Raw genomic sequence first — 72,089 nt, 5'->3', positions numbered from 1 at the left:
TGCTGCGCCCGCCGCTCGGAATGCTTTTTCGTTTTCGAGCTCTGGGCAGTACTTTGTGGGCAGACCACGAAAACGAAAAAGCAATGTCTGCTTTGTTTTCTTTTTGATTATGGCATAAAATGTGCAGTCGTGAAGAAGAAAATGCAAATAGGATGATTGATTACTAATTTTATTTATGGGTCAAATAATGCAGCCACATTTTTAAAATGAAAAAGCATTTCTGGAAATGCTTTTTCATTTTCAAATTTTACATTTCAAATTGAATTTTGGTATCTATTTGCTGGGGTACATTTTGAAAAATAAATCTCAAATGTCTTTTTCATTTTAATTAAGTGAAAGAATGAGCAGTCTTGAAGAAGAAAATTAAAATGCAAATAGGATTATTGATTACTAATTTCATTTATGAGTCAAACAATGCAGCCACATTCTTAAAATGAAAAAGCATTTCTGGAAATGATTTTTCATTTTAAATATGGTAACGATTTGCTTCCATACAGAGGGAGAGGAAGAGGAAGAATCAGATGAGAAAATGAACGTTTGTTTGGGACACAAGTCAGTAAAAGAACTTTGGAAGAAAACTGTTCAGATGAAGGAATCCCTGTAGTCCAAAAGAAGATCATTAGAGAGGAATTCAAAGTTATTCTTAAATTTAAAGAAGAAGATGAGAACATTCAGATTGGTCAGACTGCATTATCAAGAGAGCTTTAAAAGAAGATTGGAGATATTTATTTTGCCAAAACACTTAGAGATGGGAGTGTATTGGTCATTTGTAAAACAGAAGAACAGAAAAACAAAGCTTTGAATATTGAAAGCATTTGTAGAAAATCTGTGAGAGAAAAAAGGATTTTAGGAGAAAAGAAAGTAATGAGGGGAGTGATAACAGGAATACGTGTGAATGAAGATCTAGAAAAAAGTAAAAAGAGCATTCAGGATGTGGAGGTGAATCAGGTAACAAAACTGTTGAAAACAATAAATGAAGCAATCCAATGCAATGTTCTCCTATGCTTTGCTATGGCAGGCCCCAATTAAAATTAGAAAGATAGGTATTACAGGAAGGATGTACAGATGGATAAAAGATTTTCTGACTTGAAGAAAAATACAAGTAAGAATGGGAAATCATTATTCCGAGAAATACATTGTTGAAAATGGTACTCCACAAGGAAGTATAAGTTCTTTATTATTTTCATTCATGATAAATTATGTGTTTCAAAATATAGATAATGGGATGGAATGATCTCTTTTTGCTGATGATGGAGCAATGTGGAAGAGAGGAAGAAATGTAGAGTTTATTACTAAAAAGATGCAAGAAGCTATTTCTAAAGTTGAAAATGGTCCTATAAATGGGGATTTAAATTTTTAGTTGTCAAGACTAAAACAATGTTCTTTACAAGGGAAAAAATTGGTGATAATCTTAAATTAAAGTTATATAACCAAGAAATAGAAAAAGTGAAACAATTTAAATTTCTAGGGGTGTGGTTTGATGAAAGAATTACATGGAATGTGCACATTCGGAAAGTTTTAGACAAATTCAAGAGGGTATTAAATATTATGAGGTGTTTAACTGGTAGTGATTGGGGGGCAGATAGGATAGCACTTAAGGCTATATATACAGGATTAATTAGATCAGTATTAGATTATGGAAGCATTGTTTATAATTCAGCAGCAGACACAAATTTACAAAAATTAGATCGTATTCAATATTTAGCATTGAGATTATGTACAGGAGCAATTAAAACTTCTCCAACATTGTCGTTATTGGTTGAAATGGGAAAAATGCCAAATTAGAAGGGAACAATTAATATTAAATTATTGGGCTAATTTAAAAGGTAATAGACTGGATCATCCAACCCAAAAAACAATAAAACCTTGCTTGGAAAAATAGATAAAATATATCAGAAGTTTGGATGGATTGTGAATAAGAAAATAACAGAATTTAAAATAGATCAGGTTAATATAAGTCAAACAGTTCCATTATCAGTGATACAGCCTTGGATAATTCAAGATGCCATGGTAGACCTTACTTTGATGAAAAGGAGAAATGAGGATAAGGAATTTATTTTAAATTCACATATAGTACAAGATGATATCAATAAATATTTTGGTTATGTTCACTTTTATACGGATGCTTCTAAAAATATATTAAATAAAGTTGGAGTAGCTTTCATAGTACCAGAGTTCAATGTTAAAATAAGGAAAAGAATAAATGATGGACTTTCAGTATATACAGGAGAAATTATTGCAATATTATTAGCCATTCAATGGGTTGAAGAAATAAGACCATTAAAATCAGTTATTTGTTCAGATTCTAGTTCATCATTAGTTAGTTTACAGTAGAATCATTCAGAAAGCAGGCCAGATATTTTAATACAAATTCAACAGACATTATATAGAATAAATATGATGGGTTTAACCCTCCTGTTGTCCTTAGGTCAAAATGACCCGCCACTGTGTTAAAACCCCCTAAACAATCCACTAAATGCTATTTTTTTTAACTTGAAATTTTATGACTTTTCCTAGATTGGCCCCAACAATAGAAAAAGTGAAATGTTGCTTTTATTCACATTTCCATATAAGCTGTACAAAAAAAGGTACAAAGGTGGTCTTCGGGTCAAAATGACCCATGAAACAAATAAAGTTAAAATCAAGATCACAGACTTATTTACAAACAACAGAATGTTACAATGTTTTAGATGTGTCTCACAACCAATCAGTAGCAGAAATAAACAAGGCAAATCAGGTGGTGTTCTTGCAGGCTTCAGAAGACCACCTGTTTATTTCCAGAGGTTATAAAGATGCTGCAGATAACAGGATCCCGAATTCTGTCTGTGCTGAAGCAGTGAGTGTGCGTTATACTGCTGAAGACGCTGTAGAGCTGATTTTCTCAGATGTCCAGCAAGACAACTCTGATTCAGGGGAGGAAGTGGAGGATGTATCCGAAGAAGAAGATGGGGAGGAATACAATCCAGAGCATGATGAATCATCTTCAGAAGAAGAAGAAAACCCTGAAGCTGAAGAGAAAGACTTTCCTTTCAAAAAATGGCAAAATAACATTGTCCTCAGCAGCATATGACCAACATGGCAGGCATGTAGAACAAAACATCATAAAGATGACCCCATGACCCACAAGGTATGCCGTTTCTCATGCCCATGATATTGTCTCTACATTCTACCTGTTTATCACACCAGCAACAGAAAAAATAATCCTGGGGATGACAAATCTGGAGGGTTTTCGCAAATATGGAGACAGCTGGAAAAAGATGGATTAGATTGACCAGCAGGCCTACTTAGGGCTGCTAATCTTAGCAGGTGTATACAGGTCCCGAGGTGAGGCTGCAGCTAGTCTATGGGATGCTGAGAGTGAAAGGCCAATTTTGCGAGCCACAATGCCACTCAAAGTCTTTCACACCTCCTCAAGACTGCTACGATTTGATGACCGTGAGTCAAGACCAGCAAGACGTGTGACAGACAAACTTGCAGCCATAAGAGAGGTATGGGACAAGTGGGTGGAGCGGCTGCCCTACCTCTACGATCCAGGTCCGGACGTAACAGTGGAGGAGCAACTGGTTCCATTTAGAGGTAATCTGTTTTCATATTTGTAATAAAAGTGATTTTCACTATTGATTTCTTTGACTGTTTTCTGTGACACTGATACTAATCTGATGCTAATGTCTTTTGTCCAAAGGTCGTTGTCCTTTCTGGCAGTATATGCCCAGCAAGCCAGCAAGTCATGGGTGGCTTGCGATGCCAAATCAAGCTATGCTTGGAAAATGCAAGTCTATACTGGGAATCCGACCAGTGGATGCCCAGAGAAGAACCAGGGGATGCAAGTTGTGCTTGATGTGACAGAGGGACTGAGGGGTCACAATGTGACGTGACAATTTCTTCACCTCTTATGAACTCAGACAGCAGCTCCTGAAGAGGAAGATCACCGTGGTTGGTACAGTTCGAAAGAATAAGCCTGAGCTCCCACCTGCATTGCTTGCGTCAAAGGAGAGAGGTCTTCTCCTCAAAGTTTGCCTTCACGCCCAACACCACTCCAGTTTCCTACCTCGCAAAGAAAAACAAGAATGTAGTTCTTCTGAGCACACTGCACACAGACGGTGACATTAGCGATCGTGAGGACAGGAAGCCAATCATCATCCTAGTCTACAACCGCAACAAAGGAGGTGTGGACAACCTGGATAAGGTGATTGGAACATATAGCTGCAGAAGAATGACTGGCTGCTGGCCCCTGGTCATCTTCATAACATCATTGATGTTTCAACCTACAATGCCTTTGTGATTTGGAGAGAGATCAACCCAACCTGGATGTCTCATAAGCAGAACAAGAGGAGGTTGTTCCTGGAGCAGCTAGGAAAGGCACTTGTAACTCCACTCATTGAAAGAAGGAAGCATGTCCCCACACTGAGCCCTCAGCAGCAGTTGTGAAAGCTATTCAGAGTGCAGAAGCTCCTGATCAACCTGAGGATCCATCTACCACAGCCACTTCCCCAGCTAGGGCAAGTAAGAGGAAGAGATGTCAGTTCTGCCCTCAAAGGAAGGACTGTAAAACACATACTGTGTGCTGCAGGTGTAAGAAATATATCTGCAAGGGCTGTGCACTTGTATACTGCCCTACATGTGCTAATTAGTTGAATGGGTTATGTTATTTTTTATATTTTTGTATTGTACATTGTCTTAAACTGTTCACTGGAGAAAAAAAAATGAAACTGAGTCATTGGGATGAATAAAAATGTATTCAAAACTCCTTTTTGCACATTTAGTTTTCTTTTCTTAAGCTATAGAAATTCAAGTGAAGAGGGAAAACTCAAGTATTCACACATTTTGAGCTCAATGACAATATGCAAGATGAAAGTTGGTGTTTAAAATTCAATTAAGCTGTTTATATTGGGGGTTTAGTGAAGACGGGTCATTTTGACCCAGAGGACACAGGGTGTATACAGAAAATGAGGACAACAGAGGGTTAATGATAAATCTTTTATGGATACCAGCACATTATGGTGTTAAAGGAAATGAATTGGTAGATAGGGCAGCAAAGGAAGCTGTTAGAAATGTATCAGTAGGAGGGAAGTTTAGACAGTCTTTATTTAGCCATAGTCCTATTGAGCTATAACCCTTTCTTCAGCAAGGCCTGGACAACATAACAGCATAAACAAACTAAAAACAGATTCAAGTAAAAAACATTGTTAAACACTAATAATAACCTCTGTAAACAGTACAAAATTGGCAAACAGAACTATACAAATATAACAGAATTCACTTCCAATAAAATGGTAAAAAAATGCATTTATTTTAGGGATGCTTTTGGACCTTTGAAAATATGGACTAAAACATATGCTTAGTCTGAACTGGTGCCTTCAATAGCTGAATCAGTCTGAGGTCATCTCAATACAAGTACAGCTATAAAGATAGGAATATTGTGAAAAAGCTTAATTTTTGTTATTTCATAAAGTGAAACTCAGATTCATTACACACAGTGAAATATTTTTTTTTTTCTTGTAATGCTGTATGCTGATGACTATAGCTTACAGATAGTGGAAACCCAAAACTGTTTTAAAATTTGATTACATAAGATCACAAAGATCATCACGAGGTTCTGCTAAAGTGTAATAAAAAACCTGGGCTCGTATTCACAACGATTCTCAGAGTCCTTTCAGAGAGCTCATATCTTAGCCTAAAAAACCTTTGCAAGGAGTCCTAGCTTCAGAGTGATTCAGCTCACTACTGAGAGCGACTCTGAGCAAGGAGAGGACAGAACTTCCTATCTTAGTGAGGTGTGGTTGACCCGTTGCTAGGAGTGACAGCGTCTTCTAAGAGCTGTGATTTGTTGTTGCAAAAAAACAACAAAAAAACAAATGCACTCCTAGTAATCAATGGAGAGAAATTAACCGATGATACAATTTAGATGAGATTCATCAGCAAATCATGATAATAAAACTTAGCAAGATTAGATTAACTGCTACACAGCAATAACATTATTTTGATTTGTTTATGTTTACTCACCATGCTGGTTGTTTTCATACTGCATCTGTACCATATTAATTTCATATTAATATTAAAATTAAGCATTTTACTCTATCTTTCTTGTATAATGAGGTTTAGTTTGGTAACATTACCAAAACAAAATGGAGAAAAAAAGTGGAGAAAACTGAACTGAACAGAGGAGCAGAGCCTGAAGAGGGGGGTGTTGAAAGGTAGATTTGGTGTGAACAAACAGGCATTCCTGGGCAGATCAATGTGATAATCCCTCTGCTTTCAACACCAGGCTGGAATGTGAGCAACTCTGGTACCTGCCGCAATCAGAAGCTAGAGAGGAGATAGCAGAACACCAGAGAACTTCTCCACAGATGGGGAGTGTTGTAGATAACCATTTAAGCTATGGCTACTGACATGTACAATACAGCAAATACTTCACGTCATTTACATCTTCCTTCTATGTATATAGTGTCTAGATTTTTGAACTGTACCTACGGTTTTTATATATTTTGAATTTTTCCAATTTTTTCCAAGATTTTTTAAAGTATTTTACAGTCTGTAAATGATATACTGGTCCTTCTCAAAATATTAGCATATTGTGATAAAGTTCATTATTTTCCATAATGTCATGATGAAAATTTAACATTCATATATTTTAGATTCATTGCACACTAACTGAAATATTTCAGATCTATTATTGTCTTAATATGGATGATTTTGGCATACAGCTCATGAAAACCCAAAATTTCTATCTCACAAAATTAGCATATCATTAAAAGGGTCTCTAAACGAGCTATGAACCTAATCATCTGAATCAACAAGTTAACTCTAAACACCTGCAAAAGATTCCTGAGGCCTTTAAAACTCCCAGCCTGGTTCATCACTCAAAACCCCAATCATGGGTAAGACTGCCGACCTGACTGCTGTCCAGAAGGCCACTATTGACACCCTCAAGCAAGAGGGTAAGACACAGAAAGAAATTTCTGTACGAATAGGCTGTTCCCAGAGTGCTGTATCAAGGCACCTCAGTGTGAAGTCTGTGGGAAGGAAAAAGTGTGGCAGAAAACGCTGCACAACGAGAAGAGGTGAATGGACCCTGAGGAAGATTGTGGAGAAGGGCCGATTCCAGACCTTAGGGGACCTGCGGAAGCAGTGGACTGAGTCTGGAGTAGAAACATCCAGAGCCACCGTGCACAGGTGTGTGCAGGAAATGGGCTACAGGTGCCACATTCCCCAGACCTGGGCTACAGAGAAGCAGCACTGGACTGTTGCTCAGTGGTCCAAAGTACTTTTTTCGGATGAAAGCAAATTCTGCATGTCATTCGGAAATCAAGGTGCCAGAGTCTGGAGGAAGACTGGGGAGAAGGAAATGCCAAAAGGCCAGAAGTCCAGTGTCAAGTACCCACAGTCAGTGATGGTCCGGGGTGCCGTGTCAGCTGCTGGTGTTGGTCCACTGTGTTTTATCAAGGGCAGGGTCAATGCAGCTAGCTATCAGGAGATTTTGGAGCACTTCATGCTTCCATCTGCTGAAAAGCTTTATGGAGATGAAGATTTCATTTTTCAGCACGACCTGGCACCTACTCACAGTGCCAAAACCACTGGTAAATGGTTTACTGACCATGGTATCACTGTGCTCAATTGGCCTGCCAACTCTCCTGACCTGAACCCCATAGAGAATCTGTGGGATATTGTGAAGAGAACGTTGAGAGACTCAAGACCCAACACTCTGGATGAGCTAAAGGCCACTATCGAAGCATCCTGGGCCTCCATAAGACCTCAGCAGTGCCACAGGCTGATTGCCTCCATGCCATGCTGCATTGAAGCAGTCATTTCTGCCAAAGGATTCCCAACCAAGTATTGAGTGCATAACTGTACATGATTATTTGAAGGTTGACGTTTTTTGTATTAAAAACACTTTTCTTTTATTGGTCGGATGAAATATGTTAATTTTGTGAGATAGGAATTTTGGGTTTTCATGAGCTGTATGCCAAAATCATCCGTATTAAGACAATAAAAGACCTGAAATATTTTAGTTAGTGTGCAATGAATCTAAAATATATGAATGTTAAATTTTCATCATGACATTATGGAAAATAATGAACTTTATCACAATATGCTAATATTTTGAGAAGGACCTGTAATTTGTACAATGTCATTTTGTTCACTTTTTATTCATAGTTATGTTTCTATTATTTATCTTCCCTATTACCTTATTAGCAATGCACATTTAATTTGTTCTGCCACTTAAGGGAAATTAAAGTTCTCTATATTAATGATTTTTATAGAAGTTTATGTGCTCATTTATTCATCTACTAAGGGGGTGGATCCCTGTGCAATTAAGCCAGATTTGATTCACTGTTCATTGTATGGAGAATTTTTCTGCCATCTTCTCTGCTTAAGACACTCTTAAGCTCACAAGTCCTCACTACTCTCAACATCTCACGTTAGGCACCCTCTTAAGGCCTTAGATGCGTCATGAATCATTTCACCGAGGGAAAATTCAAGAAGCTGAGATTTTTTTTCTTAGAATGACATCACTAGGAGCCATATTTTTGTAAATACAGCCCAGGTTGCTTTAGCAGCATTCTGCATTGTTGGGTCTGGTATCATTTCCTTTTGACAATATCCTGTAGATGCTCTGTGGTTCAGACCGATCAAGCACAGTAAAGTCATTCAACCATTGTAGTACCTTTGGCAGTATGGGCAGGAGGCAAGTACTGCTGGAAAATTAAGTTCTCTAGTCTTTACTTCCAAATGTCTTATAAAGCTGCTTTAAGTCCATTCTTACATTTTATCCACCGCTTTATTAATTTTATAGATTTTTACTTTTGAAAGACAAAACCCCTCAACCCTTGAACTTCTGAATAAACCAGCTTTTATTTAATGGTACAACCGATCAGTATCCAGCCTTCTTCTGGCTGTGAGGGGGCAGTGGCTTGTTGAGGTAGATGCCCACTGTCACCCCAAACGTCTTGCTTGCATGCCTCTCGTAGACATTAGGCTTCAACTGGAAAGTCTTCTCATCAAAGCAGTCCAAGGGAATGAAGGACAGGGGCTTTTCCTCCAGTAGGCCTTGCAGTCGTGTGCTCCAGCTCTCCAGCATGCTCTTGCGATCTTCAGCTGCAGCAGAAGCTGGCGCCCAGAAGATCCAAGGAGTCAGAACCTGGAAGCCACAGTAGTGCAGGATGCCATTCTGCAGAGAAAAGTGAATTGCTTTGTTTCCACCCGATTCCTTGTTTAATCTTACCAGTTCATGTCAAGTACAATACCTGCAGTGGCCACAGTGTAACATGCATGTCTCCATTAATACCAGTTGGGCTGAACATTGATTCTAGTGACCCAGTGGTGAATGACAGCATGGCCTTCTTGTCCTGAAAGAAACATGTTTTAACAAAACATTTGAATACAATTAAAACCCTTCCTCAATCTCTCACCTTGAAGATTCCCTGGCTGTAGCGCTTCTCTTGAGAAAAGGCAAAGCCATTGGTGAGCACCCGGTCAATCCAGCCCTTCAGGATGGCAGGAACACCAAACCAGTACATGGGGAACTAGAGGAGTGAACACAATAAGCATGTGATGAATTTACCACAAATCAGTGCTACCATGAAGGCTTTACCTGAAAAATGACCAGGTCTGCCTCAGTAAGCTTAGATTGCTCCTTTGTAATGTCATCTGACAGTTTTCCCTGCTCCCATGCAAGTTTGGTCTCCTTCATGTAACAGAAGTTCTCAGCATTCATCACTTCACCTGTGCAAGAAAGTTTGTTAGTGCTAAACAAGCCTCCTAAATAATAAAATAATAAAAGCAACCCATGTTCCTTTATACCCTTGATGTCCTCAGCTGTAGCACTGGCTTTAAAACCCATAGCATATAAGTCAGAGACTTCCACAGTGAAGCCCTGAGCAGTCAGAACCTCCACAGCAGTGTTTTTGGCTGCAGCATTAAATGATCCTGAGCTCTGGTGAGCGTACACAATCAGCACTTTCTTTGCTGCAAAGACATGAAAGACAAGAATTAATGCCAATCAGGCCAGACACATTTCAAATATTTGCCAAAACCAGCAACTCCAGCCCCACAGAGATTAAAACTGGAATTTCCACACGCACAGTGAACATTTGAATGAATAAAACTTTCAACTACATTACCCATTTTAGACTCAGTAGCTCAGCCAAGTGTGATCAACTAAAAAGAAAAAAGCTAGTTCAATGATGCTTACCATGCACCAAATGTCTTTCTGCTGCTTTTATACACCTGAACTGTTTGGGTTCAAGCTGACTCAGGTGTTGTCAATCAGCATTCATCACTTCCTCAGCTGGGGTGGCAGTGGTGTGGGCGGTTTCTAGACAACTGGACAGATTGGTAGTAGCTGAATTCATTGCGGAAAGTGTGTTGGACGAAAAAGAAAAGCAGTTTGGCATAAACTGGTTTGTGACTGGATTGGAATTGGTGACTCAGGTAGAGGACGATGAAGACGATATGGATTTGAGTGATTGGTCTCAGGTTGTTAGTGGCAGAAGGAGAGGAAGAATCAGATGAGAAAATGAATGTTTGTTTGGGACACAAGTCAGTAAAATAACTTTGGAAGAAAACTGTTCAGATGAAGGAATCCCTGTAGTCCAAAAGAAGATCATTAGAGAGGAATTCAAAGTTATTCTTAAATTTAAAGAAGAAGATGAGAACATTCAGATTGGTCAGACTGCATTATCAAGAGAGCTTTAAAAGAAGATTGGAGATATTTCTTTTGCCAAAACATTTAGAGATGGGAGTGTATTGGTCATTTGTAAAACAGAAGAACAGAAAAACAAAGCTTTGAATATTGAAAGCATTTGTAGAAAATCTGTGAGGGAAAAAAGGATTTTAGGAGAAAAGAAAGTAATGAATGAAGATCTAGAAAAAAGTAAAAAGAGCATTCAGGATGTGGAGGTGAATCAGGTAACAAAACTGTTGAAAACAATAAATGAAGCAATCCAATGCAATGTTCTCCTATGCTTTGCTATGGCAGGCCCCAATTAAAATTAGAAAGATAGGTATTACAGGAAGGATGTACAGATGGATAAAAGATTTTCTGACTTGAAGAAAAATACAAGTAAGAATGGGAAATCATTATTCCGAGAAATACATTGTTGAAAATGGTACTCCACAAGGAAGTATAAGTTCTTTATTATTTTCATTCATGATAAATTATGTGTTTCAAAATATAGATAATGGGATGGAATGATCTCTTTTTGCTGATGATGGAGCAATGTGGAAGAGAGGAAGAAATGTAGAGTTTATTACTAAAAAGATGCAAGAAGCTATTTCTAAAGTTGAAAATGGTCCTATAAATGGGGATATAAATTTTTAGTTGTCAAGACTAAAACAATGTTCTTTACAAGGGAAAAAATTGGTGATAATCTTAAATTAAAGTTATATAACCGAGAAATAGAAAAAGTGAAACAATTTAAATTTCTAGGGGTGTGGTTTGATGAAAGAATTACATGGAATGTGCACATTCGGAAAGTTTTAGACAAATTCAAGAGGGTATTAAATATTATGAGGTGTTTAACTGGTAGTGATTGGGGGGCAGATAGGATAGCACTTAAGGCTATATATACAGGATTAATTAGATCAGTATTAGATTATGGAAGCATTGTTTATAATTCAGCAGCAGACACAAATTTACAAAAATTAGATCGTATTCAATATTTAGCATTGAGATTATGTACAGGAGCAATTAAAACTACTCCAACATTGTCGTTATTGGTTGAAATGGGAAAAATGCCACTTAAAATTAGAAGGGAACAATTACTATTAAATTATTGGGCTAATTTAAAAGGTAATAGACAGGATCATCCAACCCAAAAAACAATAAAACCTTGCTTGGAAAAATAGATAAAAGATATCAGAAGTTTGGATGGATTGTGAATAAGAAAATAACAGAATTTAAAATAGATCAGGTTAATATAAGTCAAACAGTTCCATTATCAGTGATACAGCCTTGGATAATTCAAGATGCCATGGTAGACCTTACTTTGATGAAAAGGAGAAATGAGGATAAGGAATTTATTTTAAATTCACATATAGTACAAGATGATATCAATAAATATTTTGGTTATGTTCACTTTTATACGGATGCTTCTAAAAATATATTAAATAAAGTTGGAGTAGCTTTCATAGTACCAGAGTTCAATGTTAAAATAAGGAAAAGAATAAATGATGGACTTTCAGTATATACAGGAGAAATGATTGCAATATTATTAGCCATTCAATGGGTTGAAGAAATAAGACCATTAAAATCAGTAATTTGTTCAGATTCTAGTTCATCATTAGTTAGTTTACAGTAGAATCATTCAGAAAGCAGGCCAGATATTTTAATACAAATTCAACAGACTTTATATAGAATAAATATGATGGGTTTAATGATAAATTTCTTATGGATTCCAGCACATTATGGTGTTAAAGGAAATGAATTGGTAAATAGGGCAGCAAAGGAAGCTGTTAGAAATTTATCAGTAAGAGGGAAGTTTAGACAGTCTTTATTTAGCCATAGTCCTATTGAGCTATAACCCTTTCTTCAGCAAGGCCTGGACAACATAACAGCATAAACAAACTAAAAACAGATTCAAGTAAAAAACATTGTTAAACACTAATAATAACCTCTGTAAACAGTACAAAATTGGCAAACAGAACTATACAAATATAACAGAATTCACTTCCAATAAAATGGTAAAAAAAATGCATTTATTTTAGGGATGCTTTTGGACCTTTGAAAATATGGACTAAAACATATGCTTAGTCTGACATTATATAGAATAAATATGATGGGTTTAATGATACATTTTTTATGGATACCAGCACGTTATAGTGTTAAAGGAAATGAATTGGTAAATAGGGCAGCAAAGGAAGCTGTTAGAAATTAATCAGTAGATTTAGTTATTAATGTTAGTAAAACAGAAATAAAAATGTTAAACAGAAAATGAAGGAAAAATGACAAAAGGAAAGGGAGAAAGAAAAGAAAGGACGTTGGTTTTATAAAATTCAAGAGAAGATTGGAGAAATGAGAAGAACAGAAAGGGCAAGGAGGGAAGAAACAATTATTTCTCGTCTAAGATTTGGGCATACTGGGTTAAATAGTACTCTTTGTATTTTAGGGAAACATTGTAATGGTAAATGTGAATACTGTGGAATAGTTGAAACCATAGAGCATGTTATGTTGCACTGTAAAAAATATGAGGAAGAGAGGGAATTAATTCAAAATTTAAATAGAATTAGAGTTACATTAGATTTAGTTGATTTATTTAGAAGTAACTCAAAAAGTAACATTTATCGGGTAATATTTCATTACCTAAAAATAACAGCTGTACAATAGATTTTAATTCCTGAGAGACATTCTGGTCCACACTCCATACCAGTAGGTGGCAGAAATGCATCAATTTCGTTGTTTGCTAACCGCCATTATAAAGACAGAAGAAGAAGACTTCCTCAGCTGTTCTTTGACAATTATGTCTCATAATCGAAGCGTGAAAAATATTTCAGACTATGAATTTTTCCAACTAATTCACCAAAATGTGAATTCAGGCCCAGGTTGTTTTAGCCGCCTTCTCCATTGTTGGGTCTGGTGTCACTTCCTTTTGACAATACCCTGTAGATGCTCTGGGGTTCAGACCGATCAAGCACAGTAAAGTCATTAGGGTAGTTGACAGGACTTCTGACGCCAACTACTAGTTGGTGTTGGTTGCCTATTGAGGTACTAAAAGTTCATCTGTACCATGCAATTAAGCCCAGCGTCAGAAAACCTTAGTGCATGGCGTCTTAAATTCTAATTTCACAGATCAGGTATTTACTTTAATGCCAGTCCCCTAGTCTTTACTTCCAAATGTCCTCTTATAAAGCTGCTTTAAGGCCATTCTTACATTTCATCCACTCCTTTATTAAAAACTATTTTATAGATTTTTATTTTTGAAAGACAAAACCCCACACAACCCTTGAACTTCTGAATAAACCAGCTTTTATTTAATGGTACAACTGATATGCCTGAACTGTTTGGGTTCAAGCTAACTCAGGTGTTGTCAATCAGCATTCATCACTTCCTCAGCTGCTCTTTGACAAATATGTCTCATAATCTAAACGCAAAAATGTTTCAGACTATGAATACGTGTTAGTTTTTTCCAAGTAGAAGAACGGTAACTAGCATAACTCTACAAATGAGAACATATATTTATCGATGTATATAGATATACATCTATATGTCGATATAGATATATCAACATATAGATATGTCAATATATATCTGGCAGGGGGGTGTTATTTGCAAAACAGCACTGTATACTCGAAATAGTTTTAAGCATGTAAAGATGGCAGATTTAGATTAGAAATAATTTTTCATTAAATGAAAAAGTTTTTTTTTTTTTTTTATTAGCCTCTCAAAAGATAACATGCTAGGAGTGTAGCTTAATGCTTTTTATTTCATTTGAATAAAACTGGCAAGTACAAAATTATCATTCCCAATAATCAATGGAAAAATCTTTATTGGTATTACAGCAATCAACCCCTTATAATTACTGACTTGTGTTTTGAAAATATATCTTTATGCCTTTGATAGACACTTTATCCAAAGCAACTTACAAATGATACAATGCAACGAATATCAAAACAAGCTATTTGATGTTAAGTTTTGTTTATTAGGAGCCCCATTAGTTTTCAGAGTGTTTACCAATCTTCCTGGGGTCCAGTTAATAAAATTCAATAATCTTAATACAAAACCTTAACTTAAACTGCATTAGTCAGCAAGTCTTAACTAAGTCTGTACTTAAGTTAAAAGGCAGCATTTTCCTGGTGTGGGTGAGCCATTGCACAGTAGACAAGTCTAATGGTAGTCAAACCAGTAATGGTGATTAAACAGTCAGTTGAGACAGTGGAAGAAAAAAAAAACATTTTTTAAATTACCCTGGTAAGTAAATTGGTCACTTCTGACATGGTTGCACCAGCTCTGTTGCTGCAGAGCTTCAATAGGATGTGGTTTCCCCAACTCGAAGACTTTGTACCTCAGAACAGGATTTTATTGCCATTTACATAGAAAGCTAGCACTTCCCATTTTAGATACCATGGTTGCAATAACGAGATGTGAACCATTTTACACTCTTTGTGTATACAGAATTAGAAAACTCTTCAGCTTCAAATTAATGCCAAAGCATGATTAAAGCAGCTTTATTTGAATATAGAAGGCAAGAAAAATAAGATCAGCATCCAGCCTTCATCTGGCTGTGAGGGGGCAGTGGCTTGTTGAGGTGGATGCCCACCGTCAGCCCAAACACCTTGTTGGCGTGCTTCTCGTGGATGTCAGGCTTCAACTGGAAAGCCTTATCAAAGCAGTCCAAGGGAATGAAGGACAGGGGCTTTTCCTCCAGTAGGCCTTGCAGTCATGTGCTCCAGCTCTCCAGCATGCTCTTGCGATCTTCAGCTGCAGCAGAAGCTGGTCTGAGGAGTCAGAAGCTGGAAGCCACAGTAGTGCAGGATGCCATTCTGCAGAGAAAAGTGAATTGCTTTGTTTCCACCTGATTCCTTGTTTAATCTTACCAGTTCATGTCAAGTACAATACCTGCAGTGGCCACAGTGTAACATGCATGTCTCCATTAATACCAGTTGGGCTGAACATTGATTCTATTGACCCAGTGGTGAATGACAGCATGGCCTTCTTGTCCTGAAAGAAACACGTTTTAACAAGACATTTGAATACCATTAAAACTTTCCTCAATCCCTCAACTTGAAGATTCCCTGGCTGTAGCGCTTCTCTTGAGAAAAGGCAAAGCCATTGGTGAGCACCCGGTCAATCCAGCCCTTCAGGATGGCAGGAACACCAAACCAGTACATGGGGAACTAGAGGAGTGAACACAATAAGCATGTGATGAATTTACCACAAGTCAGTGCTACCATGAGAGCTTTACCTGAAAAATGACCAGGTCTGCCTCAGTAAGCTTAGATTGCTCCTTTGTAATGTCATCCGACAGGTTTCCCTGCTCCCATGCAAGTTTGGTCTCCTTCATGTAACAGAAGTTCTCAGCATTCATCACTTCACCTGTGCAAGAAAGTTTGTTAGTGCTAAACAAGCCTTCTATCTGCCATCTTGGCGACCATCTGCGGCGCCAAGATGGCGCCGCAGATGGTCGCCTCGGCTTGTTGGTGCGCATTGTTTTGTTTTGTTTTTTTCTTTAAAACGGTCTTCTGTGATGGTACCCGGAGCTCTCACCAGAGAAGAACTCATGAACATCAGGGCTACTACACCAGAGGAGTTATTTCCAACTTTTCTGCCTACTGCTCTGGAATTTTTGGACATTCTGGTCAAAGGTGCGCTCACCTTTGTTCACGCGGTGAAACGCCGGAAGAGAGGGAAACGGGCTGGGGTGCTGGTACGTCTTCGCCAGCGTGGACTACGAACACCGTTACCTGGAATATTTCTCTCTAACGTGCGCTCACTTCCCAACAAAATGGAGGAACTACAACTGCTGTTGGGGAAAAACAGGGACTTTTATTCATCGGCAGTTTTGTGCTTCACGGAGACGTGGCTGTGTGGATTAATACCGGACTCTGCGCTGCAGCTGGCAGGATTCCAGCTCTACAGAGCAGACAGAGACACGGAACTCTCCGGCAAAGCGAAAGGTGGAGGAATCTGTTTTTACCTCAACAGTGGTTGGTGCAACGACGTGACAGTGATTCAGCAGCACTGTTCTCCAGACCTGGAAGCCTTCATCATAAACTGTAAGCCTTTCTATTCCCCCTGTGAGTTCGCTTCGTTCATCCTGGTCAGTTTTTACATCCCGCCGCAAGCTAACGTGCAGGTTGCACAGCGCATGCTCGCCGACCAGATACTGAGTGTGGAGCGGACCAACCCGGACTCCTTAGTTATCGTCGTTGGTGACTTTAACAAAGGTAATATGACCCACGAACTCCCCAAATATAGACAGTTTATAAAATGTCCGACCAGAGAGGACAACATTCTGGATCACTGTTACACCACCATCAGAGACGCTTATCACGCCGTCCCACGTGCTGCACTGGGCCAATCCGACCACATCATGGTCCACCTGATTCCTGCATACAGGCAGAAACTAAAGCTCTGCAAACCTGTTGTGAGGACGACAAGGAAGTGGAGCAGTGAGGCTGTGGAGAATCTCCAAGCGTGTTTAGGCTGTACAGACTGGGATGTGTTCAGGACTACTACCAACAGTCTGGACGAGTACACAGAGGCTGTGACTTCCTACATCAGCTTCTGTGAGGACAGCTGTGTACCATCATGCACCAGGGTGAGTTACAACAACAACAAACCCTGGTTCACAGCTAAACTCAGAAGGTTAAGACTGGATAAGGAAGAGGCCTTCAGGAGTGGGGACAAAGACATATACAGAGAGGCTAAGTACAAGTTTGGCAAGGCAGTGAAAGAGGCCAAACGACTGTACTCTGAGAAGCTCCAAATCCAGTTCTCAGCCAACGACTTTGCGTCTGTCTGGAAAGGGCTCAAGCAAATCACCAACTACAAGCTGAAAGCCCCCCACTCCATCAACGACTGACGCCTCGTCAACGACCTGAAGGAGTTCTACTGCCGCTTTGAAAGAGAAAGGGACAGTCCTGCAACCATCCCCCATGACGCCCCCCAACAGCTGCAGCCACAATCCACCACCCCCACCTCCCCAACCTCAAGAGGGGCCTTGGCACCTCCAACCCCCACCCTGAAGTTCCCCCCCACCAGCCCCCTACCCACGCCGAGGACGGCTCTTTCCATCCAGGAGAGGGACGTCAACAAACTCTTCAGGAGTCAGAACCCCCGGAAAGCTGCTGGTCCGGATTCTGTCTCACCAGCCAACCTGAAGCACTGCGCTGATCAGCTGTCTCCAGTCTTCACAGATATTTTTAACACCTCACTGGAGACATGTCATGTGCCAGCCTGCTTCAAGTCCTCCACCATCGTCCCTGTTCCCAAGAAGCCAAGGACCACAGGGCTTAATGACTTCAGACCCGTCGCCCTGACCTCTGTGGTGATGAAGTCCTTTGAGCGCCTTGTGCTCTCACACCTAAAAGACATCACCGACCCCCTCCCGGACCCCCTGAAGTTTGCCTACAGAGCCAACAGGTCTGTAGATGATGCAGTCAACCTAGCCCTTCACTTCATCCTCCGGCACCTGGACTCCACAGGAACCTATGACAGGATCCTGTTTGTGGATTTCAGCTCTGCCTTCAACACCATCGTCCCAGTTCTGCTACAGGAGAAGCTCTCCCAGCTGAGTGTGCCCGACTCCACCTGCAGGTGGATCACTGACTTCCTGTCTGACAGGAAGCAGCGCGTGAGGCTGGGGAAGCACGTCTCTGACTCCCTGACCATCAGCACCGGTTCCCCCCAAGGCTGCGTTCTCTCTCCTCTGCTCTTCTCCCTGTACACCAACAGCTGCACCTCCAGTCAGTCAAGTTTGCGGACGACACCACCCTGATCGGACTCATCTCTGATGGTGACGAGTCTGCGTACAGATGGGAGGTGGACCATCTGTTGGACTGGTGCAGCCAGAACAACCTTGAGCTCAACGCTCTAAAGACAGTAGAGATGGTTGTGGACTTCAGGCAGAACCCAGCCCCACCTGCCCCCATCACCCTCTGTGACTCCACAATTGACACTGTGGAATCTTTCCGCTTCCTGGGAACCATCATCTCCCAGGATCTCAAGTGGGAGCCAAACATCAGCTCCCTCATCAAGAAAGCCCAGCAGAGGATGTTCTTCCTGCGGCAGCTGAAGAAATTCAACCTGCCAAAGACTATGATGGTGCACTTCTACACAGCCATCATTGAGTCCATCCTCACCTCCTCCATCACCATCTGGTACGCCGCTGCTACAGCCAAGGATAAGGGCAGGCTGCAGCGTGTCATTCGGTCTGCTGAGAAGGTGATTGGCTGCAGTCTACTGTCGCTCCAGGAAATGTACACCTCCAGGACCCTGAAGCGGGCAGGGAAGATTCTGGCTGATCCCTCCCACCCCGGTCACAGACTCTTTGAGACTCTCCCCTCTGGCAGGAGGCTGCGGTCCATCCGGACCAAAACTTCACGCCACAAGAACAGTTTTTTCCCATCTGCCACCAGCCTGGTTAACAAAGCCCAGAAACCACCCTGACACTCTCCCTTCACCCCGCCGCCCCCCCCCCCCTTTTTTTTTGCTGACAGGACACCTGTAACTTGTAACTCTATGCGTTACATTAACGCTCAGCTTGGACTCCTGCTTTACTTGCACTGCTTTACTTGCACTGCTTTACTTGCACAATGATCACCTGCACTGTTGTATTGCTCTTGCATCCTATACTGCTCTATATTTACTCTCACTCACTTAAAACTGTGCACATATATTTATATTATATTGTAGATATGTTTATACTGTTTAATTTGTATTGTATTGCACCGACTACGCCAAAACAAATTCCTTGTATGTCCAAAAACGTACTTGGCAATAAAGCTTTTCTGATTCTGATTCTGATTCTAAATAAAGCAACCTGTGTTCCTTTATACCCTTGATATCCTCAGCTGTAGAGGTGGCTTTAAAACCCATAGCATATAGGTCACAGACTTCCACAGTGCAGCCCTGAGCAGTCAAACCCTCCACAGCAGTGTTTTTGGCTGCAGCATTAAATGATCCTGAGCTCTGGTGAGCATACACAATCAGCACTTTCTTTGCTACCGGGACAGAAAAACAAAAAGATTTTGTGACCATTATCTTACAAATACAGCATTATTTATCACAAAGAAAAACCAAAAATCTCAACAGCTACAAGAAATTTCTTACCCATTTTTTTTTTTTTTTTTTGACCAAAGAACCTAAATGTTACAGGACCACCAAATCACTTGAAATAAACCACTGCCTACATTGTGGACAGCTGTCTTTATATATGCCTCGGCTCTTGCTCAAACTTAGTCAGGTGCTGACATTTAACAATTACCATCACAATTCAGTCACCAGCGTCAGAGGATGAATTCAGATAGAATCTGAAATGTGGTTACTTTTCTATGCATGACCAATATTTCAGTATTTTATACACTTTTAATTTAAATCACAGATGTTCTGTTGCCTTAATATTGGCTTTGTTTTTTTCACCATGTTTCCATCTGTGCACTGTCTGTACAACTATATGCACAGAATAAATCACTGCAGGGACACATTTGGTAAATTAAGCTGATTCTGACTGCAAGCATGTAATGTACTGTATATGGTGACTGTGTACTTTTAAAAAGTGAGCAATAGCGTCATCATGTGGCCACAAGTGAAATTATTCTGTACAATGTTATATTCTACATCTGCAGAATATTTAGTTGAGGTCTATGGTTCTCAAACTGTGGTACAAGTTCCTATGCTGGATCATGGGTTGTGTGGTACTGATGTGGTACTGATTGTAGTGGCTGAAATTGAACAACAAACAAGGGCTGGTGGCTCTTTATGGTGTGATCCATTTACCTCAGAAGTTGAAATTTGGATTTGGGAATCACATCAAATGCAGCCATGTTCCATTTGCGAGCTTTAAAACCAGTAAGATTTGCTAACTGTTATGCTTAATTGTCAAGCTAACAATAGCAATACAAGCTAATACCAATGTATTACTCTGCAATTTGTATAAAATTTGTATTTTTAATTTATTAATAATGGCAACATGTTCACTGATGGAGGTTGTTATTTAATTGTCAAAGATTTCATAAGGCACAAATCATCACAAGTGCAGATAAACTTTTTTTTTTTTTTTCTTTTGGCAATCACTATGCTCTATATTATAGCAGCCATATTTGATTTGAGGTCAGGGTTGGTGAGAAAATGTCCAACGTTTTCTCTCTGAATCTCAACTTCAAATTTAAAACTTTTAGCTTCTGACTAAAAGTGGAACCCACAATTGAATCCATCCTTCAACCAATCATGCAGTTCCAGTAGATACAAATGTTTGTTTTTTTTACTTATTTTGTTATTGTTGACATTACATAGTGAAAGTCTAAGTTCTGTTATACTATTGTTTAAAAAATGTTTAAATATTTTGGTTGCTGGAATATTTAGTATTTCCTCTCTAAATAGGTACTTGAGATTAACAGTCTGAGAACCACTGGTTTTGGTTTTTTTGGCTGACCCCAGTTTCTAATCTTAGAATTGATGTCTTGTATGATGATTAAGATATTTCTCTGCTTCACAGTACCTACTTCAAAGAAATGGACCATTAATATGCTTCTGTTAACATGAAACATCTAAAACATGCAGGAATGTGACCTTCAAGGAACAGCAAGGTACTTATTTAAATACATGGAAGTATGCATGAAAACAAGGCCATTTGACTGTGACAGCTCAACTCCTAAGCTGGCTTTTTATGCAGACATTCACATATGAGCGTTTTCCTCTGGAAAACAGATACAAAACACGTAATTCAAGCAGAAAAAATACTAACAGTTAAGAAGACTCAGAACCATCCCTTACTTAGTCCAGTTTTCATTTTCAACTTTTTACCAGTAGATGGCGAAAGTTCACATGAACCGTTATTGCCAAGGTCTTGATTTAATACTGTTTATGGCCTAATCACTGCTTACATCCACTGTGAGTTATAGCCATCCAGATGTTCAAACATCAATTCTAGCTGTACCCAGATGGAAAATAATCAAGGCAGGGATGTAAATAGCAACCTTTAAAAGATTAACGTTCCTGATCTAATCACCAGAATGACCGTTAAGTAAACAGAGCTGCAGGATTTACCGAGAGACTTTTGGCTGGCAGTCAGCAGGGCCGCCTGGCAGCCATACAAATTGGCAGGTGTTAGATTGCTTAGGAGAAGACTCAAGATGGACTAAAATCTATTTGTCTATTTGTTGTTCAGCTTCAGTAATTATTTGATTAAGCTTTCCAGCTGTAAATGAACTTCAACCTTATTTCCACCTTAGTTACTTGAAAAGTACATAAGCTGTTTCCGTTTTATTACTATAATGAAATTATACAATGTGCAATTAAAAGAGCCAAAAACTAATGAGAAAAAGCAAACTATAGTGATACAAACCTCTTAGGTTTGGCATTTAGCCTACAAAGACTCTGCTCTCCTGCTCACTTCAGCTGCCCAATTGAATTGTATGTTCGTTCGTTCGTCGTCTTCCGCTTATCCAGGACCGGGTCGCGGGGGCAGCAGACTCAGCAGAGACGCCCAGACGTCCCTCTCTCCAGACACCTCCTCCAGCTCCTCCAGGGGGAGCCCAAGGCGTTCCCAGGCCAGCCGAGAGACACAGTCCCTCCAGCATGTCCTGGGCCGTCCCCTGGGCCTCCTCCCGGTGGGACGTGCCTGGAACACCTCCCGAGGAAGGCGTCCAGGAGGCATCCGGTATAGATGCCCGAGCCACCTCAACTGGCTCCTCTCAATGTGGAGGAGCAGCGGCTCTACTCCGAGCTCCTCCCGGATGGCCGAGCTCCTCACCCTATCTCTAAGGGAGTGCCCGGCCACCCTACGGAGGAAGCTCATTTCAGCCGCTTGTATCCGTGATCTCGTTCTTTCGGTCATGACCCAAAGTTCATGGCCATAGGTGAGGGTAGGAACGTAGACCGACCAGTAAATTGAGAGCTTTGCTTTTCGGCTCAGCTCTCTCTTCACCACAATGGACCGGCACAGCGCCCCCATTACTGTGGCAGCTGCACCGATCCGTCTGTCGATCTCCCGCTCCATTCTTCCCTCGCTCGTGAACAAGACCCCGAGATACTTAAACTCCTCCACTTGAGGCAGGAACTCCCCTCCAACCTGAAGAGGACAAGCCACCCTTTTCCGGTCGAGTACCATGGCCTCGGACTTGGAGGAGCTGATCCTCATCCCAGCCGCTTCACACTCGGCTGCGAACCGCCACAGCGCATGCTGTAGGTCTTGGCTAGAGGGGGCCAGCAGGACCACGTCATCCGCAAAAAGAAGAGACGAAATCCACTGGTCCCCAAACCAGACCCCCTCCGGCCCTTGGCTGCGTCTAGAAATCCTGTCCATAAAAGTTATGAACAGGACTGGCGACAAAGGGCAGCCCTGCCGGAGTCCAACATGCACTGGGAACAGGTCCGACTTAGTGCCGGCAATGCGGACCAAACTCCTGCTCCGCTCGTACAGGGACCGGATGGCCCCTAATAAAGGGCCCCCGATTCCATACTCCTGGAGCACCCCCCACAGGGCATCACGAGGGACACAGTCGAATGCCTTCTCCAGGTCCACAAAACACATCTGAACCGGTTGGGCAAACTCCCATGAACCCTCGAGCACCCTGTAGAGGGTATAGAGCTGGTCCAGTGTTCCACGGCTGGGACGAAAACCACACTGTTCCTCCTGAAGCCGAGGTTCGACTATCGGTCGGACTCTCCTCTCCAATACCCTGGCATAGGCCTTACCAGGGAGGCTGAGGAGTGTGATCCCCCTGTAGTTGGAACACACCCTCCGGTCCCCCTTCTTATAAAGGGGGACCACCACCCCAGTCTGCCAGTCCAGAGGCACTGTCCCCGACCGCCACGCAATGTTGAAGAGGCGTGTCAACCATGACAGCCCTACAACATCCAGACACTTGAGGTACTCAGGGCGGATCTCATCCACCCCCGAAGCCTTGCCACCGCGGAGCTTTTTAACAACCTCGGTGACTTCAGCCTGGGTGATGAAAGAGTCCAACCCCGAGTCCCCAGCCTCTGTTTCCACCACGGAATGCGTGATGGCAGGATTGAGGAGATCCTCGAAGTACTCCTTCCACCGCCCGATAATGTCCTCAGTCGAGGTCAGCAGTCTCCCGCCCCCACTATAAACAGTGTTGGCAAAGCACTGCTTCCCCCTCCTGAGGCGCCGGACGGTTTGCCAGAATCGCTTCGAGGCCAACCGGTAGTCCTTCTCCATGGCCTCACCGAACTCTTCCCAGGCCCGAGTTTTTGCCTCTGCCACAGCCCGGGCCGCAGCACGCTTGGCCTCACGGTACCCGTCAGCCGCCTCAGGAGTCCCACAAGCCAACCACAGCCGATAGGACTCCTTCTTCAGCTTAACAGCATCCCTTACTGCCGGTGTCCACCACCGGGTTCTGGGATTGCCGCCACGACAGGCACCGCAGACCTTACGGCCGCAGCTATGGGCTGCAGCATCGACAATAGATGCAGAGAACATGGTCCACTCGGACTCTATGTCTCCAACATCCCCCGGGATCTGGTCGAAGCTCTCCCGGAGGTGGGAGTTGAATACATCCCTGGCCGAGGGCTCCGCCAGGCGTTCCCAGCAGACCCTCACTATGCGCTTGGGCCTGCCGAGTCTGTCCGGCTTTCTCCTCCTCCAGCGGATCCAACTCACCACCAGGTGATGATCAGTGGACAGCTCAGCCCCTCTCTTCACCCGAGTGTCCAAAACATGCGGCCGAAGGTCTGATGATACGACAACAAAGTCGATCATCGACCTCCTGCCTAGGGTGTCCTGGTGCCAAGTGCACTGATGGACACCCTTATGGATCCACTCGGATTCAGATCGGGGAGGCCATTCCTCCCGATCACGCCTCTCCAGGTGTCACTGTCGTTCCCCACGTGGGCGTTGAAGTCCCCCAGCAGAATAATGGAGTCCCCGGGAGGGGCACTATCCAGCACCCCCGACAGGGACGCCAAGAAGGCAGGGTACTCTGCACTACCACTCGGCCCGTAGGCTGAAATGATAGTCAGAGACCTCTCCCCAACCCGAAGGCGCAGGGATACAACCCTCTCATCCACTGGGGTAAACCCCAACACGAGACGGCTGAGCTGGGGGGCAACAAGCAAACCCATACCAGCCCGCCGCCTCTCCCCGTGGGCCACTCCAGAGTAGAAGAGAGTCCAACCCCTCTCAAGGAGATGGGTTCCAGAGCCCACGCTGTGCGTGGAGGCGAGCCCGACTATTTCTAGTCGATATCTCTCGACCTCCCGCACAAGCTCAGGCTCCTTCCCCCCCAGCGAGGTGACATTCCACGTCCCTAGAGCCAGCCTAAGCATCCGGGGATCGGCCGTTGAGGTCTCCACCTTCGTCCGCCACCCAATCCTCTTTGCACCGGTCCCTCACGGTTCCCCCTGCAGGTGGTGGGCCCACTGGGGGATGGCCTCGCGTCTCTCGTTCGGGCTTGGCCCGGCCGGGTCCCGCGAGGAGCAACCCGTTGAATTGCATGATTTACCCAAAATTGGTTTAGCTATTAGAGTGGCTTTCTTAAAATAATCAATGTTTTTATTTTCCTCACCTATACCTCAGACTATTTTGCTTATATAAAAAATACCCATTATTGTAACTTAGGTCTGTGTTAAAGTCCAAATTTGGTAATGTTTCCTCCTCAGTCAACTCTCTGCCATAGCTGCATCAAAGTACACTTCTGATTAGATGGTCCATCCTTCCTGACTGCACCTCTCCAGGAAGCCTCAGCGGTAGAGAGGCTGTGCTGTGTTTAGATAGAACAATTTATATAGCGGCAAAGTCAATTCAGTCCCCTCATGTTGACAGATTCAAAGTCAGTTACATACAATCCAATGCAATCCTAGTTAATTAAAAACACAGTCAAGTTCGGTGTATTATTCAAAATTGGTAAAAACGTTGCATCAAGTCATTGACTTGTATGAGTATGAGCAGCTATATCAGATCTCGAATGTATGATGGAGCTTGATTTTTAAGGGATTTATATGGAAAAAGGACATTTTTCATTTCTATTCTGGATTTAACAGGGTGCCTATGGGGAGAAGTTAAAATAGGATAATTGTAATCTCTTTTTAAATTTTGTCACAACTCCTACTGCAGCATTTTTGGATGATGTTTCTCAGATATTTATAAGATCAGAGGACTGTATACAATGCTCCTGTAAAAATATATATAAAGCTGTAGATTGCAATTAGATTAATATGTGCTGCCTCATTATGGCCTTCAAAAATATAAGAAACATCTGTGGTTGAAAAAGTTACTTGAACTCCCTGATGTTAAAGCACAACAATACAGCACTATGAGAAGGATCTGTTTTTTCACATTGAAGGATGTTTCTTTAAACACTGGTTTTCTTCAGTATTATCAAGAAAGACAAGATTGGTAAAACATAAAACTACTTCAAATGTATTGAGCGAAATTACAGTTTATGACAATAAATAAAAATTATAAATATAGCAGCTTGGAAGATGTTGTGTAGAAAACGAGGAAGGTTTCTAAGAGTTTAATAGATTAAGTTTAAGAGTTTGAAAACTTCTTGTCAGTTTAACAATTCACACAATTTTGCTTTATTTCAGACACTGTTATTTGTACCTTCACATATATTTAAATGTACTGTTTTATTTAAACTGGTGTTTAGATTTTTATAAATATAAGCTTCTTGTTTTATGTATTTGTGGCCATTTTTAATTTTGAAACACATGACTGCTCTTTTAAAACATTTATTTTACAGGGTGTTATTACCATCTTCTTATACTCTCACTGCTCTGTCCTCCTCAGGATGATAATTCACTCTGTGTCTCACTGAAGAAGGTTTTCCTGAGTAAAAAAGCCCTGCAGGCAACATGATGAAGAGATGTTCACTGAACTGTGACAGTGGCTAACAGTGAAGCACTGATTTGCATTGTTAACAGGGCAGAGGACTGAGAAATCTTGTGCGTATTTGATGTCACAGCAAAAGAATGCACTGATAAGAACATCTGAACATTTACATGGAGGCCTCTCTTTTTATTTACTTGTCGCCTGAGAGCAGGCACGGACGGTGTTCTCTGTAATTGGCTGAGCATTTGAGGTAATAGCTAGGTCACACTACTGCAAATCTTCCTTGTGACTCATTAGCATACAAAGATACATGGCTTCAGGTAAAACTAAATTCCAGCATCTCCATTCTCAGATACTGTGACTCTTCAGCTAAATCAGGATGCCACTGATTCTTTTAGGACCTTTCAACCAAACTCTGCATCACAACTAAGAGACACCCTAAATACCACACAGGTTTTTTTTAAATACTCTTAAAACACAACAAATTGTTTGTAACTGTTATTTTCTAAGATTTCTTTTGCAGCACTAGTGGCCTTTATTTTTTTCCAGTATTTTACTATTTTTTGACAGTAGCTCAACAGGAAAATGGGGGCAGAGAGAGAGGGGAAGACATGCGGCAAATGTCGCTGGGGACAGGACTCAAACCCAGGACAGCCGCGTCGAGGACTACAGCCTCCGGACACGGGTCGCGCACTTAACCCCCTACACCACCAGCGCTGCACCCAATTGTTTGTAACCATTTTTATGTTTCTTATTGAAAAACAAATCTCAAACTAATACACAATTGGACATGGTCACCTTTTAACAGGTTGTTGCTCTTGTGTTTTTACCAAGGACACTGGTCTCTATAGTCTTATTATTGGTCTTAGTCGTATTCATCTGTCGTTCTGTAATACCACACCTCACCAGGCAAGTATTCATAAAATAATAACTTACAGAAAGTGACAGCTGTTTGGCTATTAACTCCTGATAATCAGGTGGTGCCCCGACTTGGTATTTTTGATCCTAATAACTAACTTTGTTAATAATTACCTTTGGCACTTATTAATAGTTCATAGTTATAGGCAGCTTCTGCTATACTGCCCACTCACCTCATCATGCCACAGCTTACAACAGTAGAAGTTTTTACTCCTCTCTCAGTATAATGTAGTCCCGATGCCAGCAAAAAACAACACAGAAAATACTATATCTCTGTTTCTACACACACAATAAATGCTTGATGAATCTCAATCCATCAAGAATTTGTTTTATGTAGATTAATAACTTTAGGTTTGACCAGTTTCAGGATTTTATCTGGAGATGCCCAAATGCAGTCTAGACTCATAAGAAACAGTAAAATAACTTTATGTTCAAACTGAAGCAGTGAATCTAATGCTATCTTCAGGGTCATTCATCAGCGCTGATGCATGGATTTATTTTCTTCAGTACTTACACTGTGTACAACACATGGCAGTGCCCTATTCCGAGTGAATGAACATGCAAAGAAACAATAGTGAACGCCTTGTGAAATGCAATTAGCAGATACCTTTTTTTCCCTTAAGCGATCTCAACACCCCTTAAAAAAGTGGTTCCCTGGCTTCAAAGGACCAGCAGGACTCCCCAGTGCTGCCAACTTCTTCATCTTGATTGGCTGATTATCTTGTGCTCTAAGTCTGTACAGGTCCTTCTCAAAAAATTAGCATATTGTGATAAAGTTCATTATTTTCTATAATGTAATGATGAAAATTTAACATTCATATATTTTAGATTCATTGCACACTAACTGAAATATTTCAGGTCTTTTATTGTCTTAATACGGATGATTTTTGCATACAACTCATGAAAACCCAAAATTCCTATCTCACAAAATTAGCATATTTCATCCGACGAATAAAAGAAAAGTGTTTTTAATACAAAAAACGCCAACCTTCAAATAATCATGTACAGTTATGCACTCAATACTTGGTCGGGAATCCTTTTGCAGAAATGACTGCTTCAATGCGGCGTGGCATGGAGGCAATCAAGCTGTGGCACTGCTGAGGTCTTATGGAGGCCCAGGATGCTTCGATAGCGGCCTTTAGCTCATCCAGAGTGTTGGGTCTTGAGTCTCTCAACGTTCTCTTCACAATATCCCACAGATTCTCTATGGGGTTCAGGTCAGGAGAGTTGGCAGGCCAATTGAGCACAGTGATACCATGGTCAGTAAACCATTTACCAGTGGTTTTGGCACTGTGAGCAGGTGCCAGGTCGTGCTGAAAAATGAAATCTTCATCTCCATAAAGCTTTTCAGCAGATGGAAGCATGAAGTGCTCCAAAATCTCCTGATAGCTAGCTGCATTGACCCTGCCCTTGATAAAACACAGTGGACCAACACCAGCAGCTGACAAGGCACCCCAGACCATCACTGACTGTGGGTACTTGACACTGGACTTCTGGCATTTTGGCATTTCCTTCTCCCCAGTCTTCCTCCAGACTCTGGCACCTTGATTTCCGAATGACATGCAGAATTTGCTTTCATCCGAAAAAAGTACTTTGGACCACTGAGCAACAGTCCAGTGCTGCTTCTCTGTAGCCCAGGTCAGGCGCTTCTGCTGCCGTTTCTGGTTCAAAAGTGGCTTGACCTGGGGAATGCGGCACCTGTAGCCCATTTCCTGCACACTCCTGTGCACGGTGGCTCTGGATGTTTCTAGTCCAGACTCAGTCCACTGCTTCTGCAGGTCCCCCAAGGTCTGGAATTGGCCCTTCTCCACAATCTTCCTCAGGGTCCGGTCACCTCTTCTCGTTGTGCAGCGTTTTCTGCCACACTTTTTCCTTCCCACAGACTTCCCACTGAGGTGCCTTGATACAGCACTCTGGGAACAGCCTATTCGTACAGAAATTTCTTTCTGTGTCTTACCCTCTTGCTGGAGGGTGTCAATAGTGGCCTTCTGGACAGCAGACAGGTCGGCAGTCTTACCCATGATTGGGGTTTTGAGTGATGAACCAGGCTGGGAGTTTTAAAGGCCTCAGGAATCTTTTGCAGGTGTTTAGAGTTAACTCGTTGATTCAGATGATTAGGTTCATAGCTCGTTTAGAGACCCTTTTAATGATATGCTAATTTTGTGAGATAGGAATTTTGGGTTTTCATGAGCTGTATGCCAAAATCATCCGTATTAAGACAATAAAAGACCTGAAATATTTCAGTTAGTGTGCAATGAATCTAAAATATATGAATGTTAAATTTTCATCATGACATTATGGAAAATAATGAACTTTATCACAATATGCTAATTTTTTGAGAAGGACCTGTATGCTTCCAGTAATCGTCTTCACTTTTACTTTAGCCTCCCTCAGAGCTTTCCTTTGATCCTCAGGTCACTTCCTGGTTCTGACCACAATTGCCATTGCTACCTAGCAAACTCACCTCCATCCATGGAAGCCCATCTATTGGGAGCACCGTCACCTTACCTACACTATATTGCCAAAAGTATTGGGTCACACTACCAAATTAATAAATTCACAATCACAATCACTTTCATGGCTGCAGGTGTATAAAGTTTGTTGTGGAGAAACTTCAGTGACCAACACAGAGTCCTGACCTCAACCTTCTTGAACACCTTTGGGATGAACTAGAGCAGAGGCTATAATTCTGGTTTTCTCTTCTAACTATGAACACACGCCTAAACCTTGTGGAGAATGATTGGACCTCATAGATTAGGATGTCATCAAAGGTCGTGTACACATAAAAGTAGACAGAAAAATATGTTGGGCAGTATAGTGTATGTACCACTTTCTTCCACCACACTTGGATCCTGAGGGCTTCTACTGCATTGGTAAGTGACACAAGCTGAGCTTTGCACTCACTTCCCAATCCCCCAACTCCATTATCCTCATTCTCATCTTTCTCAGATCACTTCCTGGTCTGCTACTGAGAATCCTAAACTTACTCAAGACAGTCTAACATTACACATTTGTACAACAATCTTTAACTCAATTTTACTCAGCAGCTTTCAGTTTATTCTTGTGTTTGGCTCAAAGAACAAAACCTCTCTTTATGACACAGCATTGCTCAAAGACCTCAAATGTTTTCACAACCCTGATGCTGCAATGGCAAGAGCTGATCGATCCAATATCACTAAATCTTCCGAAACGAAATCGTACAGCAGCTGTTATCCAGAGAGACTTGACTGAAAGAGGGGCTGAGAAATTAAAGGATCATATTAAGTATAAATTTTGTCAGCTATAATTACATATAAACATTAGCAGACACTTAATGAACATGATTTATTATTTGTGTATATGCACATAAAGTATAGAGGAGATGAAAATGTGAGGCTCTGTCCTTTCAAACAGATGGTGTCTAGACTGAGACAGATGACAAGTTAAATCCAAGGCATCCCAGAGGGAAAAGAAGAGAAAATATGACGTTCCCAAACAATACACACATGTAGGCGCCCCTACTTATGTTGTATAAAAAACGTTACTAATTACATCTCATTGCAGTAGCAGAATCTCAAGCTGAAAATGTTTGGAAACCCATCCTTTCATTTATATACATTTCACCAAAGAGGTAGAGTCACACACTGAGAAATTCTATTTTTGTCAAAATTACACACATCTTGTCTTTTTTACTGTTCTAAGCAGCTTATTCACATCACTGATCAGTTGACAAGACACAAATAATTGGCTTGGGGAGCCACTTATTTGTGTCTTTGCCTTATGCCAAAGCTGTATCCGTGACTGCACATGATGGTGTCATTCTCACAGAGCCTGCAAGACCTGAAGACTGATCTTTTCCACTGGCAATGATTTATTCAGAGTGATTATGTTTGTAATGATTAGCGCTGACATTTTCCCTTCAGAGAAGAGCACATTGCAAGAACCACAATGCAGCAACGTAAGGCTTCATATTTTATGTTTTAAAATTTGTATTTGTTCTCCAATTAATGGAATAACAGCATGAATGTTTTCTCACAAGATGCTAAAAACATCTTTCATTGGCTGTGGCATTATAAATGTTTCATGTAAGCTGACCTTTAACCAGCCAATCCAATGAATTTACATCGATTTTAAATGCCCACATCCTGCCTGCATCCTCTTTGTTTTCCTCTGTCTGCATTCCTTTCCTCCAGAGGAGAGATAGGTGTCTCGCAGTGAGAACAGGCAGACAAGGGTGCAGAAGAAAACAGACGCATTGACTGTCAGGAGAGACGGAACAAGAGGAGGAGGAATGCTTCGCAGGTCCTCAATTAAACCTTAATCACAGCCTTTTTTCTAAGGAAACCCTAAATATTTTCTCACTCAGTTTAATATTTTACTTTTCTGCAGCCATTTCAAACTGAATGAATTTGCATGGTGAGTTCAGCTTTCACTTTTGTTGTCAGTTTTTATTTAAGAGCTTTTCCAAACTGGATTCTATGCTGGGTTGGTCAGCTGGCTGCTTTGACTTAAGACAAATAGTTTGTTATTATTATTATTATTATTATTATTATTATTATTATTATTATTATTATTATTATTATTGGTATATTGAGCAGCAGTTTGGTTGCACTGTTCCCTTCCAGAAAGAGTGTCCTGTGTTTGAATCCCAGCCAGGGATTCTTCCTCATTAGGTTTGCATGTTCTCCCAGTGCATGTGTGGGTTCTCTCTGGGTACTCCTACAGTCTAGGTTAATTGATTACTCCAAATTACCCTTAGGTATGTGAATGATTGTGTGTCTCAGTGCTGTCCTGTGATAGACTGGCGACCTGTCCAGGGTGTACCCTCCCTTTCGCCCCATGATCACTTGATATAGGCAGCAGCCCCCGCAACCCCGTAACGACAAGCGGGTATAAACAACAGACGGCTGGATGGATGGCTAAAGAATCAATAAAGTTTAAATTAAGGTTCAGGGTGTTTTTCTTTCTGTTTTTGTCTAGTTTCTCTCTGTATTCCTTCAGTAACTAGGACAGCAGCGGTCTCAGAGGCGATCGGAGTCTTTTTTCTTGTCTTCTTTCTATCTTCATGAACATTCCAAATCAAAGAATCCATTTTTATATTTCATATCATATGTCTTGTATTACCAAAATCTTGCCTCGATTGTCCTGGGAATTATTTCTGCCTAATAGGGAGCTGATTTGCCGTGGGGACGTAAGGACATGGAGAGGCCTCCGCGCAGGTCCTTGCCGGTCGACAAAGAGGACCGTGCGCGCTCTCGAAAGGAGAGGAGGCGCACGAGGCGCGCAACTGCTAAATATCGATCTGCGCATGCCTCCAGGGAGCGCGTCCGCGTTGTGGCCTTCAACGTGGCTTTTACAAAGCTTAGAAAACTCCTTCCGACTCTACCACCAGATAAAAGGCTTTCCAAAATTGAAATTCTGCAGCTGGCAGTTTGTTACATCTCCTACCTCAACCATGTGCTGGATGTTTGAGGGAAAATTACCGATTCTTAGAGTTAACAAATATAGATGTCAAAATGTGCCACCATTAAATAAATGAATAAAGCAACTAAATGTTATAATATTCCATTTTATGCGTATTTAATTAAATGTCCCAATAATAGAAACATGTTTTACTTGTAAATAGGATGAGGATTATTTCACTATGTATTACAACAAAATTTAATGTTACTGCATCACATCCTGAGTTTATTGTCTTTGTGAGCTATATCCATCACATTCAGTGGGTGGAGTTAACACTGTTTTGGCCAAGAAAACCAGGCTGAAATGGACTCATGTTGTTTTAATTACGAATTGTATAAACAGTTACATGTAGTGATTGATTGGGACTTTTTTTGACACTCCATACTTGCCTTGGGTGTAGTCTTCTTTTCAATAACAGTAAATATATTTATTTTGTGTTCCGTGTGTGTTAATTTTGTGGGTTTACATAGCTAAAGTGATTGTTGAAATCCAGCTATTTAGTTTATGGTTACTGTTACTACCCCAGACCTGTACTGCCTCCATCCTCTTGTGGTTTTCTGTCTTTTTTCTGTGCTGCCTTTCCATGTGGGCGGGTTCCTCCCTTTACTACTTCTCCAGTTGCTGATTGGCTGGGTTCAGTCTTCTGGTTTGAGCCACTGGTTTTAGTTTCTGGTCTTTGATAGTTTTATTTGTGTTTTCCTTTGGATCTTTCACTATTGTCTTTAAATAGAACTGAAGTGCTCTCAGAAAGGGATGCTTTGTTTTGTAATTCAGTTTATTTTTAAGGAGAACTTTGATTATTGCAGTAATTTGGTTTGACTGTTTTGCTTGCATACCTTGATAATAAATTGTCATGTATAGTTTTTTAAACAATCTTTTGTCATTTATGTTGCGTCCACAACAGGCCAGGATGGTATTTTCTGTGGCTCATTTCCATGTTGGGTGTGGTCTAAAACTTCTGCCACATCAGCTGCATTTGATCTGGAAGGATTTACAACAACCCCAGAAATGCTGATGAAGACCAGAAAAAATTCTGATGAATGTGATGTTTTTGTGTCTCCATCCCCCACTTAATACTTTGTAAAACCACCATTCACTTGCAATCATAGAGTAAAGTCTTTGTGGGCATGTCTCCATCATCTGAAGGTTGATAGTCATTGAAGTGATCCTCCTCCGTATTTTCAAATCCTTTGTGGCCTCTAACAGAATTTAAAAGCCCCAAATTAGTCATACCTTTGGCAAATTTAATTCAATTCAATTCAGTTTATTTATATAGCGCCGATTCACAACACCTGTCGTCTCAAGGCACTTCACAAAACTCAGGTACATACATTCCAATTAATCCTAATCATTGAACAGTGCAGTCAGATTCAGTTATTTATTCAAATTGGATAAAACGTTTTTCTATCTAAGGAAACCCAGCAGATTGCATCCAGTCAGTGACTTGCAGCATTCCCTCCTCCTGGATGAGCATGTAGAGACAGCGGACAGTCACTGGCGTTGACTTTGCAGCAATCCCTCATACTGAGCATGCATGTAGCGACAGTGGAGAGGAGAAACTCCCTTTTAACAGGAAAAAACCTCCAGCCGAACCAGGCTTAGTATGAGCGGCCATCTGCCACGACTGACTGGGCGTTAGAGAGAACAGAGCAGAGACACAAAAAGAACACAGAAGCACTGATCCAGGAGTCCTTTCTTTGGGAAGGAAAAGTAAATGTTAATGGATGTAGCTCCTTTAGTCGTTTCACCTAGAAAGAAAGAACAGATAAACTCTGAGCCAGTTTTCAAGGTTAGAGTCTGAAAGAGAGCACATATAATTAGTTACAGTTAATCTCAGTCAATCGCCATGTCTAGGAGAGAGACAGGGTTAAAAACTGAAAGACAGAGCTATGTGGATCATTGGTAGAGGGTGAGTATTAAGTTGTTGCCAGCAGAAGCTCGGATGATTCCCCTCTCCAGAAAGGTGTCACAGGTAGACACAGAGCCAGGCCAGGTGTAGCTTCTAGGAAGAGAAAAGAGAGAACAAAGTTAAAAGCTGAAATAACAGCAAATAATGCAAAATTGGAGAGTAGTGTGAGAATGTAGCAGAGAAAGTGAAAGTGGTCATTATGTCCTCCAGCAGCCTAAGCCTATAGCAGCATAACTACAGAGATAGCTCAGGATAACCTAAGCCACTCTAACTATAAGCTTTATCAAAACGGGAAGTTTTAAGCCTAGCCTTAAAAGTAGACAGTTTGTCCATCTAGAGCCGACTGATGGTCATTGTTATACTAAAAACCACAACGATTGGGATACCTCTCTCTGTCAGATTGACCATAACCATTGGAAAAGAGAGGGGGTCATACAGGTAGCAGAAATGGAGGGTGTGTTTGCACCTCAACCATAACGGAGCCGGTTTAGGCAAAACCTGACTCCCCCTTACTCCATCCAACAGGGAGGGAAGAAGACGGAGGTAAAAAATAAGAAAGATAGCTCAGGATAACCTAAGCCACTCTAACTATAAGCTTTATCAAAAAGGAAAGTTTTAAGCCTAGCCTTCAAAGTAGACAGGGTGTCTGCCTCACGGACTAAAACTGGGAGCTGGTTCCACAGGAGAGGAGCCTGATAACTAAAATATCTGCCTCTCAATTCTACTTCTAGAGACTCTAGGAACCACCAGTAAACCTCCAGTCTGAGAATGAAATGCTCTGTTAGGAACATATGGAACAATCAGATCTCTGATGTATGATGGAGCTAGATCATTAAGGGCTTTAGATGTGAGGAGGAGAATTTTAAATTCTATTCTGGATTTAACAGGGAGCCAATGAAGGGAAGCTAAATTAGGGGAAATATGATCTCTCTTTTTAAGAGACATCAGCTGAAGGGTTTTAACTGCATTTTGTGGACATCCTGATAGTAACAAATTACAATAGTCCAGCCTTGAAGTAACAAATGCATGGACTAGTTTGTCAGCGTCACTCCTAGATAGGATATTTCTAATTTTGGCAATGTTCCGGAGGTGAAAGAAGGAAATCCTAGAAACCTGTTTAATATGGGATTTAAATGACATGTCCTGGTCAAAAATAACACTAAGGTTTTTTATTTTATTATCGGAGGTCAATTTAATGCCATCCAGGTTAAGTGATTGACTAAGCAGTTTCTTTTTTAAAGACGACAACTTCTGTCTTGTCTGAATTTAGAAGCAGAACATTTAAAGTCATCCAAGTTTTTATGTCTTCAAGACATGCTTGTAGTCTATCTAACTGGTTGGGCTCATCAGGATTCATGGATAAGTAAAGCTGAGTATCATCAGCGTAACAGTGAAAATTTATTCTATGCTGCCTGATAATTTTACCTTTTGGAAGCATATATATAGTAAAGAGAATTGGCCCAAGTACTGAACCCTGTGGTACTCCACAATTAACCCTGGAGTTTAAAGATGATTTATCATTTACATGAACAAACTGGAATCTGTCAGACAAATAAGATTTAAACCAGCCTAGCGCTGTTCCCCTGATCCCTACAGCATATTCCAGCCTTTCTAAGAGAATATTGTGATCGACTGTATCAAATGCAGCACTGAGATCTAACAGAACCAGTACAGGATTTAGATTTAGAGTAATATTTTTTTTACCAACATGTTTCTTCTCACTGGAAGTAATATTAACATTTCAGAGTAGCCCAGCCAGAGTCCTGACTTCCATATTCAACACCGAATATGTAGAGGGAGCTAAAATAAAAAAAAATAAAAAATAAATAAAAAAGCTGTGATGACAAAGAAGCAAATTATGCAAAAAATAAATACATGCCCTTTTTCAAATAGAAATCTGAGATTATGTTTCTCAAAAAACTAATATTCTTTTCACATTTTTCTATTATCTTCTGAGAGATGTGTGAGATGTGTTTTGCTTGAAGGATCATGTGCATTTTTATTTTCTCTCCTCTAATGGCGCTTTGCATGCAGACTAAAATAGATATTAAATTAAACACAGGTGAACTCTAGCTACCTTTTAGGTGACTTAAAGAGCCAGGTGTTTGCACTACATTGTATTTAGGGATATCAGAGTTAAAGGGGATGAAAGCAAAAGCACACCACACTTTTCAGATTTTTATTTGAAAATAAATTTTGAAACCCATGTATCTTTTCCTTCTACTTCACAAATATGCTGTACTTTGTACTGGTCAATCACATTAAAACCCAATAAAAATCGTTGAAGTTTTCGATTTTGACACAACAGAATGTGAAAAGGATCAAAGGGTTTAAATACTTTTTGCAATGTACTGTAATGTTATGACCATCAAAATTTTAGAACCACGAATTAACTTACATTAATTCAAGGATATTTTATTTGAATTAAGTCTGAAAGCTGCACAACAGGAGAGTTAAACCCAAACACTGAAAAAATAAGCATTTTAAATCAAAACACTGCCCTTGTTCATTAACATAAGTATATTTAGTCTCAAAATAAAATGCACCGTTTATGGATTTTATCTTAACCTTTGTTAACATCTAAGACTGTGACCTCCTAACAACTGTAAAAGCTGAAAATGTGAGCTGTTTCTCCTCTTCTCCATTATAACAAAGCCTTCTGTAATCCTCCAATCACGCTTTTATGTGAATCTTATGCTGTAATGTGACCCAGGGGGCCTAGAGGGATTGTTCACGTCCACTCCAGCAGCAAAAGTGACAGCCCTTTGTCTATAAACTGCACATTACACACACCACACACTGGCCTATGCACACTCCATAAGATCTGCAGGTCTGTGAATACCATTGAGGAGATTGTGGAGAGTATGTTTCACTTCTATTGCTTTCATTTGAAAAGGATTAAACATGGCTATATTGTAGAGAAAATAGAAGTATACTGAATGTGATTCTGAACAATCTATGTGTAAAAGTAAAATACTTCCTCACACAGTTTTGTAAACACGATGTGAACCACGTTTTTCTAGAAAGCAACACTGCCCTCTCCTGGAGTTGAGAACAATTACAAGATGCCTCTTAAACATTTAGTCTATCATTTTAAGTTTTTAATAAAAATATTGTCGAAATGTTTTTTTTTTCTTTTTCTTACCATTTGGCCTATTTTTAATACTGTTTATTATTTTTATCTCTACATTTCCCCTGATCACATGTAGACACTCAGTTTTTTTAGAAATGTTTTGGATTTTCTTGTTCTACTATTAGAAAATATAATGTTTAATAAGAAATCCAAAAGACATACACAGACTAAAATACTTTGTTTACAATTTTTCTATATATTTTAGTACTTACAAACTGTTATCCTGTCCCTTAGTAGAATACGGATGCTTCTTTATAAATTAGAATATTGTGGATTAGATTTTTTATTTCAGTAACTAAATTTAAAAAAGTGAAACTTATTTTTCACTTGGAACCACACATGAAGAGTGATGTATTTCAAGTTTGTTTTTCTGTTAATTTTCATGATTATGGTTTACCACTAATGAAAATCCTAAGTTCAGTTTCTCAGGAAAGTAGAAATTTCCATATGAAGAATTTTAATTAATGATTTAATTAAAAAATGCTGTTATGTCCATGCTTTTTTCCCATATAATCATAGTGAAAACTGCTGACCTGACAGTTGTCCAACTGCTAAGCCACTACTAAAGCTAGGACACTGTAAGATGTATCTTACCTAAGACTCTTGTTTAGTTGTCCAGGGTCATTTTTCGGCAAAGTAACTTTTGAATTTCATGTGTAAATCAAGGTCCCAGGGCCTAGAGAATGAGCTGAGAGGCACTGAATTTAGGTTGTTTAAAGTCAACTGTAAATATTTGCAAGTAAGTAATGTCTTGGGGAACTATGTAATTTGCCGGTGTTGTTCCATTGTGTTTGAAGTCCAAAATTATCGCAGGTGTCTGCCAAGAAATATTAGAGCAATTTATGCAGACATGTTGAAAGCTTCCTTAGCAGCACACTGCATTAATGCAGTAAAATGATGCACATGGAGCCTCAACCAAGTGTTGACAACACACACTGTACAGCACATTTTTTTCTGTGGACTATTTCTTCCTTAAAAACCCTTTTCATTGGTTTATCATAATATTTAAATCTTCTGAGACACTGCAGTTTGTGTTTTTATTAGCTGTATGCCATAGTCATCAAAAGTAACAGATTTAAAAAAAAAAAAAAACATTAAATTCATCCATAACTAATCTAAATATCATATCTTATTTATTTGTCATTAAAATATGTAAATAAATTTACCTTTCAATAATATTTTTTTTAATTGAGAACCCCATCTTGTTATTTCTATAGAAGTAGAAATTTGTCCATATAACTGTAAATTATGGTTTTTATTTACATGCATTTTTAGATTTTGCGCCCACATATAACTTTACGTCCAGCAACTGAACTACAATATTTTCTCCTCCAACCATCAAGGTGAACTGACAATGGTTAAACATATTTTGGGTTGACTGGACGCTTTTTAAATGCCTTTTTCAGTGTTCTTATTTCATGGAGGTTCCTCGCGTCATAAAGGACGCCCCCTTGTGGCCTCCGGTAAAATGAATCTCATTATGGTGCATTTGAGAGCGTTGTACATTCATTCTGCCTGCCTCTCTGGTCCTGCTCACTACAATGGCCAGGCTCGTATGAAGTAGCTGCTTCTCTCGGCTCAGACAGACGCGCCTCAAAGCAGCAGCAACAGCAGCAGCATATTTACTGACTGACATTGAGACGCGCATTCTGGAATATGAGGCATTTTTGAGTCAAAGGTAGGTAAATGAATGTTTATCCAAATGTTGTGTTTATGACACTGGGACCGGGGTGGAGGCTGTATTTACAAAAAAAAAAAAAAAAAAAAGCTGGAGACACACAACCTCATAGGAATTAACTTAACTGCTGTCGTAGCGACGTGAAGGATGAAGCTTTCTTTTTTTTTTTTTAGCTGCGTCCTCATCTGTTTTTATTTTAAGTGTAGCCTATTTATGCGTTTTATCGGAGCAGTCCTCTAATAAAACACATCAATAACGAGTGACGAATCTGAGGTGATTGCGCATCCTATAGGCCACTGAATGGGGGTTCAGGTTGGGACTGATGCTGCAGCTGTAAAACAGATCGGCTACACCCTCCTCTCTGCCAGCGCCTGTGAAACACAGGCTGTTTGGAGACGAGTTAGCCTCCGCAGGGCATCGCCATCATCTGCATCTGTCTGCAGGGCTGCACAGCTGGATGAGGTGCTACTGTGTGTCTGAAACAGCTTCTCTTGACGCTGTCTCTTATGGAGTGATGCTGTGCAAAGAGAGCTACAGTTATTTCTTATTGAGCAGTGCTGATAGGAGAGTGTGGACACTGTGAGGGCTGGGGAAGTCCTGATTAGATGAGTCATATTAGCTCCTGCAAGGAGAGATCAAAAGAAAGTGGTTGCTTTGCCTTTGTTCTCTTGAAAGCCATGGTTTCTGACTGGCTGGACAGGATGTAAGAAGAAACAGCACTACCTTTAGGCTAAAGTTTGGATGGTGTGATGCAAGATTCTTTACAGTGTACAAAAAATTTAAAAGCACTTACAGCAGGGCTGGAAATAGACATTCCCTTTTCGACAATCGGTTGTCCTGCTCTATCCTCCTACTGTACGTTTACCTTTTTCCACATGACCGGATCAGAGGTGCCTGAAGTTTGCATTCCTGAGAAATGTGTCAGATCTTAACTTTCTCCTTGTACTCTGTGGGCGTGTTTGTGAAGGAGGGTGAGTGAGCAAAGTGAGGTAAGCCAGGAGTCAATCGGAGGTCACGGATTTGCTTTTTGCACCTATCTAAGAAATATTTCTGCAACCTGATGGAGTAAAAAGTGCAACGGTGGATGCTATTTACTTTGAAACTCGTAATATGGACTTAGAATAACAAAAAAAGAGCTGTTTGACTTTTATTATTTAAAGTGTGTTGCAAAAGTATTCATACGTCCTGAAGTCTACGTGTCGTCACATTAAAACCACAAATTTCAGTGTATTTTGGGGGGAATTTATGTACACATAGTATTACATTGTGAAGTGGAGGCAAAATAATACACGTTTTACACAATTTGTACATATAAAAATGTGAAAATGTGGAGTTAATTTGGACTTTTTTCTCCGATACTCCTAAATAAAATCTTCTGCAATTAATTGCCTTCACCTGATTGGTAAATTGAGTCCACCTGTGTATAATTTATCATTGAAAATCCAACTGTTCAATAAAGGCCTCAGAGGTTTGTTAGAGAACACTAAGGAACAAATATCATCATGAACGCCAAGGAACAGAGCAGATATACATTTCTGGAAAACTTGACAGCAGCGCGTGATAATAAAACAATATCTCAAGCTTTAACATCATATAGGGCACTGTTTAATCCAGCATCCGAAAACGCAAGACATTGCCTTCCACCAAAACTTACATGCCAAGCATGGAGCGCATTAATCTGAGAAGCCGAAAGAGGCCTATGGGAACTATAGAAAAGGTAGGACAATACTGACAACTATTAAACATGCACACCACAAATCTTCCTTCATAGAAAAGTATCAAGAAGAAAGCCACAAGAAGTGCTGTTTGAAGTTTGCTACAAGCCATAAAGGGGACACAGAAAACATCTGGAAGAAGGTGATCTGGTTAGATGAGGCCACTTATGTGGTCTGTCTATGTCTATCTATCTATCTATCTATCTATCTATCTATCTATCTATCTATCTATCTATCTATCTATCTATCTATCTATCTATCTATCTATCTATCTATCTATCTATCTATCTATCTATCTATCTATCTATCTATCTATCTATCTATCTATCTATCTATCTCTGTCTGTCTGTCTGTCTGTCTGTCTGTCTGTCATTCCATCCATCCATCCATTGTCTTGACCCACTTGTCCGTCCAGCGTCAAGGGGGAGCTGGTTCCTATCTCCAGCTGTCATTGGGTGAGAGGCTGGGTACACCCTGGACAGGTCGCCAGTTGGCAGCATCATGCTGTGGGGTCATTTTTCTTCAGCAAGGACAGGAAAGCTGGTCAGAGTAGGTGGGAAGATGGATGGAAGAAAACCTGTTAGAGACTTCAAAAGACTTGAGACTGGGGTGGAGGTTCACCTTTCAGCAGGACAAAGTCCCTAATTGTACAACCAAAGCTACAATGGAATGGTTTCTTTAGTCAGTCAGTCAGTCATTTTCTACCGCTTATTCCATAGTGGGTCACGGGGTAGCTGGTGCCTATCTCCAGCAGTCTATGGGCGAGAGGCGGGGTACACCCTGGACAGGTCGCCAGTCCATCGCAGGGTTTCTTTAGTATCTTTATATTTTAGAGGGGCGAAGACCTCAATCAAATGGAGATTATTTGGCAAAAGTTGAAAATAGATATTAACAGATTCTCAATCTGTGTTTGCTCAAGACAATTTGCAAGCATTAATCAAATATATCGGTCTCTATAGATGTGAAGCTGGTAGATGCATGTACTCCAAAAACATGTAATTGCAGCAAAGGCTGTTTCAACGCGAAGACTCAAGGAGGCTCAAGAAAAATTCATGCCACAGTTATTTGTAAATGAAATTTACAAACCATCTATCATTTCCTTCCCTTTTGCAATTATCCTCTGCTATATGTCATTCTACAACTTAAAATCTTAATGAAAAACACTGACGTTTGTGGCTGCAACGTGACAAATGTAAAAAAGCAATACTGTAATTTATGTGTTTGCATTCCAGCGGGAGTTAAATCTGTTAATGAACAGGTGTTTCTCTGGGTTAGCTGAAGTCCACAGAGGGATTGAAGACTGTATTCACAATAAATACCAATGTCACACCCCCGCACATATACACAGAGAGTGTGTCAGCCTGTATTTAATTTATTTGATTTAACAAGCTCAGTGGAATGTCTTTCTTCTATATTTTTGCAGCATTTTTCTCCAAAATAACACTGAAATTGTATTGAAATCTAATAGACTAGGCAGAGATTGTATGAATTGTGTCATTTGTAGATTGGGGATTAATTTGTTGACTGCTTTGGATTCATGAAGTAGTCAGGCACTGCATCGGGCAGATTATGGCATAGTAATACCACCAGAGCAGGGTGTGCATGAAGGAAGGGAGGCACAATGGCTAATGGGTGTGAGAGGGAGGGCACAGATGCTATGGTAACCAGGCTTCGGCATGACTTCTGCAGGAGCACCAAGCCTGATACGAGCCATTTCGGGTGCCAAGACTGCACTGGATACTTTGATGAAATCATTTTCTGTTTCACAGGTCATCCTTTGTGGATAAAATCTTACATTTGCAGGATACAAAAATTATATTAATGGTCTACTGCAGCTCTCCTGATGCATCAAGAGTAAGGTCTGCTTTTGGTCTTCTTAGGATAAGAGGCAAAAATGATCCCAGTAGCATCCTTTCGTCTTGCCCATGTATTATTATATTAGTTCCTACTGTGCAGCAGGCTCCTTCCATTAAACAAACACATTAATGAATGTTTGTTTTACATTAGTGTCAGTTTCTGCCCTTGTGACTCCCTCAGCGCAGCCAAGCAGAACATTGTGCACTGATGCAACTAGAGTTTGCTTCAGAATATATTTTCTATACAGGATACCATCATAAATGAGCTATCATTTAGGGCCCTATTATTTAATATTTTATTTAGGGTCAGTTAGAAGAAGTATGCTTACATTATGCATATTTCTTTAGTTCATGCATGTTTCATAGTTATTCTTGATTTGTAATTGATAGTTTTTCTTAGCCTGTGGCTTCAATTCTTCCACATGGCCTGGTTCACATGCCTCCTCATGATCGTCTCGTGCATGAGTGGGCTTTTCGGCGGTATCCACTTGCCCCACATACAGCGGCCACGCGCTCAGAGTTCAGCACTCAGGGGGTTAACAGCTTTGATTCAGGCTTATTCATTTAACCATATGGGTTCTAGATGGGTTGAAGGACTATTGTTTGCTGTTTGGGTTCTGTCCCTCTGCCACCCCCCGCTTTAATGCGCACACACACACACACACACACACACACACATATATATCACATAAATTTCCTCTCTGCAGGGGAGATTGATTGTTGCCCCTTAGATGGGCCCTTCAGCCTTGTGTGTTGACAAGGCAACAGAGGATGCTGCAGATGTCAGTGGAAAATTTGATTTGAGATTTTGTGGTTAAAATTTGTGGCCTCTTCATAAGGTTGTGACCCCATGATTTACATGTTAAAGCATATGCAGCTCTAACACTGTTCACCCTGCTTTTGGATTATAAATGACCACAGAACACAAAGAAAGAAGTGTTTGGCTGGATGATAAAAATTACATTACTAATTTGAAAAAAAAATAAAAATCTTTAGGTTAGTTGTTTTGCCCAGTGGGATAATTCCTAAATGCAAATTTTCACAAACAAATAAACATTTAGAGGAGTTTCCTCTTAATTATTTTTAAGCAAAAAGCACAGATCTTTGCAGAAATAAGCTGCCTCCAATAACTGATTTCTTTCCACCGCAACGATCTCATCCTGCTGTGTTGTAAGCGCTAATTTAGATAAGGCATGCATCATTGGCTCGAGACACAACAAATAGCCTGTAAATGATGTGCAGAATAATTCCAGTTATTAGAAAGCGATGATACTGGGGATGGGTGCTGGCGGCTGGTTGTCAGGGCAACAGCTGAGAGACAGACAGGGTGTAGATTGAGGTCTAAATGAATGGTCATGCATGGTGAGGCAGTAAGGCAGCCTACTGGGTGCATCACACTGCACCCATTCAGGGCCAGGAGGGTGCCAGATGCAGTCCCAGTTTTTAGATAATTTTGTATGCATGTTAAGTAGAAAAACATGCTTTAATATTTGATTTCGTACAGAATTTTCCATAATTAATTTGGTTTGAGAGGTACAAGACATTTGCGGTTTGTAAAAAAAATGTTTTAACAACCAGCGGGGAATTTGAAAATAAATTTACACACGTCTGACTTTTTTATTATTATTATTATTATTATTTCTAGTGGTTGTTTTAGTCTCAATATTTTAAAAGCAATTCCAGTGTTCCAGGCTAGAATAATTAAATACAGACCTGAGGATATCTGTTCCTGGGCATGTGGAAAAGCCTTTAAAGAGATCTGAAACCTAATATTGCTGGAAAGAATAATTGAATTTAAGAAAATTAAATAAAAATGAAAGATAAAGAATGTTTTATTAGTTTTTGCAATAACTATCTAAAAAGAAAATATATGTAAATGATGATATTTCATAAGTTATTCTATTGATTGAAAGTAAATGCACTAAATGCACAATATCTAGTCTAGCTTTTCTGTTTCCAAACAAAAATATATAATCTATATTTAGATTGCCTTGCAAAAGTGTTCACACCCCAAGAACATTTCTACATTTAGTCACTTTTCAACCACAGACATTTATGTATTTTCTTTGGGGTTTATATGTTAGACCAACAAAGTAGTGCAACATGATAAAGTGGAAAGAAAATGATGCACGGTTACCAATGTTTACAAATAATAATCAAAAAATTGTGGCATGCATTTTTACATGGCTAATTTGGAGACCCCTAAATTAAATCCAGTGCAACAAAAAATCTGTTCAGGATAAAGGTGTAGTAAAGTTTAAAGCGGGGTTTTTTATAAGACAATATTCCAAGCTATTATGTCACGGGGAACGATTTAATCCATCGAACAAAAACATGGTCATCCACCTAAAGTGACGGGCCAAGCATGGAGCTCATTAATCGGAGAAAAGCCAAGAGGCCTATACGTGTGAAGAAGCTACAGAGATCCACACCTCAGGTGGGACAATATGTTATGGACTCCACAAATCTGGTCGATATTAAAAAGTGGTAATAAGAACACCTTTTTTGAAAGAAAGTGTGATAAGTCTTGATTATCAGTCATGTAGGGGAACACAGTAGCCTACATGCAGCATACTTTGTGTAGAAGAAAACTAGCACTCCACATCATGCTGAATACATGATCCCTAGGAAACATGGTAATGGCTGCAACATCCCTGGAGGAACACGTGTTGGAGGCAAACAAATTCAGACTGAGGTTCACCCTCCAGCAGTATAACAAACCTCACCATACAGCCAGAGCTACAATGGAACAAGTCCAAGCATATTCATTTATTAGAATGGCCCAGTTAAAGTCCAACTAAGAATCTGTGGCAAGATCTGAAAATTGATGTTCAGGGATGTTCGCCGTAGCAATCTAATTGTGCTTGAGCCAGTTTGTAAAGAGTGAAATTAGCAATTAATTTTTGTAATAATCCGATGTAGACCTACCCCAAAAAACATGCAGCTGTAATCTGAAAAACCCTGTATTATTCTCCTCCCACTTTATTATTATGCAAAACTGTGTGTTAATCTATCACATAAGATCTTAATAAAATACATTTAAGTTTAGGGTTGTAACATCACAAAAAACTGAAAAACTTGAATGGATGTGAATACTTGTCTATTCTGAGATGCTTTTTTTGTTTAGTTTTCTCTAAAAAGTATTTGCTGAGAGCAACATTTATTCATTTTGGCTTAGTAAATGAGCTTTAAAAAAGACATCTTGACTGTTTATAGCTGTGACTTTGTTGTGGAGTAAGTGTATGTTTTTAGGTCTCCCTTTTACTTGGTCTTTCCACATAAAGTTTGTCTTGTAAATCATTCTGAGCTGAGTGTGGAAACTGAAAAGAACAAACTCTCACTATATTACCAATAAAATACACATACCCCAAAAACAAAAAGGTTTATCAGGGTAAAGAAATATTTGGTTAAATTAATTTACTGCAACGTGTTGCACAGTTGCTAATATTTTAACCATAAAACAAAGCAAAACTGTATCTTCACTATATTTGTCAAATGCTGAAAGCAGGTTTTGATGTGACCCTCAGACTATACTCTGTTTGTCTCCCAGGTTCATGAGGCATTTGAGCTCTTTGGGATAGCTGTCAGTCGTCGCGGATTCCTGAAGCCTGTCTCTAAAAAAGCCCATACCTCATCTTCCGCCTCAGCCTTGCAGCAAACTCACATTTACTGTCACACCACAAGTCGCTCCTCGTCCTCCTACCTAATTGCTGGCTCTGAACTCTGCTGGGATGGACACTGAGTCAACCCACTCTGGCTACTCCAGTCGCTCGGGGAGATCAAACCGGCATGGGTATGTTTCCTGCCTGTTGGCTTCTCCATCTGACCATCAGCTTCTCTGCCGGAACTTTTTCTGCCATCTAGCATGACTTTCCTTTGCTTGATCACCCCCCCTACCTGTGCTGTAGCTTATTTACTAGTTTGTGGTTTCACTTGTTGCCCAGTAAATGAGACGAGAGACTGAATTAGATACAAACTAAGCTGCAGATTGATATGGACAAGGTTGAAGGATTAGGGTTGCCCCAACTGAGTGGTCCAAACTTATTTCAGCAGTTCACTCATTTTGCTAATAAATAAAGATTATTTTTTTTTATCCTTATTATTTTTACTCCTAAAGTCAATGATTGTTAATGTAGGTTTTTCTTTATTCTTAATGCATTTTTGTCTCAGCTTCTCTTTCATAAATGAGAAATATTTATTAATGACATAGCAATCATTTTTACAGGCATGCTAATTGCAGCACCATAACTTTTCTAGAATCGTCATTAAAAGAAACATTTCTAAATATCCAAATTTGTCTCTCTTGTGAGTAACCTTGTTTCAGTGGGCTATCCAGCAGTGTGCAGTAGCAGCTGGAGGAGGGACTGTCTTGCGTTACTCTATGCTCCATAAAGTTGTAAAACCAAAACCTTTACTCGTTCCAGCACTTTCACAGGCATCCTATTAAAGGTACTTTAAACCACAGGAATGGTATGATGGAAATTGTTACCGCTTTTGAAAGCATAAAGTTTCAAAACCTTAAAGTAACCGGCCAACTATGTGTGTGAAAGCTGAGCCAAACTAAAATAGAGTTTTACAGTTGTTTTAAAAGAGAAAAAAATGATTAGAGTTGTTTTAAGCTGTCTTTAGCACATTTTATTAGTGCACCTAGCATGAGTAACTCTATGCTAGGTGCATAGATAGAGTATATATAGAGTTACTATAGAGTAACCCATATATATTATATATATATATATATATATATATATAAATATTGTCTTCTACAAATCCAGTGACCAATTTCTGTTTGCATCCCCAATATTTGTGTTGTTTATATATTGTAAATACTGTTTCTCATCTGTGAAATGAAAGGAAATAGTGTACATTCCTCATCATGAATTTCTGCATAACTTAGCTTGTTTTGATGTCTCTATTGCCTATTTTCCACTGGGTCGTTTTAGGCACCGCTCCACTCTGTCCCACTCTACGCGGTACGGTACATGTTGTTTCCACTGACTCACTGACAGCTATTTCGGCTGAAGCCCCGCCTCCAGCCGTCAGTGTAGCGCGCTGTGCTGCTATTAACATTTCTGTGTGACGTTGTCTAATCTGCGTGAAACAATAAAAAATAAATAATAAATAAATAGAAAATAAAAACATAAATAAACTAAATACTTAATTGTATATGCATGAATGTCTTATATATGATTTTCATGTATAAAATGATCCCCTGGGATAATTAAATGGACCACAACCCAGCCAGAACTTAAAATAAAGCTCAGAGGTGCTGATGTGAGTGGCAGGAGAAGCGGAGAGGCTGTCTGGACTAGTAATGCTGCAGAGTTTGCCCGAAAAAGTTACAATTTTGGCCTTTATTATTACGTTTTTGTTTTTCTTTGACAATAACAAGGAGAAGAAACGCTAAACCTTGTACTTCTGATCAGGGTGAAGTTAGTTTTAGGTTGGATATTGGAAGCTCCACAAGGTCTTCCTCCCGTTTGATCCGATGCAGACAGTCTGATTACAGGCAGCCGCTCTCTGCCTCTTCCCTCCTCATGCAGACTCTGGTTCACTTAAGGACCATCAATAAATTTCCTAACCAAGCACGCTGTTTCACGGTGGTTTTGTTTTGTGTGTTTTGAGGGAAATATTTGTGCATCTGAACATCTGATTTTATGTGTGATCAGCCGGTTTAGTATGTTATTAAATACAGCGCCCCCGACCTGCGTGTAATTCAGAGAGCCAATATGTCCTTTTTCTTTTCTTTCAGCCTTCAGGTGTGGTTTATGATTTGTAAATAGAAAAATTATATCTCGGTTTGACCCACTCTGGCCATTGTGATCCTTAATATTACTGTAGTTACTCTTGAGTTTTATTAACTTTTCCCTGCATCTCAGGCAAAACCTTCTCATTTCTCCTGGTCCCAATCAAACCTCACCATACAGTGAACAGCCGTCTGTTCACGTCACATGTTGTCCCTACTCAGTCCTGGTTGGACTTGCTCAGGAGCAGGGACCAAAAAACTAGGTACCGGTAGGGAAAAAACAGTAATGGAAACACTCTCAAAACAAGCCGAGTGGAGTCGACTAGGGCCAAACCTAGCCAGTGGAAAACGGGCTTATTAGTCCTAAAATCAGACCCAACATATTCATTAACCTACAAAAGACATTTGTCTAAGCCTAAAGTTTTCAGGGGAAAAATAGTTTTATTATAGAGGCACTGTTTTTATTTTTTGGTTACTAGATCAGATGAAAGATCACTACCTAAACCGTTTTTTCCTCTGCCCTGAACAAAACCTGGATTCTGTGGGTTTTCATTTATACATTTGGACATTGCATTAGGAGAACCTTAAACCATAAAAATAAGGTCCACACCATTCCACCTATAACTTTTATTCCAAGTGTGTACGTTTATCATTACTACTGTAGCATTCTTCATTGTCTCTGTTGTTTTTGTTCCTCCACCTGTTTTTTTAGAGATCGAAGCCGCGAAAGATACAAATGCGGCAGTAGCAAAGACAGCAGTCGCTCTGAGAGATCGGTCGTCATCAACCCGCCCGACACGCCATCCCAGGACTCCCCGATTCACAACGAAGAGCCGCTGCCTGGAGAACCTTCAGCAGCAGCAGATCCTGGAGATGAAGCCCAGGTAATTGTTCATATTCCACTTCCGTCATTGTATACGATGCAGTCAGATGAAACTAAAGAGAAGTAACAAAAAGTCAGGTACAACAAAGGAGTGGCAGTTTTTTTTTGTGTTTTTGAGACTTGCACTCTGAAATTGCCTCTGTGATAATCACATTATTTTTAGAACAAATCCGGTAATCCTCGTATGAAGTTTGTATACTGACCCCATAAACTCATGCTCCCAACACAGCTGGCTGCCCACTGACTTACATAAAATAAGAATGGCCACACAAGATCAAATAGGTCAGCGGATTAGCATCACTCTTGGAGGCATGGATGGATTTGTAGTCGGTGCTGGATTGCACTGTGCATGCTGTCGACGCTGTGTGGGATGGCGCTGAAATGGAAATAATGAAACCAGGAGAAGTCATTCGGTGAGGCTGGAGCATTTGATGAAAGTTAGCTTTTAATTTCAAATAGAGAAAATAAACCTCTAATGATGCTCTTTTGGGAGACTGCAGATGCTTTAAATATCAAGATCATGGTGTAAAAAATTGTTCAGAAATGCTTTTTGGAATAGAATTAGATAATAGGCTTAGTGTGGCTGCTGTGCACCATGCAGTTAGAACAAAAACTGGAAACAGCCTCTCTCTCTGTTCCTGCATAATGACTTCCTTTGGCTTTATTCTCACTGTGACACCCCCCACTGTAAGATGGCGGTCCGTTGTTTTTAAATTTTAAGCTACAGGTGTTTTCCAAAATGCCTAACTGTTGTGCACTAAAGCTGAAGGAGTAGCAGAAAGAGGAAAATATGTGGGGAAAGAGAAACAGAGTCTCTCTTTATAGAGAACTTTGCCTTGGGCAGCCTTCACATTGTCTCTGACCTACTTGGAATGAGTTAAAAAAAGGAAAGCCTTCTCTTATTTTGGATGTTCTGTTAATTTGTACGTTAGAGAACTGTTTAATTCATTCACAAGCAGTTACACTTTCTCAAAGTTTCTGTTCAGTCACGCTTTTTGATATTTCTTTAGAGATCTGACCTATTGCGCCGTTTCTGCTCTGTGTGCCCTTCTGGCACCATAGTGACATTCCACACATTCCCTACTGACATGTGATTGTCCGCTTGCGGCTCGTATCCTTTGTCAGTGGTGTAAGGTGATCAGCCATTGTGCTGCGTCTTGCCCACCAGAAAAATGTGTTCAAATGGCACAGCAGCAGCAGCACTTTCATTGGTATCTCTATCTCCACCCCCGTCACCATCACCCATGTCCACTCTGTTCTGGGCTTTCTGGAACAGCAAACGTTGGCTGATGGAGCTTATGAAATACAAACTGGTCTCCAGTGGAGAGAGGCTGTGATTAGCCTTAGTTTCCTGCCAAATACCACTTTGGGGAAAACTGATATGAATAATCCTCTGTGTTTATTACATGCACAACATAGGGATATGCTCTTAGAGCAGAGTTTGTGTGTGCATGTGTGTGTGAGTCATAGAGAGGCTGCTGCTGAGCCTGTCCACGCCGCTTTGTGAGAGACTTTGTGCCAGGAGGAAGCAGCTTCAGTTTCCTCGCACTGTTGACTCAAGCAATACCAAAGCATATGTTACTCTTGTAGCGTCTGACCACTCGTCTCTTTAGCTTTTTGCCTGAGTGGGTGTCCAGATAACTACTCACAACCTATAGACATGAACAACTTGTAATTTGATGTAAAAAAAAATATACATCCCTACACAATAAAAGGAAAGCAGTAATTTAAATAAAAGCACTCAGACTCTGTGGCACTGAACCATATCCAACACAAACAAGCAACATGTAGCACGACATCCGGACCAGCGCAGGGCTGAGCCGTTGTGGTTTGCAGTTGGCAGAGTATTTGTACAGTGTTGCTGTCCTTTGTTAAGGGTGGAACTGGGCCGATCATCCATATTCAATCTCTGCCAGATCTGAAAATCCTGCCAGGAAACAATCTGCAGTTGTGACTTTCTCTCACCTCTTACTTTATCATTTGGTTTTGTATCAGAAACACCAAGACTATTTCACTGTGATTTTATGTTCAATCAACACAGCCCAGAGTTGTGCATAATTTTTAACAAACACAAATCAAGTATGGTCTGCGTTTGTATATAATCCAAAGGCGTCGATACAGCAAGTCTGTTGGGGTATGTTTCTACCAACCTTGCCTTCCTAGAGATTGAAATTATTGCCTATTCTTGTTTGCAAAATGGCTCAACCTCGTTCATATTAGCTGCAGAGTGTCTGTAAACATAAATTAAGTCCTGCCATAAATTCTCATTTGGATTTAGGTCTGAAATTTGGCTGGGCCATTTTAACACATGAATATGCTTTGATTTCAACCGTTCACTAATTCTAGCTGCATGTTTTAGGTCATCGTCCTACTGGAAGGTGAGCATCGCGCCAGTCTTAAGTCTTTTGGAGCCTCTAGCAAGTTTTCCTCCAGGAATGCACTGTATTTAGCCTTACCCAGCTTCTCTTCATCCAGTTTAACTATCATTGTTGAAGAAAAGCATCCCCTCAGCATAATACTACAACTGCCATATTTCACTGTTTGGATTGTGTGTTCAGGGAAATATGCAGTTTCTGTTTTTGGCCTCAAATGGCATCTAGTAGTTTGCTCAAACAGTTCAGTTTTTTTCTCATCAGACCATCTTCTAAATGTGTCCCTACATGGATCATTGTAAACATTTAATGGGACTTCTTTTGGCTTTCTTTCAACAACTGTTTTATTTTTGCACCCCTTCAATAAAGTCCAAAATGGTGGAGTGCACACCTAATGGCTGTCTTGTCAACAAATTCTCCCACCTGAGCTGTGGATCTCTGCAACTCCTTCAGAGTTTCTAAGGACCTCTTGGTTGCTTCTCCTTGCCCTGCCTGCCAGTTTATTTGGACAGCCATGTCTTGGAAGGTTTGCAGTTGTGCCATACACTTTCCATTTTTAGATGATGGATTGAACAGTCCTCACTGAGACATTCAAAGCTTGAGGTACAGTTTTATAACCTAACTCTGCTTTGAACTTCTCCACAACTTTACCTTGCTGTTTGTTCACTAATGTTCTCTAACAAACCTCTGAGGCCTTCACAGGACAGCTATAGTTATTGTGAGGTGAAATTATACTCAGGTGGACTTCGTTCTATTTGGGGTACTCCTGAAGGCAATTAGCTGCAAGGGAGTAAAAAGGCCGGAATACTCCACACTTTTCAGATTTTATTTTCTCAAATGTTTTGAACACAAAGAATCGTTTTCCTTCCACTTCAAAGTTATGTGCTATGTTGTGTTGTTCTATCCTGTATACTCTAAATTAAAATCATTACAATAAAATACTGTTCACGTGTTGCTGTAATATGAGAAAATGTGAAAGACTCAATGGGATGTCAATACTTTTGCAGGCACAGTAAAGATTACATCTGATTAACATCAGGCTTTAACAGACAGTTAACTGATTTTGACTTTGTGGTAATGTATGGGTTTGAATATGCTTTTTTAATCTGAGGAATATTTTATGATTTTGGAAAAGGCTCAGACATTTAAAAGGGCTTTTCCACATCCATGTATCCAGGTTACATGTTAGTTTGGCTTCCTCATACAGAAGAATATCACTTGTTTATGATGCTATTGTAAAGATGGGGTCCCACTGGAAAGAGATTGATTTGAAAAAGAAACTAAAAAAAAAGCTTGATAGAAACTAAACAGAACCTTAACAGAAGCTGATGGTACACCAGGAGTGTTTGGCTGAAAGCTGTTTTATTCATTAGCCTTAAAGACACATACAGGATGAAATACGTCTGTACCCCCACCTCCTCAACTGTTCCTTCTCTCTTTCTCTCCACTTGAATTGCACCTTACCGATTGCCATCCCCCTCTCCGACTTCCCTTCCCTCTGTTTCTTTTTTCCATGCTCATTTATCTTCTGGCTTCAGTTGGCATCCCCTCCTCCAGCGAGGCTGAGTTAATTGGCTGCTAACTGCAGTGGAGGACAGAATCTGTTAATTTTGTGTCTTTCTGCAATTGTAATTTAAAACCTTAGTTTATAAAAATAACAACAATTCTTTATTAATCTGTAACTGTTAATTTAAACCACTTTATGGCCTGATATGACCCAGCGTGCAGTGGTATGAGCACCCTCCGGACAGATAAGCGTTAATGTGACCGTCTGTAGCCTAGTTTTCCAGTAGCGCCTCAGCCGTCTCCGGTACTGTGTGATGCTTGATGTGCTTTGGTGTATGTCTGAGTGCACACGTGTGTGAAGATATGAAGGCTCTTCTGTTTGGTTTGTCATTTTTCCCAGCCCTCATCCATCCGTGTCTCTGCAGCTGCTGCTCCTGTGAATATTGTAGTTGGCACAACACAGCAGCACTCTTGGGGACAATAATTAGCTTCCTGAATTAACAAAAAAATGTACATCTTACTCATTTATTTTTCCTGTCTTTGTGTCATTGATGGAAATAGTTATGCTTAAAAAGGCCATACTATTCAGACAGAAAAAGGGACGGTAATTTGTAGTGATGGACATGTTAATCTGCAGCCTTTGTTGTTGTTATTCATAGTTTGTGTGTGTGTGTGTGTGTGTGTGTGTGTGTGTGTGTGTGTGTGTGTGTGTGTGTGTGTGTGTGCGTGTGTGTGCGTGTGTGTGTGTGTGTATTCATGCATATTTTTCTGTGTGTTTTTGCTTTCTGAGTTGTGCTGCTGTGTGGACTTTCCTGTACATCTTATCCTGTCATGTTGAATTACTAAAGCCAGATTTTTAAAGCCTTAAAATGTATGAGGCGAACCAAAAGTACATCAGAAACTCTAAATAGCACAAAGCATGTGCTGTTTGCAGATGTGCAGAAAATCTGTTGTGTAGGTATGTAAGATATAAGGATGTTTTTTTTTATTTCTTATTCTAAGGAATGTTGCCAATCAGCCTGAAACAACTCAGCTTCTTTGTGTCATTTTATTATGAAATAGCGACAGTTTCTAAAACACCTAGCTGATGCTGTGTAGTGCAACTGTTCTTAAGGTTTTAAGGTTGCAAAAAACACAATAGAAACTCCAGTGTGAGCTACAAGAAGGAACACAGCGTTGCAAAAAAAAAAAAAAACTTTTAGTATCTAAAGATATTTATGACAGCTTTGCCACAACAACAAAAAAAGACATACACATCATGTTATGGCACACTGTATTACCTCAGACGTCAGGTCTCAGAACTTCTCATAGTTCCAGTTGCAAGTTGGAAAGCAAGTGAGATTGGCTGATTGTTGTGTTCAGTGACCAGACTAATCATGATTAGCTATGACTGAAGGTCATTTTGCTTCTTTGCCAATTCATACACTCATTTAATATATACATACTGCCTTTTGCCACTTCCTACTTACATTATGTACTCGTGTACTTCAATCATTGTATTGCATTTCTTTGAAGGTAGATATTTTTATGAATCATGAAGTTAAAAAGGCTAGAAAATGTTCAAATATCACGTATAATTTAATCAAATGCTAAATTATTTTCTAAAAACCTTATTTGAGTTTATTTTGGTTCCGATCCGTGTTTTGATCCCTTAGTTTGTGTAAAATGCAACAGATAACATCCCCTGATCAATCTAAAATAACTCCAACCTTCTGATGGTATATATTATTGAAGAGTCATAGAATCACATTTCCTTAAAGTGGATTTTGAATAAAATGTATAAAATTACTTCAAATAATTTATTGTTAAAACAAGCACAAAATATTCCACTGGCAGGCACTGATTGATACATGATCGGTTCAAAACATCTTGCACCACATAACCCTTTTTCAGACTTTAACCACTGGGCATTAAATCACCAAAACAACAAAGGTACAAAAATGACCAGCATCTGTGTTATGGTGCTTTAGATTTACTTCAGATGTCGGAACTCGGATTGCAGAATAATATCAAATTGAACTTGAACCAGATTTTAGTTAGGAATGAACAGTTATCATCTATACATCAGAGATCTGATTGTTCCATATGTTCCTAACAGAGCACTTCGTTCTCAGACTGCAGGTTTACTGGTGGTTCCTAGAGTCTCTAGAAGTAGAATGGGAGGCAGATCCTTTAGTTATCAGGCTCCTCTCCTGTGGAACCAGCTCCCAGTTTTAGTCCGTGAGGCAGACACCTTGTCTACTTTTAAGGCTAGGCTTAAAACTTTCCTTTTTGATAAAGCTTATAGTTAGAGTGGTTTAGTTTAGGGAGGGAGGAAGGCTCCCTCCCTGTTGGTTGGAGTAAGGGGGAGTCAGGTTTAGCCTAAACCTCAGTTATGGTTGAGGTGCAAACACACCCTCCATTTCTGCTACCTGTATGACCCCTTCTCTTTTCCAATGGTTATAATCAGTCTGACAGAGGGAGGTATCTCAATCGTTGTGGTTTTTAGTATAACAATGACCATCAGTGGGACCCTTTGTGGGGTGCCTTGAGACGACATTGTTGTAAATAAGCTCTGTTTAACTAAATAATCTGAACTGAAACTATCTCTGTAGTTATGCTGCTATAGGCTTAGGCAGCTGGAGGACATAATGACCACTTTCACCCTCTTCGCTACATTCTCACACTACTCTCCAATTTTGCATTATTTGCTGTTATTTCAGCTTTTAACCTTGTTCTCTCTATTATCTTCGTAGAAGCTACACCTGGCCTGGCTCTGTGTCTACCTGTGACACCTTTCTGGAGAGGGGAATCATCCGAGCTTCTGCTGGCAACAACTTAATACTCACCCTCTACCAATGATCCACATAGCTCTGTCTTTCAGTTTTTAACCCTGTCTCTCTCCTAGACATGGCGATTGACTGAGCTTAACTGTAACTAATTATATGTGCTCTCTTTCAGACTCTAACCTTGAAAACTGGCTCAGAGTTTATCTGTTCTTTCTTTCTAGGTGAAACGACTAAAGGAGCTACATCCATTAACATTTACTTTTTCTTCACATAGAAAGGACTCCTGGATCAATGCTTCTTTGTTCTCTTTGTGTCTTTGCTCTGTTCTCTCTAACGCCCAGTCAGTCGTGGCAGATGGCCGCTCACACTGAGCCTGGTTCTGCTGGAGGTTTCTTCCTGTTAAAAGGGAGATTTTCCTCTCCACTGTCGCTACATGCATGCTCAGTATGAGGGATTGCTGCAAAGTCAACGCCAGTGACTGTCCACTGTCTCTACATGCTCATCCAGGAGGAGGGAATGCTGCAAGTCACTGACTGGATGCAATCTGCTGGGTTTCCTTAGATAGAAAAACGTTTTATCCAATTTGAATAAATAACTAACTCCGACTGCACTGTTCAATGATTAGGATTAATTGGAATGTATGAACCTGACTGTTGTGAAGTGCCTTGAGACAACATGTGTTGTGAATTGGCGCTATATAAATAAACTGAATTGAATCGAATTGAATCTAATTTATCACTGTAGGAAAAATAATAATCTTATTAAGAACTTTGATTTGCTTAGGTTTTTTTCAACATTGTTACTTTTGCTTTTTGAACTATTATTTGTCCTTAGAGCATCAATAAATATGATTATATTTATTATTATATTATTATAATATTATTATAATACAATAATAATTATTATTATATTATATTATTATAATATTATTGTCTGCTGTTTCCAAGAAGAACTGCAACTGGTATGGATTTTAAGATGATTTCATAGTCATTTTTATCTATAGCACAAAAATATCATAAGCATATTTTAAGTCACTATCCCCCAGCCCTGAACTGAAAACATAGTGGGATTTGTTGATTCTTGGGCTTAGTAACCAGGCTAAAAATAATTAGCTATACAAGCATAAAGCAACATCTATCGCAGCAGTTGTACAATTAAACACTGTATTAACACAAATTAACCTACCAAGATTGCTCTATGTGTGTGTGTGTGTGTGTGTGTTTAAAAGACATAGAAACCATCATAAAGGCTATCTTTTCCTTATTGCTCTCTGTTTTGTGTGCTTCCAGTTCTCTTTATGACCTTTAGCCTCTTGGAGATTGTAATCTGTGTCCGGAGGATGAATTTACTGCTGTGAGAATCCATCAGGCAGAATATCTTATTGGCGTGCAAAATGTGTGTTCAGAACACTTTCTATCTATTACCCAACAAATGCTGCATTCCAAGCAGCTCGTTCAGTTTTAATTTAGCTGACCCTGATAATGTGATGACAATACATTGTGATGTCTTGTGCAACACTACATGGCAGTACTGAATATTGAGGTTCGTGAGGAGCCTTCTAGTTTCCCACTAATAACTGTCTGCAGGCTGTACTTCAGCTGACTTAGAGACAGAATAGTATATGTCATATTTAACACTTTTGGATCATTTGTGAGGAGCAATGGCATCTGTCCATAAGTGCACTGGAGCCTTTTACTTCATTTTAATAATTACAAACTCAAAGTTGGGTTATTTTTGCATATTTTTATCTTAGTGTTGGAATTATATGAACAGTCTGACCTCAGTTGTGTAAAGCTTAGTTTCTAAATCCTGACAGAGCTACTAGGCAAAGTGCTGGCTGGTTAAAAGGCTCTGTCACATCTCCTATGTTATTCTGTAGTTTCCACTTATATGCCATCCTGTCAGGTTGCCTCAATGCCTCAATTTAATCGAATTTGGTTGGTAAATGTGTTTATATGCTTCTTATTTCAGAACTGTCTGAAATTAGCATTTCATCATTATTCCTCTGCCAACAAAAGAACAAATCGACCATAAGCATAATATAATAATACCCATTTCCTCTGAACACAGCAATTATGTGCTTAAGGGTAGGTTTTCACTGCTGGAAAATAGAGTATAATGACTGAAAATCACCTTCGAGAGCCTATGTTTTAAACAGCACTAACTTCTAAGACATGCAGGCTACTTTACAGCAGTGATAGATCCTGATTTATTTACCATGTTATCTGACAGAATATTTCACACAAAGACTAAATAACGGCTGCACTTTTATTATTTTTACATGTAAAAATCCTTCTTAACTGCTTTTGAAAGATGCATCCGGAGGCAATATGATGCAAATCTTAAGTGTTAGGGTTAGCTGGGTCAGAGATCAGGGCTGATCCAATCTGGAGCCAGCCCAAGAACAAAATGTCTTCTTTTAAAAAGGTAACTGGGATACATCCACTTACACCCACAATACGGCGCTGTGACATAAGTGTTTAACCCTGACTGACAATGTTTCTGATTATCAACCAAATTTTAATATCAGACAAGCTAACCTGAGTAAATACAAAAAGCTGTTTTCAAACGAAAAAATCAAACCAAACCAACTTAGCACTATCTGAAAATAGAATTGCCCACCTTTTAAATCAATGAATTGACTTAGAACTAGCCAAATATTTTTGCTTCAAAGACTATCCACACTCATGCATGTTTACTGCCAGACCTGCAGAATAAATTGCTTACATTAGAACCTGTCTGACGAGATGAAGTAGGCTGAAAGTGACCCACCTTGCTCCAATCTAAAGCAATTCAAGAACAATTGAGAAACAGTCATTACAATCTGTCACCCTCGAAAAGGCTTTCAGAGTCATTTCTAAAGCTTTTGGACTCGAGTTAGCTACAGTGTGAGCCATTGTTCACAAAAGGAGATCACATGTGTTGTTGCCAGAACTATTGCACTTTGTTGATGCTGACTGATAAAACTTGGGCGTTCTTGTGTTTTTTGATGAGTGGACATGCTGCAAACCATTGAGGACAATAAAGTTACCATTAGCCATTGATCGACTGCTGACCAGCAAGTCCATGAATGGCTAAAAAAAAAAGGTTTAGAGTGGCCTATTAAAGTCTGGAGTAATATCTGATTAAAATACTACAGGAAAAAAATACTCTATGCAAAGAAGAATGTGCCATAACTCCTACGCACCATGTAAAATACTTATTAACAGTTATTGCAAGCACTTGATGGCAGTTGTTACAAGGTTGGCAAGAAGCAGTTTTAAAGATTAGGTGCACTTGCATCTGTTTTTGCATTTGCTTAAAAAAAGCTTTCCTTGTTTCTCTTGCTTCTACTTTTCTTTCAGGATGATAACTGGGGAGAAACCACCACAGCTGTTACAGGGACGTCTGAGCTCAGCATCTCCCAGGAGGAAGTGGTTGGCCTGGGAAAAGAGATACAAGATCGAACCCAGGGCTTCCGACGTTATCTCCCCCTGGCTGTGGGCTCCTGTGTTGGTCTGCTGGTGCTGGCCACACCCTTGGTCTTCCTGCTTCTTCCGGTAGTAATGTGGCCTGACAGACTGCAGGCGTGTGGCGCAGCGTGCGAGGGCCTCTTCCTCTCAATCTCCTTCAAAATCCTCATCCTCCTAGTTGCTGTTTGGGCCTTGTTTCTGAGGCCCAGTCGGGCCGGCCTGCCAAGGGTTTGTGTGTATCGGGCCTTCCTCACCACTCTCACACTGCTGCTCACCATGTCTTATTGGCTTTTCTATGGGGTCCGGATCCTAGATGCACAGGTGGGCTTCAGTCAATGTAGTTATTGTACTTAAATTCCATGTTTTATGGCATTCACAACCACTTCACTTATATTTTTAATTTTCAAACAACAAGGAGGTTTCAAGAAAAATAGTTACATTGTAGAGTACTGTTCCTTTTTACATGTTTTATAAGGGAAAATCATATATGCATCCTGGTCCCTCGTATCATAGTGGACCACAGTGGCTGAGGATTTCCGTTTTAAAACTGCAGATTGCTCCCTGTAGGTTCAGAAATGGAAACATAGACATGTTGTGTGTTTGAGAAAAAAAACTTCAGAAATCCCTAGAACTTTCTGGTGAGGGGTTTACAATTTTACGGTACTCCTGCCATGGTAGCCTGCCAGGACCTCCTGGGGAGCGAGGATGCTGCTGAGTGTAGTAAGAGACGGGGTAAACAGGGAAGGTGGGCGTCAGCTGCTGGCAGGCAGAAATGTTGGCACGGGCAGATTAGCATATTCATAGATAACATTTACTGTGTGAAGAAAAACCTTACGAGTCAGTATCTGCAACTTTATCGGCATGAGAGAGTTTTCTTGGCATAGACTCTGAAATGTATTGTTATAATAAAACAGTGAATATTATTCAGCATTATTTTTTATTATTGATGATATTTCTCATTAAATACAGTGCAGGAAAAATGTATCTGTTCCCCAACATATTTTTTTCAGGGTTTTTTTGTCACAGCAAAATGTTAGTTTATGAAAAACATAACTAGAGCAGTTCAAAAAAAAAACTTTCAAGAATTATTGCAGAATTAGTCGCCACCACTGGAGAGTTAGTTAATTTCACAGCATCACAGTTGAATTCAAGCCAAGTCTTGGTCCAGCCATTTAGAGGTGACTTGCTTGTGTGCTTTCTATCGTGGTCCTCCTGCCTAACTTAAGTGTGCTTGAGCTTTAAGTTAGGAACTGATGGCCAGACATTCTCCTTCAGGATTTTTGATAGAGAGCAGAGTTTATGGTTCCAGTTATTAAACCAGGTTGTCCAGGTTCTGTGACAGAATCAGCTTTATTGACCAAGATTGTGTGCACAAACAAGGAATTTGACGTTGGTTTCAAGTGCTCACAGTGTACAGACATTAAGTTTAGATGTATGTACTATAGAAGAATTGAAATAAAAATTAAAATGAACAATACGTCCATGTGTGTGTATGTAGAGCCATTTTTTAAATGAATATAAAAAAAGAAAAAAGAAAGGCAGGTTGTGGTAGTGCAAAATATGTTTATTTGGTTTTAAACCAGAGTAGCTGACTACTCAGGCAGTAAGGTGTTCAATGTGTTCATCAGACAATCTGGGGAAGAAACTGTCTCTGTGGCACCACATGTTTGCAAATGGCGGTCTGTATCACTGACCTGCAGGTAAAAGTCTATAAAAAGTTTGTGTCCAGGATGTGTGGGATTGGCAGAGATGTTAGCTGCCCTTTTCCTGACCCTAGACTTGTACAAGTCCTGGATGGAGGGAGGGTCAGTCCTGATTGTCCTCTCTGGAGACCTAATTGTTCGTTGCAGTTTGGACCTGTCCTGTTTTGTGGATGACCCAAACCACACAGTGATGGACAAATACAGGACAGCCTGAAGAGCCTGTTTGTGCTCTTCTTGGTCAGTGATGTGTTTTGCCTGAAACTCCCTTTGGATCCCTTATTTGCCCAGCCTTAACTATGTCTGCAGTGCTTTTTAAATGTTGTTCTGGGTTCTTCATCTGTGGATAATGGCTTTTACTGTGGCTGACTGCAGTCCCAAAGCCTTAGAAATGTTTACGACTTTGTTACCTATCTGTTCTGGAATGTCTTTAGATGTGTGACTTTTGGAGGTCTTTTGGCTACTTCACATAGGGCCAGGTTGGTTTGAATAGTTTCTTTCCCCAACTCAATGAAATCCTCATTTGAAAATAGCTTTTTATATTTACTGAGGTTGTCTAAGTATGATATTAGAGTTTATTTGATGACCACAAACATTTAAGTGTGACAATAAAGACCAAAACAAGGAATCTGTTGAGGCAAATAATTTTTCACAGTACAATAATGTTTAAATCAAAATAAAGAACTATATAACCAGAAAAGGCACAAACTCAGTACGTCATTATTGGTGTATAACTAGTAAATAGTAGCTCTTAATATAAAAGCAATATTGCAATGCTTCCAATACACTCCACAACAATACATATGCAATAATCTTATGCTTCGATATGCAGACACTTTGTTTGCACTGAAGAATGCCTGAAGTTAATCCAACTGACAGCAGCCTGACTTACGTTCTGATTATGCTACAAGCCTGATGTTTCACTTCCTGAGAGATGGGATAGGAATCCTGAAATAAATCATTCTGAGGTCTTCAGTTATATGGTTCAGCTATGGATAGTGTTCTTGTTTAACCACAGGACTTTAAATTAATGGTGAAACTGGGATATCATTAAACAAGCTGGCAAGCACAAAGCATGGAAATAAAATGATTCAAGTGTGTAATTTCTGTTTTTGCCTACTTTCCAATCTGTGCCCCAAAAACGTAGGAAAGCAGCAACTTCATTTGGTTTATTGGACCTTTTTGTGTGGTTTAATCAGGATGAAGATTACCATGGTATTGTGCAGTTTGCCGTGTCTCTGGTGGACTCCCAGCTGTTTGTTCACTACCTGGCAGTCGTGCTGCTGGAGCTTCGCCATCTCCGGCCCTGCTACAGCATGTGCGTCATCCGCTCCACAGACGGAGAGACTCGCCACTACAACATCGGCCAGCTAAGGTACACGCTCAGAAAGGCTAATGTTATAAATGGAAAGGTGACCTACGCTGAGGTTAGATTCTGCAGCCTAATTTCCTCTGTGAATATGACCTCTCAGTGCAGTCCGAACTGAGACACATGCTGGCTATTTGCCACACTCTTCTTGCTGAAGTATGAGTGTAATCAGAGGCACAGATCTGCAGGGAAGACTGGCAGAGGCTGTAATCGAGCTACTTAAGAGTCTCCTTAGTGAGGAATATAGTCAGAGATTTTGGGGGAGGGATGAGAGTGCTGGACGTGGTGCAAATTTTGTAAATGTCTTGTTTTGTCTCTGTGGGAAAATTTGGAATTAATAAAACGTATATCAACATGTCAGGTTATAAGAGGTCTAAATGAGTTTGAAGAATAGTATAAAGGGGTTGAGCATCTTTACCGCCTCATGCCATATTTTGTTAGAAGCTTCTGGTAACTCACAGGTAATGCAGCATTAACTTTATAGACAAAACTCAGTCAACAGCTTTAGGAAATAAAACTGCAGCAACCAAATAAGTGATATTTGCAGTTTAGAAGACAGTTTTGAGAGCTCATCTAATTTCTTGAAACAGTGGACAGAAGTTTTTAGTTAAAGGTTAACCTTTCTATTTCTGTCATAATACACCCAGTTCTTCAGCTAACATTGCCTCGCAAGACTATTCAAGCCCCTGCAGCCTTTCACCTTTTGTCACATTACAACCACTTACCCAAGTATATTTTCATGTGATAGACCAACTCAAAATGGTGCATGCTTTAGAAGTGGAACAAGAAAAACACATTTTCAAAATTCCTTGTGGCATCTTTACCATCATTAGATTTAAATGTTTGCTCATTTTCATTTTCAAAATAGTTCAAATTCATTCAGATTGGTTGAAGAAACTTTGTTCTTGCCATTCTTTCACAGATGCCAGTGTCTGTAGAGTGAACCTCTAAGTGTTTTCCTGTCAAAAGAGTCTCCCACCTGAGCTGTGAATCTCTACAGCTTCTCCAGAGTTACCAGGGATCTCTTGGCTGCTTCTCTGATTAATGCTCACCTTACCTGGCCTTGGGGTCAGCAACATTTTTAATCCAAAGAGCCATTTTTGCCCCTGCTCTTAAAAAATGAAGATTGTCTTTTAAACCTTTACAAATATGTAATGTATAGAATTAGTTTTTATTTAAGTTGAATAATCAAAGTTGTTTAATTTATAATTTTAAATTATGCAATTTAAAAAAAGACTTTCTTTTGTAGGATGAATTCAAATGGTTACCTTTTCATATTTAAAAAAAATACTGATGAAAAGTTGCTCATTTTGATAAATACTAAAAAAGAGACAGAAAAAACGGTTGTACCTTTAGTATTGTTCTCTTGTAGAACTTCTTTGTAGATATTGGGTAAAAACAAAGAACTGCTAAAACCAACCTTTCCCATAGCCATTTATATATAATAGCATTGCTCATTTCTATGTCACTTTTGTTCAAAGCTTTTAAGGGCCACAGTAGAGGGGCCTAAAGAACCACAGGTGGCTCCGGAGCTGCAGATTGCAAACCCCTTGTTTAGGTGGATGGCCAGGTCATGGTAGGTTTGCGGTTGTGCCATGGTCATTTACAGATGATTTGTTAAACATTGTTTTATGACGTAACCCTGCCATAAATGTCCTGTGTTCTTTGGTTTCCATGTAGCTGTTTGTTTACTAATGTTTTCTAATAAGCTTCTGAAGCCTTCACAGAATATTAAATTAAATTACTTATAGGTGAACTGTATTTAAAAATTCAGTGACTTCTGAAGGCTGTTTATTTGGGGGTATGAAAGTGATAAAATACAGTGAAGTTTGTGTTTCCAACATGACAAAATGTATAAGAGCTCAAAGGAAGTGAATACTTTTACAAGGTGCTATAACTGTAGGTGGTGAAGGTTTTGCTGAACAATATTTTAGGTTAAACATCAGGTTCGCATCATGGTCAAAAACCTAAATAAGCTGTCTCTCTAATTTATTCACTGTAACATTACAAACATATTAAAAGGTGTGCTGTTAGTGGACTTCAGGGCAATATTAACAAATCAGACCAAATGCAAAATATTCATATTTTCTCATTCTTCTGTCACACAGCATTCAGCGAGCTGCTTTGACCATTCTGGAGTATTATTACAGAGACTTTCCACTGCACAACCCTGCCCTTCTCTCTGCCTCTAAACACCGAACCGCCAAACACCTGGCTGGGTTAAAGGTCTACAACGTGGACGGTGAGTCACCTCATATGTGACATGAATTTTTCTCTGTCTAGTTATGGCAAGAAATTGTGTGTCATCCATAATCTCTCAATAGACCGTTTGAAGGTTGACGAACACATACTGTATTTGTAGGTGGAGGTAATACTTACATCAAATGCATAGAGAAAAGTAGGATCTACAAACACAGTAACTCTGCAATCTAACTTACCCAACTTTAAAATGTGGATCCGGCTAAATTTAGCTTTAAATAGAATATCATTGAAAAGAGTGCTGTCTAAGTGGAATAATTTAAATACTCTTCTTCTGACCAGTGTACATTGCATACACATATATTTACACTCAAAACAACATGCAATGTGTCAAAACTTCACTTAAAGGCTGTCAGGCTTTCTTGTCATCCTTTAAAGTGGCATTGAACAACAGTTCTCCAAGCTTTCCGAAGACCAAAGTTTCTCTTTGGACTTTAGTTCATTTTCACTCACTTTCAGTCAAGGACTAGTGCCTGACCTGACAGCATATTATGTAGTGTGTGCCTAAAAACTGAGACGGTGAACATTTAAATGACGAAAGAAGTAAACTTACCTACAGCAGATGAGCTGTTCCTTTAAGATTCTCACTTTTCGCTGCAATTACAGCTGCATGTCTTTTGTATAATGTCTTGTTTAGCTTTGCAGGTCTAGATACTGTAAAAAGTGCCCAATCTTATTTGCAAAATACCTCGAGCGTGGACAGATTGTAGTTGCCTACCTATCTCTGTATGAATGTGTTTGTGTTTGTGAGTGTAATTGGGTGAGTGTGGCTCTAGTGTGAAATGCTTTGATTGGTCGCTATGACTGGAAAGGTGCTTCATAAGTTCAGTCCTTTTATCATTGAATGGAGAGTGTCTGAACAACAATATTCAAGTCTAGCCACAGATTCTCAATTAGATTTAGGTTTGACTTTGACTGGGCTATAAATATAAATTTACTTTAATCTAAACTAAGTGATCGTAGCTCAGGCAGTATGTTTAGGGTCATTTCCTTCTGGAAGGTGAGCCTTGGGTTTTTTGTAGCCTCTGAAATGTTTTCTTTAAGGATTGTCCTGTATTTATCTCCATTTAACTTCCACAACATGATGCTGCCACCATCACGTTTTACAGGGATTCGTACAAGAAATTAGATATTTTTGCAAAGCACTGTATGATTAACGGCTGCATAGTGGTCTAATTGTTAGCATTGCTTTGTTACACCAAGAAAGTCCTGGGTTTGAATACAAGCCATGGGTGTTTCTGCATGGAGTTTGCATGTTCTCACCAGGTGCTCCAGCGTCTTCCCACAGACCAATATATGCATGGTAGGTTACTCTAAACTGCCCTTAGTTCTGAGTGTGGATGGATGGATGGATGGATGGATGGATGGATGGATGGATGGATGGATGGATGATGGATGGACTTTATATGTTGTCTTCTGTGTGTTCTGTGTGTTGACAGAGCGCTGGTTTATCTTTTGGGTTTATGGGCCCTGTATAACCTGAATCACTCTATGGTCAGTGTTACCTAGTTTACAAAAGAAAGATCAGTAATTACACTAAAATAAGAGAAAAAAGCTGCCAAAGTCCAAAAATAAACCTTCAAAACCCTGACACTATCATTTCAAATGAGTTTAAAAAGGTTCAATGAAGTCTGTCTAAATGGAAGCAAGTAAAAAAGATGACTTAAGACTTTTACACAGCACCTTATTTCATGGTTTAGATGCCTAATCTGAACGACAGTCTTTAGATTCCACCTCCAGTACAAAGAAAATATAGCACTGCCCTCTAATCTCACTCCAAATGCAGTACTACAGTGTAATTAACATATTGCCTCTCCATGACCATGTGTGCCTGTTCTTTATTTGTCACACATTGCACTCTTTATTCTATCTAAAAGGATCTCACGCTCACCGCCCATTAATCCTCCACCCGCTGTGGAACACTGGATTTCTTGATCTGTTGCAGGGATGTAGTATGGAATACATTGTTCTCCTAGCTCTCTTCATGCGGCCCACCTTCTCGCCCATCCCTATCGCAGCGCAACGGAAAGCCCTCTAGGGGGCCATGGAATTTCATGCCTTAAATAATTCATCAGAGAAATGCTCATTTCTCACATTCTCCCATATCTCTCCTTCCTCCCTCTCAGCCTGTCTCCAGCTCTGCACGTTCTGTCCCTGTTTTCCTTTCCTGTCAACCCCCACGCACAGCTTATTCTTCCCTGCTCCATCCATTCAGTCACTACTCTTATTATAGCACATATATGTAGGCCAGGAGGTAAAGAGGCTGAAGGTGACCTGTAGATGCATAAACACGCACATATGCCGATCAGAACAATAATGATTTATATCCTTACCTGAGCTGTAGCATTAACTCTACCACCTCCCCCTAAATTTCTTAATCGACATGCTTGAAAAAACCAAATGCACCCACATTAAAACCTGTTGAACTTGTAACATGCAGCTGCACAAGCGCCATTAGGCAAACCATTAAATACATTCATCACACATGGAGTATAACCTTTGATGTGCAAAATTATGTTTATTCACTTCAAGCCACAGTGAGATGGTTTCTGCAACACCTTAAATGAAAGTTACTTTTATCTTGCGCTATAAATAAAACAACCTGTAAATTAGACTGGAAGAATGTCATAGATTAATATGGAGTCCTCAAACCCTGTTTTTCCAAAAATTAGTGATGTCGTAGATGAGCATAATCCTGATTAGATCTGATTTCTCCTCAGTGTGAGTTCTTTTCTTCGTGCCCATTCATCACTGGTGGGGGGTTCTGCAGGGTCAGGAAGCTGCTTTCCTTTAGGTCACACTGATATAATCAGTTTACCTCTGTTCTCTCTTGGCTTTAGCTCCAGGGAGCATGGCTGCAGCTCAGCCCAGTAATGGAAATCAGTCACGGGCCATGGTTACACCTGCTACTAAACGCAAAGACAACGCGCACAGTGAGCTGTACTATGAGGAGGCAGACTATGAGAGGAGAGTCCGCAAACGAAGAGCCAGGTGAGTCAGCATGGGCTTATACACATGAGAGATAGGCAGGTCAATTTTAAATACATAAGTGGACCTTATTACATGGGTTTCATGGCTTGTATTTGTCATCAGAAAGTCAAACCAACGTATGTTTCTGCTACTTTTTGAGCAGACCAGGGCTTTAGAGCAAAACAGGACAAGATTTTCCTAGTTGGAGTTCTGGAAACCACATTTTCAAAAACACCGTAGGACATTGTCCCCAGTGGTGGATTCTCTAAAAGCCATTTCCAAATCCAGTGTTCCAGATCCACTGAGGCCAGGCTGCTTTTTTGCCTCAATGTAACAGGATTTATGTGTTTGGGGGTTTGGGAAAAACGGATAAGTCAGAGCCTTTGTCTAATGAGGTCACAGAATATAACACAGACAGAAACAGTGACCGTATCTTTTGTAGAAAAATGTTCAAGTAAAACCTTTAGTATTTGGTTAGAACAATCAGAGTCAGAGTTTCCTGAAAAAGATACACACAGTTAGCTTTTATGTATCATTTTAAAACTTAGCAACATTTAAGCTACAGATATCTGAAATGAAATTAAGGTATCTACAGTGTCTTTTGTGTAATTCAGATTAAAGTCCAGCTGAGTGCATGTTTTCTTGCTTTTTATATTGAATTAATAATTAGATTCAAACTTACTGGCATCCCTAGTAAAGATGTATTTAAAAGCCTTAAAATTAAAAGATTTTACTTAATTCACAATTCTTTCAGCAGGTGTTTATACGTCCACAAATAGAAGAGCACTTTATTTTCCTCCTAAAACATTTAACGAGATTGGAACATACCAAGAGAGGGATCTTTGATCATTTAATCTCTCTAGATTATGCAGTTCTTGGTCCTCTCTCACGCTCTCCTCTTTTCAGCTCACCCTACAGGTTTTCTGTAGGATTTAGGTCTGGGGGACTGTGATTGCTATAGAAGAAAGTAGATTTTTACGTCTGATGAACTACTTCTCTGTTGATTTGACCATATGTATTGGATCATTATACTGTTAAAACCCTAGTATTTGCCCATTTTTTTCTGGCCACCACCAGATTTTTATTGAAAATCTTCTGGTATTACGAAGAGCTTCGGGTTCCATGCTTTTGTCACTGCTCCAGTTGTTATAAACGTTTAAATTATTGCTCTGACTGTAAATATGGACAAGTATGGGTAAATAGCTAATTACATTTTATGCTATTTATATATTATATGTTATCACTGTAGAAAAATAAATATATCATTTTTACTATTAAATGAGCTGTATGTACATTGTTCATAAAACTCTTAAAACACCTGAAAATAAATTCTGGGAATAGCATACTTCTGGGTTACTGCAGATCTACTGTTTCAAAGGTACTTCGGGTCAAGGTGAGTGCTTTAATAATTATACAAATGGCCAATCTAAAAAGTAACTCCTTTGTGTGTGGGTTCATCAGGCTGGTGGTCGCTGTGGAGGAGGCTTTCACACATGTCCGGCGCATGAAGAAAGAAGACGAGAACGCAGCACCGTCTGACATCATGGATGTTCGTGAAGCCGCTCTGGCAATATTTCCCTCAATGGCTCGTGCCCTGCAGAAATATCTCCGCACCACCAGGAGGCAGCACTGCCACAGCATGGAGAGCATCCAGAAGCACCTGGCTTTTTGCCTAATTAATAACCTGAGTCCTAAGGTCAGTCTGGCTTATGTTGTTTGTTGTCACATTGCAAAGACCTCTTGAAATGTCTAATTAAACACAGCCTGTTTATGCAAACAAACGACCCTTAGGTTATGACAGAGTTAATGTTTTTTATTCAGCTGTAGGTTTAAGATACCCATATTAATTTGCATAGCATGCTGAGTATGGCTGTACCTTTTTCCCCTGTGTTAAGGCCTTCCTTGAATCCTACCTCGCTCCCAGTCCAACCCTGCAGTACGGCCCTGAACGCTGGATGGCCGATCAATGGACTTTGATCAGTGAAGCATCAGTCACCAGCGGCATTAAGGAGGGGACAGAGTTCCTGCTCAAGTGTCTTGATTTTAGTTTAGCGGTCACAGTCAAGGGCATACCTTACATCCGTTTGACTGAAGAGTACATTGACCCCAAGTCTCATAAGTTTATACTGCTGCTCCAATCAGAAACCTCCGTTTAGTAGTGACACGGTGGAGCAGTGTTGCTGCTCGGTAAAACACAGAACTGTTTATCTGACATGAATTTTTCAAGAATAACTTTTTGTACTTTTTTTGTACGTATGTGTGTTGTTTTTTAAATTGCCTATCTTGTCATCAAGAGGAACTGGAACAATGATAAAGGGTTGAAAAGGATTTCTTTTTGCAGACGATTGCAAGGCTCAGTTTAGTTATTCCTCTATGCACTACAGACGATCCTCACAAACATCTGCAGTGCCTTGGAAAAGCACGTCCTTTCAAATTTTTACAATTTTTTCATATTTTAACCACAAATGCCAGTTTGTTTTATAGGGATGTTAATGTGATTGACAAAGTGTTGCACAATTATAGTATGAAACAAAAATGTGTTAAGTTTTCATCTCATATAAGCAGAGCACAATCTTACGTATGTTTGCTATGTACCCTACATAATGTTACACATTTTAGATAAGAGTTTCTGTCAACAATAGCTTTCTTCTTACCACTCTTCCATAAAAGCCAGATTTGGGGAGCTTGTGGCTAGTTGTCTTGTCAACAGGGTCTTTGACTTGGGCTGTGGATCTCTGCAGCTCCTCTAGAGTAACCTTGGTCGATTGACTGCTTCTCTGGATTTTATTTAGTGATAACAGAGTGAAGGGGACTAAATACAAATGCATGCCACACTTTTCAGATTTTTATTTGTTTAACAAAAAATTAAAACCATGTATCATTTTCCTTCCACTTTAATATTATTTACTGCTTTGTGTCACATTAAATCCCAGTAAAACACATTGACGTTTGTGGTTTTAACGTGCCAAAATGTGAAAACATTCAGAGGGTATGGACATCATTTCAAGCCACTGTATCTTCATTATGTTTGCTTTCATTACTGTGTGCCTATGTGCCGTAGGAAAGTTTCAGAATTAGGAAAAAAGAGGGAATATAGCTTATCCATAGCTTTTTCATAGAGGTGTACTTTGGAGTCTGTCTTATGCAGTTCAATATAAAATGTACTTTTTACTAGCTTAGTGCTGTTCAAAAGTCTTGAGTCATCTCTTATTTCTTTATATTTTAATTCTAAGAAGCCAGACTATTTGCAATCTGTTAATCTGGTCTTGATCACTTGTTTCACGGGGTTGTTGAAGGCTTTTTCTTAAGGAAAGGTATGAAGGATCATCTGAATGCATGAAGAACTATTGATCAAGACATTTTTAATAGATCACAAGACAATCTGACCACTTAAAAGAAAAGTGTAAAGAAATGGTGACTGTCTAATACATTTGCACAGTGCTTTGCTCATTTTTTTATTTGTAGCAGTTATTATTTATAATCATTCTGTATAACAGATGTATGTACAGTATTTATATGTAAATACATTTTTATCCCATCAGACTTTTTGTACTAAAACTGTGCATTGCTTGATACGTTTTTTATTTAGCAATTTTGTTTTTATCTCGTTCATGTATGCATTATTTGATGAGAGACTTGGTCTACCAATAACTAAAGACATGCAAATATCAATCAACAAATGACAGGAGTCTAAAGAACAGAAAACAAAGCACAGTGCAACTGAAAACTAATGTTCTAGTCAGTAGGTTACCTTAACAGACATATATCATCAGTTTAATAACTTCCCCTTTTCAGTTGAGTTCAGGATGGTAGCTCATGATAGTGTGAGGCATTTCATGTCTGAATTTGAGTAAGATGTAGAAAAAAAGTGTGAAGGACGCAAGCACAAGGCAGCTAAGCAGCACAGCCAAAACTTGCTAAAGAGGGATGTATCATTGGTTTGCAAAGAGGCCAACGCAA

The 72,089-nt window shown here is 39.9% G+C and overlaps 2 protein-coding genes, 1 long non-coding RNA gene and 1 pseudogene across 3 annotated transcripts; 2 read left to right on the top strand and 2 right to left on the bottom strand.

The window, feature by feature from the left end:
- Positions 1–8,834: 8,834 nt before the first annotated feature.
- LOC124871022 (ribosyldihydronicotinamide dehydrogenase [quinone]-like) lies at positions 8,835–10,241 on the bottom strand. The gene is made up of 6 exons (XM_047369943.1): positions 10,122–10,241; positions 9,802–9,966; positions 9,593–9,723; positions 9,411–9,524; positions 9,246–9,347; positions 8,835–9,169 (listed from the first exon to the last, which is right to left on the bottom strand). The coding sequence occupies exons 1-6, from the start codon at positions 10,123–10,125 to the stop codon at positions 8,873–8,875; spliced, it is 813 nt and encodes a 270-aa protein (XP_047225899.1). The 5' UTR covers positions 10,126–10,241; the 3' UTR covers positions 8,835–8,872.
- A 4,887-nt stretch (positions 10,242–15,128) lies between these two features.
- On the bottom strand, positions 15,129–19,787 carry LOC124871783 (annotated as a pseudogene).
- An 11,416-nt stretch (positions 19,788–31,203) lies between these two features.
- LOC124871827 lies at positions 31,204–32,706 on the top strand. Its single transcript, XR_007039123.1, has 3 exons — positions 31,204–31,311; positions 31,547–31,769; positions 32,523–32,706. It is a non-coding gene; the product is annotated as an uncharacterized LOC124871827 (long non-coding RNA).
- Positions 32,707–39,350: 6,644 nt separating this feature from the next.
- On the top strand, positions 39,351–71,670 carry LOC124871347 (vang-like protein 1). Its single transcript, XM_047370608.1, has 9 exons — positions 39,351–39,536; positions 46,658–46,900; positions 49,563–49,734; positions 59,724–60,152; positions 62,731–62,906; positions 65,009–65,142; positions 68,000–68,150; positions 69,591–69,825; positions 70,025–71,670. Exons 2-9 carry the CDS (start codon positions 46,839–46,841, stop codon positions 70,283–70,285), a joined length of 1,620 nt encoding a protein of 539 aa, XP_047226564.1. The 5' UTR covers positions 39,351–39,536; positions 46,658–46,838; the 3' UTR covers positions 70,286–71,670.
- The last annotated feature ends 419 nt before the right edge of the window (positions 71,671–72,089 follow it).

The sequence above is a fragment of the Girardinichthys multiradiatus genome, chromosome 7, assembly GCF_021462225.1.
Source record: "Girardinichthys multiradiatus isolate DD_20200921_A chromosome 7, DD_fGirMul_XY1, whole genome shotgun sequence".
Lineage (NCBI taxonomy): Eukaryota > Metazoa > Chordata > Actinopteri > Cyprinodontiformes > Goodeidae > Girardinichthys > Girardinichthys multiradiatus.
The sequence above is the reverse complement of the archived record's forward strand: the minus strand, read 5'-3'. Positions and strand labels throughout refer to the sequence as shown.

Coding starts and splice junctions, on each gene's coding strand:
- LOC124871022 (XM_047369943.1), bottom strand. Junction 9,525..9,592: donor CAGACCTGGTCATTTTTCAG/GTAAAGCCTTCA, acceptor TCACTCCTCTAG/TTCCCCATGTACTGGTTTGG. Junction 9,348..9,410: donor ACAGCCAGGGAATCTTCAAG/GTGAGAGATTGA, acceptor TGTTTCTTTCAG/GACAAGAAGGCCATGCTGTC.
- LOC124871347 (XM_047370608.1), top strand. CDS start 46,839: ATGGACACTGAGTCAACCCACTCTGGCTACTCCAGTCGCTCGGGGAGA. Junction 46,901..49,562: donor GGGAGATCAAACCGGCATGG/GTATGTTTCCTG, acceptor CTGTTTTTTTAG/AGATCGAAGCCGCGAAAGAT. Junction 68,151..69,590: donor GTCCGCAAACGAAGAGCCAG/GTGAGTCAGCAT, acceptor TGGGTTCATCAG/GCTGGTGGTCGCTGTGGAGG.